We start from the raw sequence: 72,089 nt of genomic DNA on the forward strand, positions 1-72,089 counted from the left end.
AGCCAGAGGCGGAGCCCACCGGGGTTACAGTACAGTACCTGGAAGCAGCTTGTATCACCACTTCCAGGTCAAAGGTTACATTAGGTGAATACAATGGTTACAGTGTCATGCATTATGGTGAATATGTTCACCACATTCACCCCCTGTTAAAAAATCAAGTCCAGCGGGGTGACGTGGGGTCATTACATATTCAGTCTCTCTGGAGGCCGGATCGTTCTCTTCGACCTCCTCAGCTCTGGTGGTGCGGCGGGCACGGTTGTTGCAGGTGGTGACTCCAGGGGCGTTGTGTCTGGAGCTGGAGCCTCAGTCCGGCGAGTTGGAGACGGTTGGGGTGTGGGGGTAAGCAGGGGGTTGGTGGGTGTCGGCAGTGTCGGCGCGGGACAGTACAAGAGACCCAGGTTTGCTCGGGGGTGGGGGCGGGTAGTGGGGGGGGCGCGTTGGCAGGGGAACCAGCTGGTGCCAGGTCTTGTAGGGAGACCATATCTTGCCATCCGTCCTGGTGCGCGATGTAGGCGTACTGGGGCTTGGCGTGGAGCAGCTGGACCTTCTCGATCGGGGTCGGTCTTATGGCTCCTCGTGTGCCTCCGGAGAAGGACTGGCCCGGAGTTGTCAGCCAAGGTTTGGATTGGATTGGTTTGGATTTGTTTATTGTCACGTGCACTGAGGTACAGTGAAAAGTATTTTTCTGCGAACAGCTCAACAGATCATTAAATACACGGGAAGAAAAGGGAAGAAAAGAAAATACGTAATAGGGCAACACAAGGGATACAATGTAACTACATAAGCACCGGCATCGGATGAAGCTTACAGGGTGTAGTATTAATGAGGTCAGTGCATAAGAGGGTAATTTAGGAGTCTGGTGACAGTGGGGAAGAAGCTGTTCGTGCGTGTTCTCAGACTTCTGTATCTCCTGCCCGATGGAAGAAGTTGGAAGAGTGAGTAAGCCGGGTGGGAGGGATCTTTGATTCTGCTGCCCGCTTCCCCCAGGCAGCGGGAGATGTAGATGGAGTCAATGGATGGGAGGCAGGTTTGTTTGATGGACTGGGCAGTGTTCACGACTCTCTGAAGTTTCTTGCGGTCCTGGGCCGAGCAGTTGCCATACCAGGCTGCGATGCAGCCTGATAGGATGTTTTCTATGGTGCATCTGTAAAAGTTGGTAAGGGTTAATGTGGACAGGCCGAATTTCCATAGTTTCCTGAGGAAGTATAGGTGCTGTTGTGCTTTCTTGGTGGTAGCGTCGACGTGGGTGGACCAGGACAGATTTTTGGAGATGTGCACCCCTAGGAATTTGAAACTGCGAACCATCTCCACCTCGGCCCCGTTAATGCTGACAAGGGTGTGTACAGTACTTTGCTTCCTGAAGTCAATGACCAGCTCTTTAGTTTTGCTGGCATTGAGGGAGAGATTGTTGTCGCTACACCACTCCACTAGGTTCTCTATCTCCCTCCTGTATTCGGACTCATCGTTATTCGAGATCCGGCCCACTATGGTCGTATTGTCAGCAAACTTGTAGATGGAGTTGGAACCAAGTTTTGCCACGCAGTCGTGTGTGTACAGGGAGTAGAGTAGGGGGCTAAGTACGCAGCCTTGTGGGGCGCCGGTGTTGAGGACTATTGTGGAGGAGGTGTTGTTGTTCATTCTTACTGATTGTGGTCTGTTGGTCAGAAAATCGAGGATCCAGTTGCAGAGCGGGGAGCCAAGTCCTAGGTTTTAGAGCTTTGATATGAGCTTGGCTGGGATTATGGTGTTGAAGGTGGAGCTGTCGTCAATAAATAGGAGTCTAATGTAGGAGTCCTTGTTTTCGAGATGCTCTAGGGATGAGTGTCGGGCCAGGGGAAAGGTGTCTGATGTGGACCGGTTGCAGCGGTATGCGAATTGCAGTGGATCAAGGCATTCTGGGAGTATGGAGGTGATGCGCTTCATGATCAACCTCTCGAAGCACTTCATTACGACTGAAGTCAGGGACACTGGACGGTAGTCACTGAGGCACGTTGCCTGGTTCTTCTTTGGTACCGGTATGATGGTGGTCTTCTTGAAGCAGGTGGGGACCTCGGAGTGGAGTAGCGACAGATAAAAGATGTCCGCGAATACCTCTGCCAGCTGGTCCGCGCAGGCTCTGAGTGCACGACCAAGGATCCCGTCCCGGCCCGTTGCCTTCCGAGGGTTCAATTTCAGGAAGGCCAATCTGACTTTGGAAGCTGTGATGGTGGGTATGGGTGAATTATGGGCTGCTAGGGCACTCGACAGTGAATTGTTGGTTACCTTCTCGAACCGAGCATAGAATGCATTGAGTTCATCGGGGAGGGGTGTGCTGCTGCCAGAGATACTGTTCGGCTTCGCTTTGTAGTCCTTTATGTTGTTTAGTCCTTGCCACAAGGTGGAAGCGAAACCCCGGAGATGGACTTCCTGGGGAAGATAAACAAACGATCGTGAGGGGTCTCGTTCGTGGCTGTGCAGAGGAGTGATCTGAAGGATTGGAGGGCGTAGGGGAGGACCTCCTGCCAGCGGGGGATTGGGAGACTTCTAGACCTGAAGGTCAGAAGGATGGCCTTCCATACCGTCGCGTTCTTCCTCTCCACCTGCCCGTTTCCCTGCGGGTTATAGCTCATAGTCCTGCTCGAGGCGATGCCTTTGCTGAGCAGGTACTGCCGTAGCTCATCGCTCATGAACGATGTACCCCGGTCGCTGTGGATGTAGGCAGGGAAACCGAACAGTGTGAAGATGCTGTGCAGTGACCGAGGTCATGTCGAGGCAGGGGACAGCAAAGGGGAAGCGGGAGTACTCGTCGATGACGGTGAGAAAATATATATTACGGTTGGTGGAGGGGAGGGGCCCTTTGAAATCGATACTTAGGCATTCAAAGGGCAGGGAGGCCTTTACCAGGCGGGCCTTGTCTGGCCGGTAGAAGTGCGGTTTGCACCCCGTGCAGACTTGGCAGTCCCTGGTCATTGCCTTGACCTCCTCGGTGGAGAAGGGCAGATTGCGGGCCTTAATGAAGTGGGTAAGCCTGGTGACCCCCGGGTGACAGAGGTCATTGTGGATAGTCCGAAGTCGGTCATCTTGCGCGCTGGCGCATGTGCCACGTGACAGGGCATCTGGGGGCTCGTGGAGCTTCCCAGGACGATATTTGATATCGTAATTGTAGGTGGAGAGTTCGATCCTCCACCTCAGGATTTTGTCATTTTTTATTTTGCCCCTCTGTGCGTTGTCGAACATGAAGGTGACCGACCGCTGGCCGGTGACGAGGGTGAACCTCCTACCGGCTAGGTAGTATCTCCAGTGCCCACTATGGCTTGTGCTTCCTTCTTGACCGATGAGTGTTGGATTTCGGAAGTATGGAGGGTCCTAGAGAAGAATGCTACTGGCCTGCCCGCCTGGTTGAGGGTGGTGGCCATGGCGACGTCTGATGCATCGCTCTCTACCTGGAAGGGGACGGACTCGTCCACCGGGTGCATTGCGACCTTGGTGATGTCGGCCTTGATGCAGCTGAAGGCCGAGCAGGCCTCAGCCGTCAGGGGAAAACTGGTGGTTTGAATAAGTGGGCGGGCTTTGTCTGTGCAGTGTTATTGAAAATATGGAAAGATGTGTCATTTGAAACATGGAAGTCTGGCAATATCTGGTCTGAGAGAAACATGAGAGAATACAGGGAAAGATCCCACAAAAGGTTAACAGCAGCTGCCAGGAGAGGATTGTAAAATGCAGATATCCTTGGTCAAGCAGGCTTAGCAAACAAGACAAGCAGGATTTTTGTTTGAAGCCAAAAACAATGGCTCACACCTTCATTGAAAGTAACTATTTTAGTAAGGAGCTGGAAAAAAGGATGAGGTTCAGTTGAATTCTAGGTGTGAAATTTTGCTAATACCAGGTAAATTAAAGAAAACTGGAGACTATCAGTCTGCGAGAAACATAATTCAAAGTCAAAATCAAAGTCAAAATTATGAGCCGAAGGCACAATTGGAAAATAAAACTATAGAAATGACAGGAATTAAAGGTAACATTTATTGAAGTCAAAGCATTTTGAACATCACAAAGGAAACAATGTAATGATCTATGAGCTGAGGTTATGTCAAAATGAATACTTAGTTGGATTAGAATGTTTAGATCAAAGATACTTTTTACAATCAAAGTGAAAAATGTTACTTTACAATAACGTCATAAAAACTAGATAACTGTTAGAAAAATATCTAAAAATAAATAAACCCAGAGACCAGGGCAGGAAGTCAGAGTCTGATTACAGTCAGCTCGGTCATGGGAAAGGTAAGCAATAGCAGCCGAGCTAAAACAGCTAATACATCTAAAGAAGACTAAAATTTAAAGAGGAGGCAGAGTCAGCTCAGAGTCAGCTCAGAGTCAGCTCAGAGACAGCCAGCAGAACCAGCTCTCACAGCTCGGTACATGGGGAAGATAGGACACAGCAACCGAGCTCATCAGCGAATACACCTAAAGAAGACCAGATTTTAAAGAAGATTGATTGTCAAGTTGGGCCTGAAGGTCCCTTCAACCAACCAGAAGGATCCAGAAGCAAGATCTTTTTCCTTTCTGTAAAGAAAGTAATTGCAGCTTTTAAAAGAAAAAATATTACAATAAAATAACTTAATTTAACCTGAAATAGTGGTTATTCCAAAGTCTACTTTACTTACTTAGCAATGCGGGACCCAGGATCGATGCTACTAAGTGGTATGTAGATGAAATCTGCGGTGAAGGTATGGGTTATACCGGGGGATAACTTGAAAACATAGTTTGACCTGAATAGCACCCACTGAAGCCTGTATCGGAGTCAGGGAGTGAGAATCCCTGTTCACCATTTAGAATGTCGGCCCTTTTGGTATAGCGGGACTTCTAAGAATAGCGGTGAGTTTTCAAAAACAGTAGTTGGGGACCAACTGGGCGTAGTAGGAGAACAGCTCCAGGCATCGTTTAAGGGTCTTGAGGCTGTGGGGAGGAGGGAGTTCTGTGAGGGGGCGTATACGGTCAGGGTCGGGCCCTAGGACTCCGTTCTACCCGACGTAGCCGAAGATGGCTAGTCGGGTAGTACGGAAGACACATTTTTCTTTGTTGTATGTAAGATTGAGGGATTGGGCGGAGTTTCTGAAGGTTGACGTCATGGTCCTGCTGATCATGGCCGCAGATGGTCACGTTGTCCAGGTATGGGTATGTTGCCCGCAAACCATACTGGTCCACCATTCGGTCCATCGATCTCTGAAAGACCAAAACCCCATTCGTGATGCCGAAGGGAACTCTGAGGAAGTGGAAGAGTCAGCCGGCTGCTTCAAAGGCAGTGTAGTGGCGCTCTTCCGGGCGGATTGGGAGCTGGTGGTAGGCCGGCTTCAGATCGACCGTGGAGAACATACGGTACTGCGCGATCTGGTTGACCATCTCCGCTATGCGGGGGAGGGTGTACGCATCCAGTTGCGTGAACCGGTTAATTGTCTGGCTGTTGCCCACAACCATCCGGTTCTTTTCCTCGGTCCGGACGACCACCACTTGTGCTCTCCAGGGGCTGTTACTGGCCTCTATGATCCCCTCACTCAACAGTCGCTGGACCTCTGACTTGATAAATACCATGTCTAGCGAGCTGTACTGCCTGCTCCTGGTGGCAATGGGCTTACAGTCCGGAGTGAGGTTCGCAAAGAGTGAAGGGGGACCTTGAGGGCCGCAAGGCTGCATACTGTGACGGGGGGGGCAAGGGTCCGCTGAACTGTAGGGTCAGGCTTCGGTGATTACACTGAAAATCCAATCCGAGCAGTAGGGGGGTGCAGACGTGGGGGGGGGGGGGACGTAGAGCTTAAAGCGGGTATACTCCACGCCCTGCATCGCGTGATTGGCGATACAGTACCCCTGGATCCGGACCGAATGAGACCTGGAGGCAAGGGAGATTGTTTGTGAGGCGGATAGGTGTGGAGGGAGCAGTGCCTTACCGTGTCGGGGTGGACAAAGCTGTCCGTGCTCCCGGAGTCGAAGAGTCAGAGGGTCTCGTGCCCGTTGACCCGGACGACCATCGTTCTTTAGCGGTTTCGGCTGCGACTGGTCGAGGGTCACCGCGCCCAGCTGCGGGTAGCCTGCGTGGTCGGTGGAGTCACAAGATGGCAGTCCCCATCGGTCGCACGTGTCGGTCGATGCCGGGGCCGGCGGCCAAAATGGCGGCCTCCATGAGTCGCACGTGTCGGTCGGTGTTGGGGTCGGTGGCCAAAATGGCGGCCCCACGATTCGCACAATGCCGATGACGCATCTGGAGGGGGCGTTCTGGGCAGGCACGCAACCACATTGCGGGGTCTGTAGGGCTGCGAGTCCATAGGCCGGGCCTGGTGCGTTTTTGATTTCTGGGCCTTCGGTCGGCCCAGACAGACTCTCGTGTAGTGCTCCTTTTTCCCACAGCCGCTGCACGTCGCTGAGCGGGCTGGGTAACGCTGCCGGCGGTGTTGGCCCTGGCCACAGAAGTAGCATTGCGGTTCTCCGGGCTGGGCTGGCAGACGCGTGGCGCAGGCCTGCAACGTAGGCAGGTCTGAGGGGGGCCGCGATGATAGTGTCCACGAGGGGTTCGTCGGGCCCGCGGTGAACGTGCTAAGGTTCTGGTAGGCCACCTCTAACGAGGTAGTTAGCTTTACCGTGTCCTGCAGGTCAGAGGTCCTGTTTTCCAGCAGACGCTGTCTGATATAGTTCGAGCGGACCCTGGCCACGTAGGTGTCCCGGATCTGTGAGTTCATATGCTCCTCCGCCATCACATCTCGATAGCTGCAGTTCCTCGCGAGTAGAGTCAGGGTTTCCAGATACTCGTCCAGCGATTCTCCGGTGCGTTGATGGCGAGTCGTGAGGAGGTGTCTAGCGAACACCTCGTTTACGGGCTTCACAAAGTGCGCCTTGAGGGTTGCGACTGCCTCCTCGTACGTGGCTGCTTTCTCAATCAGTACCAAGATTCGATGGCTCATCTGAGCGTCGAGGGTTCGCAGTTTGAGGGTCTCTGAGGGAGCCGTTGTGGAGGAGACGATGTAGGCCTCGAAGCATTGAAGCCAATGTTCAAATATTTCCTTGGCTCCGGACACGCGGGCGTCGAGTTCGAGCCTGTCTGGCTTTAGAGCGGCTTCCATGGTGCTGTCAACGACCAATAAATTGATATACTTTCAATTCACCAAGAGGCCGAGAGAGTGAGTGAGCATAAGGCTTTATTAGTCGTGAACTTGCCTAGCCAGAGTCGGTTGTGCAGATGAGTGCCACCCGCAGGTGACCAGGTTATATATGGCCCGGGTGAGGGCGGAGCCAGAGGCGGAGCCCACCGGGGTTACAGTACAGTACCTGGAAGCAGCTCGTATCACCACTTCCAGGTCAAAGCTTACATTAGATGGATACAATGGGTACAGTGTCATGCATTATGGTGAATACATTCACCACATGTACGAAACAGGACGTCCAACTTGTGAACAAGCAACAATAAAATACATACAATCCCTACAGTGCGCAAGGAGACCATTCGGCCCATCGAGTCAGCACCAACCCTCTGAAAGTGCGCCTTACCTAGGCCCACTCCCCTGCCCTATCACCTTAACTCCACCTAACCTGCACGTCTTTGGACACTGAGGGCAATTTAGCATGGCCAATCCACCTAACCTGCACATCTTTGGACTGTGGGAGGAAACCGGAGCACCGGAGACCTACGCAGACACGGGGAGAACATATAAAATCCACACAGTCACCCAAGGCCAGAATTGAACCCGGATCCCTGGCACTGTGAGGCAGCGGTGCTAACCACTGTGCCACTGTGCTGCAATAACAAACCAAAATGTTTTCCAGATATAAGTTGAGAGATAAATGTTGTCCAGGTCACTGGAGATAATACCCCCACTCTCCTTCAAAACAGTATCATGCAATATTTTACATTCATCTGAGAGGGTGGACTGGGCCTTAATTTAACACCTCATGTGACAGCCAGCATCTCTATACTGCACTGCGCGTAAGCCTGAATTCCCGTGCTCACTGCAAACAACAACACCAACGGCAATGCCAAAAATGCCAACAACACCAAAGCCAACAACACCGATGGCAACACCAAGAACGCCAACACCGTCCACTACACTGCCAACAGTGCCAATATCACTGAGTCAAAACATTTTCCATCAACTCTTCTTTAATCCTTAATCACTTTAATTCTATGCCCTCCCTCGTCACTGACCTCTCTGCTAAAGCTAACAGGCTTGTCCCATCCACTCTAACCAGGCCCCTCACAATTTTGTACATCTCAATTAAATCTCCCTTCAGCCTCCTGTGTTCCAAAGGAGGACAAGCCTAGCGTCCAATCTCGCCTCACTGCTGCAATTTTCTAGTCCCGGCAACATCCTCGCAAATCTCCTGGGCGGGAATCCCCAACTGCACCCGCAGGTACTGGATGCTCGCCGACACCCCTCATGCAGTCACAGAATCGCAGGAAAATACGGGGCAGAAAAGGCCCTTCGGCCCATCGAGTCTGCACCGCTGCATGAAAGGCACCTGATCCGCAAATCCTAATCCCATTTGCCAGCACTTGGCCCACAGCCTCGAATGCTCAGACTCGGGCTCTGCGGCTACATCTCCACTAAGGACGGGACTGTCCGTTCCAGAAGCCCGAATCCCGTCTGGACGGCGGTTAGTCCCTGGGGTCGCCCCCCCCCCCCCCCCCCCCCCCCCCCCCCCCGCCCCCGCCTGTCCACCTTCTTGGGTGTTCCTACCTCTAGTTTCTGTGCCGGAGCAGCAGTGTGGTGAGCACCAGAGGATGTCCCAGGAGCCTCTTCACCAACCGAGGTGAGTGTCTCTGGGATGGTGGAGGGTGTTGGAGACAGCTGTGTGTGGTAAATACCACTGGTAACATTGTATGTATTGCGGTACTGCCCCTGTATTACAGGTACAACAGTAAATCCCTGCCTGCTGGCTCCTCCCAGCAGGCGGAGTATAAAAGTGTCTGCTCTCCTGCGCTGCTCCCATTCTGGTTCCAGCTGCAGGAGGCACAACATCTTGTGCAATAAAGCCTCGATTGTTTCACCATTCTCGTCTCGTGCTCTGGACTTGAGCTCCGGGGTGCCTTGGGCCTACTTGTCGAGGGCTGCCGTCCATGCTGCTATCCTCATCACTGCTCGGCACATGGGGGCGGGCTCCGCCTGTGGCTCTGGCTGGGGGGAGGGGAGACCTGAATGGCCCGCCGCATCACCAGGAGGTCCTGCAAGACACAAGACAAGGCGCATGATTAGACTGCAGGCTGGGGAGGAGTGGAGTGATGGGGTAGAGGGTGGTGTGGGGGTGAGGGGGGGGGGGGTGAAGGTGAGGGTGGTGTAGGGTGATGGTGGGGTGAGGGTGGGGTGTGGGTAAGGGAGTTGTGGGGGTGAGGGGGTGAGCGGGGTGAGGGTGAGGGTGATGTATGGTGATGGTGGGGCGAGGGTGGTGGGATGAGGGTGGTGTGGGGGTGAGGGTGAGGGTGGTTTGGGGGTGAGCGTGGCGGCGAGAGGGGTATGTGGATAAGGGTGGGGGTGAGGGTGGGGTAAGGGTGGTGTGGGGGTGAGGGTGGGGTGAGGGTGGTGTGAGGGTGGGCGCGATGGTGAGGGTGAGGGTGGGGTGAGGGTGGTGTGGGGGTGAGGGTGAGGGTGGAGTGAGGGTGGGGGTGAGGGTGGTGCGGGGGTGTGGGTGAGGGTGGGGTGATGGTGGGGGTGAGGGTGGTGCGGGGGTGAGGGTGGTGTGAGGGTGGGGTGAGGGTGGGGTTGAGGGTGCGGTGAGGGTGGGATGAGGGTGGGGTGAGGGTGGGGGTGAGGGAGGTGAGAGGGTGAGGGTGAGTGTGGGGTGAGGGTGGGGTGGGGGTGGGGTGAGGGTGGGGTGAGGGTGGGGGTGAGGGTGGTGAGAGGGTGAGGGTGAGTGTGGGGTGAGGGTGGGGTGGGGGTGGGGTGAGGGTGGGGTGAGGGTGGGGGTGAGGGTGGTGAGAGGGTGAAGGTGAGGGTGGGGTGAGGGTGGGGGTGGGGTGAGGGTGGGGGTGAGGGTGGTGAGAGGGTGGTGTGAGGGTGAGGGTGGGGTGAGGGTGGTGAGAGGGTGGTGTGAGGGTGAGGGGGGGTGAAGGTGGTGAGAGGGTGGTGTGAGGGTTAGGGTGGGGTGAGGGTGGTGGGAGGGTGAGGGTGGGTTGAGGGTGAGGGTGAGGGTGGGGTGAAGGTGGGGTAAGGGTGGTGTGAGTGTGGTGTGAGGGTGGGGTGAGGGTGGGGTGAGGGTGGTGAGAGGGTGGTGTGAGGGGGAGGGTGGGGTGAGGGTGGTGGGAGGGTGAGGGTGAGGGTGGGTTGAGGGTGAGGGTGAGGGTGGGATGAGGGTGAGGGTGGGGTGAAGGTGGGGTAAGGGTGGTGTGAGTGTGGTGTGAGGGTGGGGTGAGGGTGGGGTGAGGGTGGTGAGAGGGTGGTGTGAGGGGGAGGGTGGGGTGAGGGTGGTGGGAGGGTGAGGGTGAGGGTGGTGTGAGGGTGGGGTGAGGGTGGTGTGAGGGTGGGGTGAGGGTGGTGAGAAGGTGGGGTGAGGGTGGTGAGAGGGTGGGGTGAGGGTGGGGGTGAGGGTGGGGGTGGTGTGAGGGTGATGAGAGGGTGGTGTGAGGGTGGGTTGAGGGTGGGGGTGAGCCTGGGGGTGAGGGTGATGTGGGGGTGAGCGTGGGAGTGAGGGTGAGGTTGGTGTGGGGTGAGGGTTGGGATGAGCCTGTGGGTGAGGGTGGTGTGGGGGTGGGCGTGGGAGTGAGTGTGAGGGTGGTGTGGGGTGAGGGTGGGGGTGAGCCTGGGGGTGAGGGTTGTGTGGGGGTGAGCATGGGACTGAGGGTGAGGGTGGTGTGGGGTGAGGGTGGTGTGTGGGTGAGCCTGGGGGTGAGGGTGGTGTGGGGGTGAGCCTGGGGGTGCGGGTGGTGTGTTGGTGAGGGTGGTGTGTGGGTGAGCCTGGGGGTGAGGGTGGTGTGGGGGTGGTGTTGAGGGTGAGGGTGGTGTGGGGTTACGGTGGTGTGCGGGTGAGCGTGGGAGTGAGGGTGGGGGTGGTGTTGAGGGTGAGGGTGGTGTGTGGGTGAGCCTGGGGGTGAGGGTGGTGTGGGGTGAGGGTGGTGTGCGGGTGAGGGTGGTGTGGGGTGAGGGTGGTGTGCGGGTGAGCCTGGGGGTGAGGGTGGCGTGGGGGTGAGCGTGGGAGTGAGGGTGAGGGTAGTGTGGGGTGAGCTTGGTGTGCGGGTGAGCTTGGGGGTGAGGGTGGTGTGGGGTGAGGGTGGTGTGCGGGTGAGGGTAGTGTGTGGGTGAGCCTGGGGGTGAGGGTGGTGTGGGGGTGGTGTTGGGGGGTTGTTGAGACACGTGTGATGGGGGACCGCAAACCTGTCAGGGTTTCACATCCTTGCCTGATCTTCACCTCTAGCAACCTCCCTTTCCTCTGGTCCGCTGACCATGTCCAGTGCCCTCTGCTCAGCTATGGTGAGGGCCCGCAGGTCCGGTGTTCCCCTTCCAGTTGTCTCCCGCTCCCGGCGGTTATGGGTGGCCTTCTCCTGGGGGTGCGGGGGGTAGGGGGTGGGGGTGGGGGTGACAGAAAACGACAGTGTTAGGCTGTCCGACGCATGCAGCCCAGGAGGTGGGTAGCTGGTGGCCTCAGTGGCCAGGGCACCCGGCCACTGCAGCCGGTATGGGTCCCAGCATGTGGTGCAGGGTGGGGGTTCGGACATACTCTGGGTGGGGGAGGGGGGAGTTGGGTAACGGGTGTGTGGGACGGGATTCGTGCCAGGGTCAGAATGCTGCCTACTCACCCTGCCTGCCCTGAGGATGTTGTGCAGTTTTCTCCTGCACTGTTGGCCGGTCTGGAAGGTTTTGCTGATGGTGATCACCGCCTCTGCCACCTGTGCCCAGGCATGGCGAACAGCAGTGGCTGGCAGCCTCTATCCCAGGCTGGAGTACAGGGTGGCCGCCTCTGCTCCACCGTGTCTGGGAGGGTCTCCAGCCCGCCATCAGTCTCCAGCCCGCCACTCTCCTCGCTACCGTCTTGTGGGCTGGGATGACGTGTGTGGGGAGTGTAATGTGTATAGGCGGCTGCACCTTGTCGGCCTTTTGAGTGTCAATCGCAAATCTGACGAGTCACGCACTGTTTCTCATCGGAATAGATTATATTCCACGCAGTACCGGTGTTAGCCCCTTGATAGTCTCTGAATCGGTCCAGTGCGGCGCCAGTTCTGCTGTCGTGGAAGTCAACACGTGCCGGCATCAACACTTAGTCTCAGGAACGGACAATCCAGCTGCCTGTGTGTCTCTCGAATGCAATCATTCCGTAACGAGATGACCAGAACAGTCACAGGGCAGCACGGTAGCATTGTGGATAGCACAATTGCTTCACAGCTCCAGGGTCCCAGGTTCGATTCCGGCTTGGGTCACCGTCTGTGCGGAGTCTGCACATCCTCCCCGTGTCTGCGTGGGTTTCCTCCGGGTGCTCCAGTTTCCTCCCACAGTCCAAAGATGTGCAGGTTAGGTGGATTGGCCATGCTAAATTGCCCTTAGTGTCCAAAATTGCCCTTACTGTTCGGTGGGGTTACTGGGTTATGGGGATAGGGTGGAGGTGTTGACCTTGGGTAGGGTGCTCTTTCCAAGAGCCGGTGCAGACTCGATGGGCCGAATGGCCTCCTTCTACACTGTAAATTCTATGAAATTCTATGAAATTAAGCTGACTTTTCTGTATTTCCAGCATTGCTTCCCTGTTCTTGCATTCGATATCCTGGCTTAAAAAGGAAAGGATTCTACATGCCTTCAAAGCCACCTTATCAACCTGTCCTTCATGGGATTTTGGGCATTCACTTGCTCCCTGTACACCCCTCAGTATCCTCCCGGGAAAGAATGAAAAGAAAATCCTAGATATTTGAAGGAAATTTTCTCTCTGCTTTGCTGATTCTGCAGACTTGACCAAGGGCTCGGTCTGTGTTTTGCAGGTTAAGAGCAGGTCATAACATCGCACCATCTATTTTTGTGTTTGATTCCCTCAAAGGAGCACCTGGACACTCCTGCCACATTAATCAGGTTGCAGCTCAGGTTGGCAGAAGGTAAGGCATTCATGCACAGTTTATATAGGTGGCCCAGTTTATCAAAGTAGATACTGATCAAAGACATGAATGAACAGGTTGTCAATTTCCAAGGGTCCTCGGCACAAGTGACTGTATATGCACAGACTTTTAATCCTCATCTGTTCACGGACAAACGGATTTTCCAATGTCTGATTGTTCAAAGGATGTGGCAGAGACATCGCTGTCAATACAGATTGGAGACCAAGGGCGCGATTCAATGGAAATATTTCTCAGGGTCATTTTGGGGTGCGTTTGGTGGGGTGTTCATCGACGGACGCATTGGTGAGCCCGTACAGTTGGAGGACCATCATCAGGGTCAGCAATGCCGCCGGTGAGGCAGTCACAGCGGCTGTCAGTGCGGACAACATGACCAGGAGGACTGCAGTCTAATGTCACAAAAAGACAAGCGGCCTCACCAAGCTGCAAGAGGAAGTTACCACCTCTCTCCTGGCATCAGACCCACCTGCCAGCCTTCAAATTCCCAAACCCTCCCCCTCCCCCCAAATCACTGGTTGACACCTCATGCCCTCACCACATCCGATCTTCATGCTTGTTCCTCGGAACCCCCTGGCACCCACCAGCGCAACTCCTTCATGTCCAAGACATACCTGGCACAAAGGAAGATGGTTGTGGTGGTTGGAGGTCAACTTCAACTCCAGGCCATCACTGCTGGAGTTTCTCAGGATAGTGTCCCAGGTCCAACCATATTCAGCTGCTTCATCAATGACCTCCCAGCCATCATAATTCATCCTAGGCCCCCTGCACATGCGGTGTTGCCTCCAGCCTATGTTAACGTTGCGGCCTTCTCCGGCGTCTGGCCACCTGGGCTTCCCCCAGCATCGTGAGGCAGCCACTGCAGGACTGACCATGCAACCATTTTGGCATCTGTAAGGAATTGGAGAAGGAGAGCGATGGACAATTGGTTAGGGTTTCCATTTCAGGACCCTCAAATCTCACAAGGATCCCCCCCTCCACTCCCCCAATCAGTTCCATGACTGTCTCACCTTCTCTCAGAGTGCCATCCAGCGAGCCAGTTGTGTTGGCAAATGTTACTCTACACACTCATCCCTGGCCACATCAGGAACCCCTAGACCCCAGACCTCAGATCTCTACCGGGAACGTTAGGAAGACCATGCTTAGGTGCCCTCCACTAATCCTTACCCTTTGGTCACAAGAAACTCCAGAGTGCTAAATCGCTGCTCTTTAATGTTTGATTGTTGGCAACTGCCTCTGGTACTGATGCTCCTAGAGTTCAGGCACACTATTTAGGCTTCAAATTTTCCTTGGGATGCTATGCACTAATCATCCTCTAAGACATGGCATGTATACCCTGGAGGAGGCACTTGAGAGTTGAGGAGTGTGATATGCTCCCACAATCAACAAGGCTAATTCATCGTTTGCAACAGTCTTCAGCTGTGAAGCTCGAGGCTGCTCACAGTCAAAGGGAGTTAAATTGACTTTCAGCATTAAAACCATCGCAACGCTCTGTCCTGGAAGAGTTTGGTGGGACAGACAGGCAGCAGCTGTGGCTGCCCCTGTTATGGTTCGCCACAATATTGACAGGTGGCTTGAAGGCCTCGCAGATGCAAAGCCCCTCACCCCTGGCTCAGGGCTGACCCCCCAACCTGGAATGCATCAGCCCTCCGACCAAGCCCAATCCCACTGAGGGGTGCACCCCCCTCCACCCCCCCCCCCCACCTCCACCCACCCCCACCCCAATCATTGGGGCAGCAGCTCCGATGCCCTTGAGCTGCATGCCAGAAAGAGGAAATAGCTACTCACCTCCTCACTGCCCCTCAGCAGCCATTGCAGAGCTTCACAGTTTTGAAAAGGAGTACTAAACAATGTCCACGTACCTTCCCACTGGGACGTGGGGTGATTCCAAGGAGTCCGCTGTATTCAACTTTAATCTCCTGAATGAGATTCAAATGAATGCAAGCGAGGGTTAAAGTTATGATCGCCATTTTGGGACGAGATCCGGAGCCGGCATCAGGAGCGGACTGGGCCAATTGTAAACACCCGATGCAAATCTCGATTTTGGCCTTTCCCATTATTTACCAGGCAGACTGAGATCCGCGCCGGACACAATGTGGTGGTTACATTTTCTGGAGACAGAAAACAGGGGCGGGATTTTTCGGAAGCCGGCGGGGCAGGCATTCCCGGCGCGAAGGAGTGGCGTGAACCACTCCGGCGTCGGGCTGTCACGAAGGTGCGGAATCCTCCGCACTTTCAGGGGTGAGGCCGGCGCCGGAGTGGTTTGCGCCGCGCTGGCCGGCGCAGAAGGGGCTTGGCGCCATGCCAACCGGCGCCGAAGGGCCTCCGCTGGCCGGCGCGAGTTGGCGCATGTGCGGGTGTGCCAGCGTGTGCTGCCGTCATCCCAGCGCATGCACAGGGGGGGGTTCATCTCCTCACCGGCCATCGCGGACCGTTACACCGGCCCGCACGGAGGAATAGAGTGGCCCCACGGCACAGGCCCGCCCGCAGATCTGTGGGCTCTGATCGCGAGCCAGGCCACCATGGGGGCACCTACCGGGGCCAGATCTCCCCGCGCCCCCCGAGGACCCCGGTGGCCGCCCGCGGAGCCAGGTCCTGCCGGCAAATACCTGTCGTAACATATGCCGGCAGGACCCACCGAAAACGGACGGCCCCTCGGCCCATCGTGAGCCAGAGAATCGCCGGCGGGGGGGCAGCTGCCAGAGGCCGCTGACCAGCGCGCCGAGGTTCCCGCCCCCGCCAAATCCCCGGCGCCGGAGAATTCGGTAGCCGGCGGCGGCTGGATTCACGCCGCCTCCCGGCAATTGTCCGACCCGGCCGGGGGTCGGAGAATCCCGCCCCAGGATTGTAAAAACTGTTGGAAAAGGAGGTCCATCTGAAATAAATATCGAGGAAACACAGAAAGAGGGAAATGAAAGAAAGCAGTGAGTGCTCAATGAGAGGTGTAAAACAAACACAGCTCGTAGAAAGGGAAGAAATATCAAAATATAAAGAAGATAATTAGGGAGAAACAAGTGTTGACATGACAAAGGAACTGGACTCAGATTGTGTGACGTATGTGTGAATATTGTTGCTGTCCCCAGTCCTAGTAGTGGGCAAGGTAGACTTTTAACTAATCCCATGGCAATTTTTAACTGGAACATGTTGCTGGTCCGTCGGATGAGGCGCATAGCTTGAGGGGCACCACTCCACGCAAGACTGACCAGGAGTCTCTTTCGCTCTTACCGCCAGTCATTGGCGTGTTGGGAGGATTTTGCAGGTTGATAATCAACTTGTTTGCCCGCGTTATGGATGCAGCTTCCTTGACCATCAAGTCCTGGGTGGGAATATGTTACAACACATTGAAAATAACATTGGAACTTTAGAAGCACCAATAAGTCTGGAGACATGACAGCGATGATGGGCAGAAGTGAGGGCACAAAATATGGCGAACCATTCCAAACGCCATTGACTTCGGCAGGAACGGAAGATCCCACCTGTGGGAGTGGCTGTAAAATTCCGCCCCATGTTTCAGCATCACTTGGAAATATCAATTTTTGGACGAAACATTTTCAGGGAAGGTACAAACGGAGACAAAAGATGGTGGTTGCCAGTCTCATATAAAGATTCTATCACTGCGTCCGAGGGATGTTCTGGTGGATCGCATTAAGATCAAACCCATGTGGATACAGTTAGCAAACCTATGGGTGGCACGGTGGCACAGTGGTTAGCACTGCTGCCTCACAGCACCAGGGACACGGGTTCGATTCCGGCCTTGTGTGACTGTCTGTGCAGAGTTTGCACGTCCTCCCCGTGTCTGCGTGGGTTTCCCTCCGTGTGTTCCAGTTTCCACCCACAGTACAAAGGTGTGCGGGTTAGGTGGATTGGCCATGTTGACTTGCCTCAGGGTTACGGGGGTAGGGCGGGCGAGTGTACCTGAGTAGGGTGGTCTTTCAGAGGGTTGGTGTAGAATCGATGGGCCGAATGGCCTCCTTTTACACTGTCGGGAGTCTATGAAAACAGTTATAGGGAGAGGTTACAATTCTTCGACAGCACTGGCTGCAAAGTTGAGATGGAAATCTGTGGTTGGTCCAGAGAGATATTTAAGAGGTCCACGTGCAATAACAAATGTGCCAAGGCAGACTTGTGTCAGTTGTGACTCATTTGACAGCACGTCTACCTCTGGGATAGAAGGGTTGTGGGTACAAATCCCCCACAAGTGTCCTGTGGATACAATCGCTGCTGACATTCCCAATGCTATGTTGGAGGAATGCTGCACTGTTGGAGGTGTCGTTCTTTTGGGTGAGGCACTGTGCTGAGACCCTGGCCAGATTTTTATGCCTCTGTTTGCATCAGAATGGGAGAGAAGGGCTTTAAAAATGGCATTTCTGGCAATTTCTGCCAGCACAGAATAAGGATGCAGGTAGCGAGCCCTCACACAGCACTCCCAAACATGCAGGCTCCATTGCGGGGATAGGCATTTCAGAACTTTCACTATATTGACGGATACTTGTCCGCTTTTGCAGGAGACATGATCAGGAACAGGGTCAGGAACCAAAAGAAATCAGGCATTCAACATTCCCTTTGGAAAAACATTTTATCTTCTCAGAAAACTATTAATTATAGACAGCAAATGTCCCATTGAAGACATTTCTTGGGCAGCACGGTAGCACAAGTGGATAGCACTGTGGCTTCACAGTGCCAGGGTCCCAGGTTCGATTCCCCGCTGGGTCACTGTCTGTGCGGAGTCTGCACGTTCTCCCCGTGTCTGCGTGGGTTTCCTCCGGGTGTTCCGGTTTCCTCCCACAAAGTCCAAAGACATGCAGGTTAGGTGGATTGGCCATGATAAATTGCCCTTAGTGACCAAAAAAGGGTAGGAGAGGTTATTGGGTTATGGGGATAGGGTGAAAGTGAGGGCTTAAGTGGGTCGGTGGATGCTCGATGGGCCGAATGGCCTCCTTCTGCACTGTATGTTCTATGTTCTATGAAGAAACCATTACTCCACTTCACATCTCTTAATCCTGTCCAAATAGACATACAGGCATTGAAAAACAACCTTTGATTTGATTTGATTTATTGTCACGTGTACCGAGGTACAGCGAAATGTATTCTTCCGCGTAGAGTCCAGACAGATCCTCCCATACATGAAAAAGCATAGAACATATGGTAGATGCACAATGTAAATACATAGACACAGACAACGGATGAAGCATACAGAGTGTAGTACCACTCAGTGGAGAAGATGCTTGGAGAGATCAGTTCAGTCCATCAGATGGCCATTCAGGAGTTTGATAATAGTGGGGAAGAAGCTGTTTATGAACCTGTTAGTGCGTGTTGTCGGATTTTGTATCTCCTGCCCGATGGAAGAGAGAATAGCCTGGGTGGGAGGGGTCTTTTATTATGCTGCCCGCTTTCCCGAGGCAGCATGAGATGTAGATGGAGTCAGTGGATGGGAGGCAGGTTTGTGTGATGGACTGGGCAGTGTTCACGACTCTCTGAAGTTTCTTGCGGTCCTGGGCCGAGCAGTTGCCATACCAGGCTGTGATGCAGCCTGATAGGATGCTTTTTATGGTGCACCTGTAAAAATTGGTAAGAATCAATGTGGACATGCCGAATTCCCTTAGTTTCCTGAGGAAGTATTGGCGCTGTTGTGTTTTCTTGGTGGTAGCATCGACAGATTTTTGGTGATGTGCACACCTAGGAATTTGAAGCTGTCAACCATCTCCACCTCGGCACCATTGATGCTGAAAGGCATGTGTACGATACTTCGCTTCCTGAAGTCTCCAGCTCCTTAGTTTTGTCATTGAGGGCGAGATTGTTGTCATTACACCACCTTAAAGAGATCAAGTTATTACTGGTTAACAAAGCTGTCAACAAACAAAACTAGCCGTTCCCATTGCAGGTGTTTGAATAAAATCCTGTTGGGCTGCGTCCATGAATTGTTCATAATGTGGCCATTTGCAAAAATGGATGTCTGCTCATTTGTTGCGCCTACTTCTGTTGATACTGTTGCCAGATGTCTTCCTCTTCTTAGGCCTTCCTCTGGGATTGAGGATGACTTTTTGCCACACTGATTTTATGGCTTTTGCATGACCTGCGGTCTCTGACACACACAAAGAGCAAAGAATATTACAGCACACGATCAGGCCCTTCAGCCCACCAAGCCTGTGCCCATCCAGATTCCTTATTTAGACCTACCACTTATTGCCCGAACGATCAGTCTCCCTCCATTCCCCACCCCATCATGTACCTATTAAGATACATCGTAAACATTGCGATCGTGCCGGTCTCTACCACCTCCACAGGCAATGCATTCGAGGCAGCCACCACCCTCTGTGCGAGAAAAGTCCTCCGCACACATATGGGGCATATCGTATTTGGAGAGTCAGGCAGATGAGTTGTTTGGAGGTTTGTGCACCCCTTTCAGCACCATTGACTTTACCTTTGCATCTTGGAAATGAAGTCCCTCGATGTGTTTGGTGTCTTCCCAAATGAATCTTCTCCACTTTGGTTGATCGCAGGGCAGGAATTCCCATGAGTCAGTGAGGATGTTTGACCTCTCCAAGGATGGTTTGAGGACATCCTCAAAATGTTCCCTTGTCCTCCTGCCAGGACTGAGTTCCGGGTAGAGCAGTTGCAAGAAGAGTCTCATGTCAGGCATACAAAGGACATGTCCCGCCCAGCGGAGCCACTTTTGACTGATTATTGCCACGGTGCTGGACATGTTGACTTGTGAGAGGCCATTGCTGTTGAAGTATCTTTCCTGTCACTGGATTTGGAGAATATTGTGAAGATACCGCTGGTGGTACTTCTCCAGTGCTTTGAGTTACCTGTCCTAGGTTGTCCAAGTCCTCAGAGCATATAGGACCACGGGGATCATTGCTGCCCTATCAGCCAGAATCTTAGTCTCAGGTTTGTGATCCTAATCCTCCAATACTCTTTTCACCAACTGTTTGAAGACTGAGCTGGAGTATTGGTGGTGTTGATTAGTTTTGTCACCAATGTGCCTCTGATGAGAGGAGGCTCCTAAGAGATGGAAAATGGTCCCCGTTTTCCAGAATCTTACCATTGGTCTGAATTAATGGTCGAGGGTGTTGTGCTGTGGGACCTGACTGGGAGATTACCGTTACTTTCCAGCCTATCGGTAGAGAGTATTGAGATCACAAAGGGTTTCAATAGAGAAGATTATTCCACATGTTGGGGAGAGACCAAAACTAAGAGTTATAAATATCCCACAGTCACAAATAAATCTGAAACCGAATTCAGAATAAATTGGTTTACCCAGAGAGTGGTGAGAATATGAAACTCACCACAGGGGATATAACATGTTATGGGCCAGGGGTTAGAAACACCAAAGTATATCATGGAGTTCACCTGACCTACAACTGTTTATTGATTTTGGTTACAATGAGCACGAGGGCCTACCTTTCAGGTGGTATTCAACAGAGGCCTTCAGCACTTTTAATCAAAAACAAGCTTTATTCTACGAATTGAGTTAACATTTTTATAAACACACATAGTAAGCATTTGTATCAACTACAAACATAAATACCCCACACAGCTGCAGTAATCTATATATAATCTTCAATATATTTCCTCCTTTAACTGTTCCAATTTAATAACAAGATCCCATGAACCAAAAAGACCCTTTTCAAAGGTGTGGCCCAGAACATGGCACTCTTAATGTCTTTAAGACCAGCATATGGATACTCTTGTGTCCTTTCCAAAACAGCAGGTTTGAATTCCTTCCACAAAGCAATTATCTCTTTTAAATTATCAAGTAATCTGGAAACAGCTTTTAAAATGCAGATAGAGAGACAAGACAAGATTTCTCTGTCTGAGTCCGGTAGCCAAAAGTGAAAACGAAAGCAAAAAACTCCGAGCCACCAAAACAAACCCAAAACAACCCAAAAGTAAAACTCAGAGCCACAGCCCAGCTCCGCCCACACAATGACATCAGTGAAGCCATGTGATAAGACAAAAACATCTCTTAAAGGGACACTCCCGTGACAAAGAGTTGAGGCAAATAGCATAGTTACTTGTAAGGGGAAGCTGGATAAGTTATTGAAGGAGAAAGGAACAGTATAATTAATAATAATCTTTATTATTGTCACAAGTAGGCTTACATTAACATTGCAATGAAGTTACTATAAAAAGCCCCTAGTCGGCACACTCCGGCGCCTGCTCGGGTACGCAGAGGGAGAATTCGGAATGTCCAATTCACCTTCCAAGCACATCTTTCAGGACTTGTGGGAGGAAACCGGAGCACCCGGAGGAAACCCACGCAGACACGGGGAGAATATGCAGACTCTGCACAGACAGTGACCCAAGCTGGGAATCGAACCCTGGGACCCTGGTGTTATGAAGGAACAGTGCTACCCACTGTGCTACCGTGCCTTCCTGACAGGGTGGACTGAAGTAAGGTAGGAGGAGGTTCATGTTGAGCATAAATGTTGGACTGAATGACCCACTTCTGTGCTGCACATTCTCGGTCATTCAATGTCACTTATTCTGAGCTTGTACCCATGAAAACAGAATAGTTTTTTTGTCACTGGGGCCTAGATAGGAGAGAGCAGTGTGAAATCTGAAGTAAAGGTTGCATTGCAGCACAGGTAATGCTCCAAATGAAAGGGTTTCCAATTCCACTGGAAATCATGAATTGAATCAGTTCATGAATCTCGGCCATAAACCTGAGTAAAATAAAGCCATGCGGAAAGGTGACATTAAAACGCAAGAATTTACAGTACTTTTATTTCTTGTGCGTTTCAAATGAATGGCTGTTTGCCAGTCTGAATAAAAGTTAAATAGGAAGAGGAAAAATGGAGCAGGGCTGAGAGAAGGTAGTTCTGAAAGGAGAAGGTGTTTAAATTAAGGGGGTGGGATTTTCCGTCGGTTGTCGGCGCAATCGCAAAAAGCGATTGGGCGGAGTGTAGCTTCTGACGCCAAGATCGAGGTGGGAGCCAATTTGATGCCAAATCACGATTCTCCGTCACCTGGTATTCTCCAGGCCCTCCGCGATTCTCCGCCTCCGATGGGCCGAGTTCCCGAAGGCGAGGCTCACTTGTACATTTAAAACTCGTGAAACCGACGTCGAAACTGACGAGGGAGAGAGGCGCGACTGTGGATTGTCGGGCTGGACACTGGCCAGGCTGTCTGCCGTGGGGGTGCTGCGAGGGCCTGGGGGGTGACAGGGGAACAGGACAAGTGTCCGGGGTGACCCCCCCCCAATGGGACTGAGGCGATGTACAGGGCTCGGACCGCCATTACTACGGCCTGCAAGGCAGCCATGTTATTGCACACCCCACTGACCACCCACCTTGACTCCTGGTTCTGCAGAGTGACAATCTCCGTAAGGGCCCCACACCCAACCCTCCGCCATAAACCCTCCCACCCAGCCGCCACCCAGGGCAACGTCCACTGTAGCCCCTATGGGGGCGCCAGGCGGGGGCCGTGGAGGGTACCGCTGGCAAGGGCAGTATCATCAAATAGTTCTGCGGGCATCAGGGCAGGTGCCAGGGCTATGATGGGAGGCATCAACGGGGCCAGGGGTGCAGAAATGGGGAGGGGGACTGTGGTGAACCACTGTAATAGGAGATGTAAGGTAGGACCTGCACTACAGGTTCGCCGGTAGCTCCTGCCGGCTGGCTCCGCCCATGGAGAACTGTATAAATATGCATGACCTCCAGTGTCCTGCCATTTCACCAGCTGCAGCAGGAGGCCACGCATCTGACTGTAATAAAGCCACAGTTGTACCCAACTTTAGTCTTTGTGCAATTGATCGTGCATCAGGGACAGAAGGGGGTGGAGCCCACAGTGCTAACCGGGGCCACCAGGTACCCAGTTGGACCTGGTTGGGCACAGGGAATGCACCATGCTAATATGTCTGCCTTTCACCCCCTGCTGACAATGGATATTGGAATTCAACCAGCAATAGTGGCCTTCCTCCTTGTCGCCACAGTCCTTGGAGATGCACTGCGGCTGTGCGAGCTCGAGTTGCTCGGGGAGGAGGGGGAAGCTGCAGCAGCGGAGTGGGCAACAGAGGGACAGGTGACAGCCACCCAGGGTGGAGGGCTGGCCACCCAATAGGCCGAGGAGGGGGAGGTGCCAAGGAGGCGCCGCATGAGGCCTCTGGTGTGCACTGCCTGTCATTCGAGGACCTATCGGACCGGACACGCCGTCAAAGCACCGGGAGAGTGGGGGGGGGGGGGGGGGTTACGGGGGAAGTTACCTGCTCCTGGTAGTGGTCAAGGGGATGGTCGTCCTCAACCTCTACACCAAGGGACCGAAGCCACCAGGATGCCCGGACAGCGGAGTTTGCTGCCATGCAGGCATGCGATGACCCAGGGGGTGATTGGGATGCATATCCCCCTCGGAGCACCTGCAGATGACATGCTACTCCACATAAACCCAAAAGGTTCCACTTGATGAACGTGCCGCTGGTGTGTGACCATCAGAAGCGTATGATACATGTCTGTGCCTGATATCCAGGCAGCTTGCAAGATGCCTTCATCCTGGTATACTCGACGATTCCTGAGATGTTCGAGATGCCCCCTCTCCCTGGCACTGGGGGGTTGGTTCCTGGACGACAGGAGTTACCCATTAAGCTCGTGACTGATGACATCTATCCGGAGGCCACAGACTGACGGGGAGACACCTACAACAACATCAATACAGCAACCAGGGCCGCTCCGGAGGGGCCCTCCAGTATGATGCTCAGAGGAGCGGCCCACATCGTGGCGGCCTGCTGCATCCTCCACAACATCACACAGGCGATGTACTAGAGGAGGAGGAGGAACGCCAGGCTTCGTCCAATGAGGTGAGTGCGGGGGAGAGGGAAAATGGGCAGACATGGAGCCCAGGCAGGCATGGGAGACCGCACAATGTGTGCACCAGGTACTCGATGCTCGCTGATATGCCCTCATGTAGTCCCTGGCTCTGCAGATGCACCTCCCCGATCGATGGGACTGCCCGTTCCAGAAGCCCGAAACCCGTCTGGACGGCAGCTAGTCCCTGGTTCGGCCTGCTCGCTGACCGTCCACCTCCTCGGGTGTTCCTACCTCCACCTGCTGTGCCACATCAGCTGTGTGGTGCTCACCAGATAGTGTCCCAGGAGCCTCTACACGAAAGTGCCCAAATGAGATGAGATGTCTCTGGGGATGGGGGAAGGTGTGGGAGACAGCTGTGATGGGAAGTTAGTGTCATTCTCAGACTTGAGCTTCGGGTTTTCCTGCGTCTCGAGTGGAGGGCTGGCCTCCCAGCTGCTCTCAGCGTCCATGCTTAGCTCACGGGGGGGGGGGGGGGGCTCTGGCTGTGGCACTGGCTGGGGGCGGGGAACACCAGATGGGCCCGCCCCACCTCCAGCAGGTCCTGCAAGACATAAGACAAGATGCATGATTATGCCGGGGGAGAGTGAGGGTGAGGGTGAAGGTTGCGGGGGTGAGGGTGGGAGTGGTGGGTTATGGGCTGCTGTCCCCTGGGGGTTGGGGGGCAAACAGTAAACGACAGTGTTAGACAGTCTGACGCCTGCAGCCCAGGGGCTGGGTAGCTGGGTGGCCTCAGTAGCCAGGGCACCCAGCCATGGCGACCGCTATGGGTGCCGGCATGTGGTGCAGGGTGGGGGTTCGGCCGCCATCCGGGTTGTGGGGTGGATACGGTTACGGGAATGTGGGAGGAGGGTTGGTGCCAGGGGCACGGTGCTGCCTACTCACCCTGGCTGCCCTGAGGAGGTTGTGCAGTTTGTTACGGTCCGGACAGTGTTGCCCACAGCGCTGCTCGTCTCTCCCACCTGGCACAGCGAATGGCGGCAGCTGACAGCCTCCTTCCCAGCCGGGGTACAGGGTCACCTGCCTCTCCTCCAGCGCATCCAAGAGGGTCTCCAACTCGGCATCCGTGAAGCGTGGGGCCGCGCGTCTTGCTGCCATCTTGTTGTCTGTGATGGTGCGTGTGGGGAGTGAAGTGTGTAGATGTGGCTGAGTGTCAATCACAAAACCGGCGAATCGGAATCCAGCACCGTTTCCCACAGGAATCGATTGTATTCCATGTTGGGCCAGTACTCGCCCCTCAACAGTAGCGGAATCGGTCCAGTTGCAGCGCCGGTTTTGCTGTCGTGGAACTCCCACAAATTCTGCGCCAGCGTCAACACTTAGGGCTGTATTCTCCACTGGTGGGATTCTCCCTTGCAGCACACCCACGCCCGGAGAGTTCCTGACGGCCTGGGACTGCCCTCACTGGGAAACCCCATTGGCCGGTTGGCGGGATGGAGAATCCCGCCAGGGTCTTTGACAATGGAACTTTTGCTTGAATAAATAATTGCTCACAACAGGTGGCTGGGAAGAACCTTTCCTATTGAGCTTGCATCAGGTTAAACTTTATCTTAGGGCCTGCTTACGATTATAAACTGTCCTTTATTAAGGCATTCCGAATTGGCAAAATATATTCTTTCTTTGCATTAAATTAATCTCCATAATTGTTGCAGGATTAAAAATTGTCAGTGATTCAGAAATGCTGAAGAAACTGATAGGTTAACAGTTAAAATTAGCTTTATTTGTGTCACCGTTCCAGATTTCCATTGGCCACTGTGTGTGAAGATGTGATTCCTGACCATCACCACTCAAGGCCCCGACTCGAATACTAAGGTGTTCTGGATTTTGTTCTGGATTGTTGAATCCGCGGCAAGCAGAACGCATAGACGACGAATAGAAACGAACAAACATTCTCCGATCCCCCGCCGACGCCGGTTGCCGTATTGTCTGGCACCGGTTTTCAGGCGGGGGCAGGGATCACACCACGCTGGTCGGGGGCCGTTGGCAGCGGCCCCCCCCCTGCAATTCTCCGTGCCCCGATGGGCCGAGCGGCCGTCAGTTTCTGGCCAGTCTCGCTGGCGTGAAATGGACATGGTCCCACATGGTGGGACCTGGCTGCTAGGTCAGCTGGTGTGGTCCTCGGTAGGGGGGGACATCCGGCCCCGGCGGGAACCCCCACGGTGGCCTAGCCCGCAATCGGGATCCACCGATCTGCGGGCAGGCCTGTGCCGTGGGGGCACTCCTTCCTTCCGCGCCGGCCTCTGTTGGGCTCCGCCATGGCCGGCGCGGAGAAGACACCCCCCCTGCACATGCGCCAGAATACGCCGGCCGGTCTGCGCATGCGCGGAACCACGTTGGCGATTCTGTGCATGCGCTAAATCGCGCAGGACCTCCAGCGCCGGATGGTGCGGCACCAACCCCTCAGGCGCCAGCCTAGCCCCCGGATGTGCGGAGGATTCCGCAACTTCCGGCTGGTCCGACGCCAGAGTGGTTCGCGCCATTTTTCTACGCCGGTGTCGGGCCATCGGAGAATCCCGCCCAAGGTTTATTGCGATACAAATACAAAACTCCTCCACTCCCCGAAGGGCCTCCACCCAGGCCGGCTTTTATACAAACCGGGGCTCTCCTTATTAAGAGGAAGCCCCACCCCCTTAAAGGGGATGTTCATATTCCTGGGAGTAGGCCATTCGGCCACTCAAATCTGCTCCCCAACTCGAAAAGATCGTGTCTGATCTGATTGTGGCCTCAACCACTTACCTGTCTACCAACACACCACGCTCTGCCACCACCCCCTATCCCCACCCAATCTCCGCTCCTAACCGCTGACTCCATTGTTGATCAAAGATCTAACCAATTCAGCCCAAAATACATTCAATGACCCAACCTCCGTTTCTATCTGGGGAAGAGTATTCCATAAACTAATGGTCTTCTGAGAGAAGAAATATCTTCTCATCACCATGAGAGACCCCCTTCCCCCACTATGTTTAAACTGTGTCCCCCAGTTCCAGACACCACCACAAGGGGAGACATTCTTTCAGCATCCACCACGTCAAGTCCCCCGTATTTCAATAAGCTCACCTCTCACTCTTCCAAACTCCAATGGGCCCAGGCCCAACCAGGTCAACTTCCCTCCTATGATAACCCCTTCATCCCAAAAAGAAGTCGAATAAACATTCTCCAAACTGCTTCAAATGTAGTTTCATCCTTTCTTAAGTAAGGAGACCAAAACTGTACCCAGTGCTTCAGATGCAGTTTCACAAAAGCCCGATACAACACTTGCCCGCGTTTATATTCGATTCCCTTTGCAATCAACACCAATGTTCCATTTGTCTCCCTAATTGCTTGCTGTATCCCGCATACCAACTTGTTGTGATTGATGGACCAGTACACCGAGATCCCTCAGTACTTTAGAGTTCTGCAGTTTCTCTCCATTTCAGTAATATACTGCTTTATTATTCTTCCTGGCAGAGTGGACAAATTCAGATTTCCTTACATCATCCTTCATCTCCCAAAATGTTTCCAACTCACTAAGCCTATCTAAATCCCTGCGTAGATTTGTGTCCTCCTCGTAACTTACGTTCCTACCTATCTTTGCGTGATCAGTAAGCTTGGCAACCATACATCCAGTCCCTTCATCCAAGTCCTTGATATAGATTTCAACCCAGCATCTGTCCCTGTGACACGCCAGTAGTTACTGCTTGCCAGCCCTAAAGTTACCCACTCATGCCCTCTCTCTGCTTCCCGTTAGCTAACCAATTCTCTGTCCAAGCTAAAACGTTCCCAAACACCATGAGCTTTTATTTTGAGCAAAACCTTTGATGTGGCACTTTGTTGATCTTTTCTTAGAGGGTGGGGGTGGGGTGGGGTGGAATCCAAGTACACCACATCTACAGGTTCATTGCTCATTAGTTCCTCAAATAACGAATCAAATAGTCAAACGAGATTTCCCTTTCACAAAACCACATTGACTCTGCTCATTATGTTATGGTTGTCTAAATGTCCTGCCCTTAATTCTTTAATAATGGATTTGACTATTTTCCCTCTGATGGAAGTTAGGCTAACTGACCGATCGATTCCTGTTTTTTGTCCACCTCTTGAAAACTGATGCTACACGTGTGACTTTCCAATCTGCTGGGACTTTTTGCAAAGCCATAACTAATGCGGCCACTGTCTCTGCAAGTGGAACGTGATGCACGGAAGTTGTAGATTAAGTGCCCATGCAACACACGCACCATATTGGCTTATTTCTAAACTGAAATGCAAGCGTTGCAAAGGAAGATGAAAAGTCATTAAGATAATGTTTGGGATGATCCGTTACAGAGAAGATTTGTGGAAAGAGGAAAATCATTAGGAATCACAGAGATTATAATTATGAGAGCTCTTGCTTGCCCCTCTAATGTCTCATTATACATCAATTGCTTTTGATTAATTGTTAAGGCGGATCCACCTCAACACATCTGGTTCCGCTAGCTTCTGTGCTAGCGATAGTGATAGAAACCACAAATCAGTGCATTATTGGATGTTTACGGAGACATGTGGTGTTATGTTTATTTGTTGCCGCAAGGACAAAAGGCATGGACGTTCCCACACTCTGGATTCTTGTGAAACATGATGAGAGGTTTAGTCAGGGTGCTGCTCATACAATCAAGATGATGATCCGCCCCAAGTCGGCGCAAACATTCTGCTGACGTCTCCACACATCACATGATGCAGAACCTGCAAGAATGTATTCCCAGATATATAACACCCTGATGCACTATCAATTACGACGAGACGAGAGTAGAATGTAATCGAGGCTTTATTACACAGAGATGTGTGGCCTCCTACAGCAGCTGCCAAAATGGCAGCTGTTCGGACAGCACACACATTTATACTCCACCTCCTGGGCAGAGCCAGCAGGCAGGGATCTACCCCCGTACCTGTAGTACAGGGGCCTTGCCGTAATACCCATATATACAACAGTTGTGACTACCACATTCACCCCCTGTTAAAAATGAGTCCAGCGGGGGGGGGGGGGGGGGGGGGGGGGGGGGGGTGGAAATCTATATACATACAGATTGGTTTTAAAATTACAGAGAAGGTTACAAATTTAGACGATCGGGCGCCTTGATCTGTCGTTGAAAGCGCCGCAGTGCTGGTGGCAACTCAGGCGTCGGCTTGGTCTTCGGTGACTCCGTGTCGAAAGTCTCTTCATCCCCGGGTGGGAGCAAGGGGAGGACGGATTGTCCTGGAGCAGGGGCGGCGGTGGGATGTGCCAGGGGAGGGGAGGATGGCGCCAGGGCAGTGGGGGGTGAGGGGTGTGGGGACCCAGCTGGTGCCAGGTCCCTGAGGGAGCTGTCTTGGCGGCCGTCGGGGTATGCTATGTAGGCGTACTGCGGGTTCACATGGAGTAGCTGTATTCTCTCAACCAACGGGTCTGCCTTGTGGAGCCGCACGTGCTTGCGGAGGAGAACGGGTCCTGGAGCTGCCAGCCACGTTGGGAGCGAAACCCCAGAGGTGGACTTCCTGGAGAAGGCAAAGAGACGTTCATGGGGGTTTTCGTTGGTCGCGGTGCACAGGAGCGACCGAATGGAGTGAAGTGCGTCGGGGAGGACCTCCTGCCAGCGGGAGGCCGGGAGATTTCTGGACCGTAGGGCCAGCTGGACGGCCTTCCAGACCGTCCCATTCTCCCGCTCCACCTGCCCGTTTCCCATGGGGTTGTAGCTGGTCGTCCTGCTCGAGGCAATGTCCCTGTTGAGCAGCTACTGGCGCAGCTCATCGCTCATAAATGAGGATCACCGGTCGCTGTGGACATAGGCGGGGAAACTGAACAGAGCGAAGATGGTGTTGAGGGCTTTGATGACGGTGGCAGACGTCATATCGGGCATGGGGCGGCGAAGGGGAATTGGGAATACTCGTTGACCACATTAAGAAAGTACGTGTTGCGGTCGGTGGGGGGGGAGGGGCCCTTTGAAGTCCACGCTGAGTCATTCAAAGGGGCAGGAGGCCTTCACCAGGCGCATACTGTAAATTCTATGAAGTGCGGTTTACACTCCGCGCAGACCTGGCAGTCTCTGGTGGTAGCCCTGACTTCCTCGATGGAGTAGGGCCGATTGCGGGACTTAATGAAGTGGTAGAAGCGGGTGACAGAGATCGTCGTGCAGGGTCTGGAGTCGGTCCACATGTGCGCTGGCACATGTACCTCGGGACAGGGCATCAGGGGGCTCGTGGAGCTTACCGGAACGATACAAAATCTCATAATTGTAGGTGGAGAGCTCGATCCTCCACCTCAAGATTTTATCATTTTTGATCTTACCCCGCTGTGTGTTGTTTCACATGAAGGCAACCGACCATTGGTCAGTGAGGAGAGTGAATCTCCTGCTGGCCAGGTAATGCCTCCAATGTCACACAGTTCAACGATTGCTTGGGCCTCCTTTTCGATGGAGGAGTGCCGAATTTCAGAGGAATGGAGGGTGCGGGAAAAGAATGCCACGGGCCTTCCTGCCTGGTTGAGGGTGGCAGCCAGAGCGACATCTGATGCATCGCCTTCGACTTGGAAGGGGAGCGTCTCGTCGACCGCGTGCATCGCGGCCTTGGCGATGTCGGCCTTGATACAGTTGAAGGCCTGGTGAGCCTCGGCCGTCAGTAGGAAAGCGGTGGATTGAATGAGTGGGCGGACCTTGTCCGCATAGTTTGGGACCAACTGGGCGTAATACAAAAAGAATCCCGGGCATCGTTTGAGGGCCTTGGGGCAGAGGGGGAGTGGGAGTTCCATGAGGGGGCACATGCAATCGGGGTTGGGCCCTAGAACTCCGTTCTGAACCACATAGCCGAGGATGGCTAATCGGTTCGTGCTGAACACACACTTCTCCTTGTTGTAAGTTAGGTTGAGGAGTGTGGCAGTGTGGAGAAATTTGGAAAGGTTAGCGTCATGGTCCTGCTGGTCATGGCCGCAGATGGCGACGTTGTCCAAGTACGGGAAAGTGGCCCGCAGCCCGTACCGGTCAATCATTCGGTCCATCTCCTGTTGGAAGACCGAGACCCCGTTGGTGCTGCCGAAGGGAACCCTAAGGAAATGATAAACGAGGCCGTCCGCTTCAAACGCAGTGTATGGGCGGTCCGCCTTGCGGATGGGGAGCTGGTGGTAGGCAGATTTCAGGTCCACTGTCGAGAAGACCCGGTACTGTGCAATCTGATTGACCATATCAGATATGAGTGGGAGGGGGTACGCGTTGAGCTGTGTGTACTGATTGATGGTCTGACTGTCGTCAACGACCATCCTGTGTTTCTCCCCAGTTTTCACCTCTACCACTTGGGCTCTCCAGGGGCTGTTGCTGGCCTCGATGATGCCTTCCCACAGCAGCCGCTGGACCTCAGACCTGATGAAGGTCCTGTCATGGGTGCTGTACCGTCTGCTCCTGGTGGTGACGGGTTTGCAATCCGGGTTGAGGTTTGCAAACAGGGAAGGTGGGTTGACCTTAAGGGTCGTGAGGCCGCAAACAGTAAGGGGTGGTAGGGGCCCGCCAAATTTTAGGGTCAGGCTCTGGAGGTTGCACTGGAAGTCCAGGCCGAGTAGCAAGGCAGCGCAGAGGTTGGGGAGGACGTAGAGCCGGAAGCCGCTGAACTCTACGTCCTGGACGGTGAGGATGGCGATGCAGTACCCCTGGATCGCCACGGAGTAGGATCCGGAGGCCAGGGAGATTCTTTGGTTAGCGGGATGTACCGTGAGGGAGCAGCGCCTTACCGTATCGGGGTGAATGAAGCTCTCAGTGCTCCCGGAGTCCAGATGGAAGGATATCTCGTGCCCGTTGACCTTCACCTTTGTCGAAGCGGTTGCGATGTTGTGCGGTCCAGACTGGTCGATCGTGACCGAGGTGAGACGCGGCTGGTCGTCGGCAGTTGCAGGCGATGAGGTGCCCGATGGGCAGGGGTCCTGAGGCGAGTAAGATGGCGGCGCTCTCGGGCCGCACGTGTCCTGGGGCAGGCAAGATGGCGGTGCCCATTGGTTCTGAGGCAAGCAAGATAGCGGCACCCACGGACCGCACGTGTTGTGAGTGGAGCAAGATGGCGGCGCCCACGGGCCGCACGTGGTCTGAGGAGAGGAAGATGGCGGTGCTCACTGGCCGCACGTGGGGGGTGCCGTGACAATAACGGTGATTGAGCGGGCCTGGCTCACTGCAGCGAAATGTCCCTTCTTGCCACAGGCCTTGCAGAGCGCTTCGCGCCGGGCAGCGCTGCCAGGGGTGTTTTGACTGTCCACAGAGGTAACACTTGGGTCCCCCGGGGTTGGTTAGCTGCCACGCGGTGCAGGCGTGGGGTTGGCTGAGGGCGGTCGCGGATGGGGTCCACGATGGGGTGGCCGCTGGCGGGGTCCACAATGCACAGGGGGTGGGTGGGCCGTGCAGTCGGGGGCATAAGCCTGTACGTTGCGTGAGGCGACCGTGAGCGAGAACGCAAGTTTCTAGGTCGCCGCAAGGTCAAGTGTGGCCCCTTCTAAGAGGCACTGGCGGATGTAGGCCGACCCTATGCCCGTAACAAACGCGTCTCTCATTAGCTGGTTCGAATGTTCAGTGGCCGAAATGGCCTGGGAGTCACGGTCTCTCACCAGGGTGAGCAGGGCACGCCAGAAATCTTCCAAAGACTCACCGGGACGTTGGTGCCGCGTGGACAGGAGGTGCCTGGCGTAGATCTTGTTGGTCTGCTGAGCGTAATTCTCCTTCAGTCGCGCCATAGCCTCTGCGTAGGTAGGCGCGTCCTGGACGAGGGGAAAAATGTTGGAGCTCAGCCACGTGTACAGAACCTGGAGCTTCTGTGCTTCTGAGATTGGGTCTGGAGCAGACCCGATGTATGCTTCAAGGCAAGCTAGCCAATGTTGGAAGTCCTTTTTGGCGTTATCTGCTTGAGGATGCAGCTGCAGGCGATCCGGCTTGATGCGGAGATCCATCTCTGAAAAATCTCTGTGTAATAAATTGATGCACTGTCAATTACGATGAGACGAGAGTAGAGAGTAATCGAGGCTTTATTACTCAGAGATGTGTGGCCTCCTACAGCAGCTGCCGAAATAGCTGCTGTTCGGAGATCACACACATTTATACTCCGCCTCCTGGGTGGAGCCAGCAGGCAGGGATCTACCCCGTACCTGTAGTACAGGGGCTTTACCGTAATACCCATATATACAACAGTGGTGACTACCACACACCCCTCCCCCTTGACTTCATTGGCGTCACAACAACAAGTAACATTTATACAACAGCAGATAAGAAGGAAAGCAAATGGAATGTTGGCATTTACAGCAAAAGGAATTGAGTGTAAAGCTAAGGAAGTGTTGTTGCAACTACACAAGGCCTTGGTTAGACCGCACCTGGAGTGTTGTGCACAGTTTTGGTCCCCTTATTTGAGGAAAGATGTAGTGGCATTGAGGGCAGTTCAGAGGAGCTTCAGTGGATTGATTCCAGTGATGAGGGGCGGGATTCTCTCACCCCGGGGCCGGGTCGGAAAATCGCCGAGCCGGGCGTAATTCACGCGACGATGCCCCGACGACAGTCACCCGATTCTCCGGTGACCTGGGAATCGTCTCCATTGGCCCTGGTGCGGTCGGCGCAGGCCGTTCTACACGGCTACCCCCCCCGGCGATTCTCCGCACTGGATGGGCCGAGATGCCGCCAAGAAAGCCGAGACCCGCCACCGCCATTCACATGCGGTCTTACCCGGCGGGACCACGGCGTCCATCCTGCGGAGGGGGCGGCCTGGTGTGGGGGGGGAGGGGGTGACCGACCCCGGGGGGGGGGGGCTCCACCGTGGCCTGGCCTGCGATTGGGGCCTACCGATCGGCGGGCCGGCCTCTCCTGGTGGGTGCCTCTTTTACTCCGCGCCAGCCCCTGTAGCCTTACGCCATGTTGCGTCGGGGCCGGTGCGGAGAAGCAAACCAGTGCACATGCGCAAGTTCGCGCCGGTCACAGCGCGCATGCGCTGGCCCGAGGCGCCCATTTCACGCCGGTCTCGGCAGCTGGTGCTGCGTTCGTCGCTCCAGTGCCCTGCTGACCCCCTGTAGTGCTCAGGATCGCTGCTCCTGGGGGCCTGCTGACGACGTCGTAAGACGCGTTTTACAACGGTGTTTATGACGGCATCAACACTTAGCCTCAGGTTCAAAGAGGGGGTTTGTCATATGAGGAGAGATTGAACACTTTATGCCTATACACCCTGGAGTTTAGAAGAATGAGGGGAGATCTAATTGAGGTATACAAGATGCTAAAAGGTGTGGATTCTTCGCCGTGGGTCCAAAGGAAAAAAATGTCATCGATGTATCTGGTGTATAACGTCGGTTGAAGGTCCTGTGCAGTGAGTAGGTCTTGTTCAAACTTGTGCATGAAGATGTTGGCGTATTGGGGTGCGAATTTGAACACCCAAGAGCACTACAGACAGTTACCCGCAGATCCGACCAAGGAACACATACGCCAACTTAACAGACTGATCAAGACCTTGGATCCAGAACTTCAGAGCACCCTACGTGCTCTCATCCCATGCACTCCCCGCATTAGAGATCTCTACTGCCTACTGAAAATACACAAGGCCAACACACCAGGCCGTCCTATCGTTTCAGGCAATGGGACCCTGTGTGAGAACCTCTCTGGCTACATCGAGGGCATCTTGAAACCCATCGTACAAGGTACGCCCAGCTTCTGTCGCGACACGACGGACTTCCTACAGAAACTCAGCACCCATGGACCATAGAATTTTTTTTAATTTTTTTTTTAGAATTTACAGTGCAGAAGGAGGCCATTCGGCCCATCGAGTCTGCACCGGCTCTTGGAAAGAGCACCCTACCCAAGGTCAACACCGCCACCCTATCCCCATAACCCAGCAACCCCACCCAACACTAAGGGCAATTTTGGACACTAAGGGCAATTTATCATGGCCAATCCACCTAACCTGCACATCTTTGGACTGTGGGAGGAAACCGGAGCACCCGGAGGAAACCCACGCACACACGGGGAGGATGTGCAGACTCCGCACAGACAGTGACCCAAGCTGGAATCGAACCTGGGACCCTGGAGCTGTGAAGCAATTGTGCTATCCACAAGGCTACCGTGCTGCCCCAGTTGAACTCGGAACATTCCTCGTCACAATGGACGTCTCGGCACTCTATACCAGCATCCCCCATGACGACGGCATTGCTGCAACAGCCTCAGTACTCAACACCGACAACTGCCAATCTCCAGACGCAATTCTGCAACTCATCCGCTTCATTCTGGATCACAACGTCTTCACCTTCGACAACAAGTTCTTCATCCAGACACATGGAACAGCCATGGGGACCAAATTCGCACCCCAATACGCCAACATCTTCATGCACAAGTTTGAACAAGACCTACTCACTGCACAGGACCTTCAACCAACGTTATACACCAGATACATCGATTACATTTTTTTCCTTTGGACCCACGGTGAAGAATCACTGAAACGACTACACGATGACGTCAATAAGTTCCATCCAACCATCAGACTCACCATGGACTACTCTCCAAAATCAGTTGCATTCTTGGACACACTCGTCTCCATCAAGGACGGTCACCTCAGCATTTCGCTTTACCGCAAACCCACGGATAACCTCACGATGCTCCACTTCTCCAGCTTCCACCCTAAACACATTAAAGAAGCCATCCCCTATGGACAAGCTCTCCATATACACAGGGTCTGCTCAGGCGAGGAGGAGCGTAACAGATATCTACAGACGTTGAAAGATGCCCTCGTACGAACGGGATATGGCGCTCGACTCATCGATCGACAGTTCCAACGCGCCACAGCAAAAAACCGCACCGACCTCCTCAGAAGACAAACATGGGACACAACCGACAGAATACCCTTCGTCGTCCAGTACTTTCCCGGAGCGGAGAAACTACAACATCTTCTTCACAGCCTTCAACACCTCATCGATGAAGATGAACATCTTGCCAAGGTCATCCCCACACCCCCACTACTTGCCTTCAAACAACCGCGCAACCTCAAACAAACCATTGTTTGCAGCAAACTACCCAGCCTTCAGAACAGTGACCACGACACCACACAACCCTGCCATGGCAATCTCTGCAAGACATGCCAGATCATCGACATGGATACCACCATTACATGTGAGAACACCACCCACCAGGTATGCGCTACATACTCGTGCGACTCGGCCAACGTTGTCTACCTCATACGCTGCAGGAAAGGATGTCCCGAAGCGTGGTACATTGGCGAGACCATGCAGACGCTGCAACAACGAATGAATGGACATCGTGCGACAATCACCAGGCAGGAATGTTCCCTTCCAGTCGGGGAACACTTCAGCAGTCAAGGGCATTCAGTCTCTGATCTCCGGGTAAGCGTTCTCCAAGGCGGCCTTCAGGACGCGCGACAACGCAGAATCGCCGAGCAGAAGCTTATAGCCAAGTTCCGCACACATGAGTGCGGCCTCAACCGGGACCTGGGATTCATGTCGCATTACATTCATCCACCACCATCTGGCCTGGGCCTGCAAAATCCTACCAACTGTCCTGGCTTGACACAATTCACACCTCTTTAACCTGGGGTTACTCCATCTCTGGATCTGTAAAGACTTAATCACCTGCTAATGCTCGCATTCCAAGCATTGTCTGGCATCTTTGAATCTGTCTATATATATGTTTCTGGAACATACCTCTTCATTCACCTGAGGAAGGAGCAGCGCTCCGAAAGCTAGTGACATCGAAACAAACCTGTTGGACTTTAACCTGGTGTTGTAAAACTTCTTACTGTATCATTGTAGGTAGCAGATGAGGAACATATCAGCCATGACAAAATGGCAAAGAAGACTCGATGGGCCGAATGGCCCAATTCTGCTCCTATATCCTATGAACTTATTATGAACTTATGAACAGATCCCCTGATATGTTCTTTCTATACATATATACAAGTCAATAAGACATCTATGTAGTGGACGTCTATTCCTTTTTGGCGCCTTGAACACGGCTGCTCCCGACCTCAGAAGTGTCCTCATTCCTTTCTGTATGTGGTACTTCTGGAGTAGTTATTTCAGCATCTATCAATATAGGCATTGAAAAGTCCTCAGGAACATAATCTGAACTTGTCACTGTCTCTGGTCTCTGTTCTCAAGTATAACTCTCCAGATCTTCTAAAGATGGAACCTCTTGACAAGTTTCTGCAAACTTACTTCATGCAGCAAGTAACTAATCAGCATGACATCACTAAACTCTTCCATCGTCCGTCTGTACGGTGTATGATATTGGACCTGTCTTCGCTAGGATCAAAGCCGGTACCCATTTCTCATTGGTGGTGTAACTCCTTGCTAACACTCTCTCTCCCTGGTTAAATATTCCTAGCAATTTGTGCTTGTTGTTGCCATTTGATAATCTCTGATTGTGTCAGGTGGAGTTAATAAATCATAGATTGTAGTTTTCTCTTGAACAACAGCATTGCCTGTGAACTTTGTGTGGTAGCATATACAGTATTGCAGTAAGTTATTCGGGGCAGGATTGACTGGCCTCAGCCCGCCTGACTTGGTGCTGCGACGAGGTGGCTGAATCTCATGAGAGGCCTCGCGAGTAATTGATCGATTGTTTCCCAGTTAAGCCTAATCTGAGCCAACCATGCTCTACCAAATATAACTTGAAAGTTTCCATGGACAACATGATTAGGCAACTTTGCTGTCTCTCATGGTCAGCACAGTGGGTTAGCATTGCTGCCTCACAGCGTCGAGGTCCCAGGTTCGATCCCGGCTCTGGGTCACTGTCCGTGTGGAGTTTGCACATTCTCCCCGTGTTTGCATGGGTTTCGCCCCCACAACCCAAAGATGTGCAGGGTAGGTGAATTGTTCACGCTAAATTGCCCCTTAATTGGAAAAAATCAATTGGGTACTCTAAATTTTTTTTTAAAAAATGTTTTAAAAACTTTGTTGTCTGTCCATTTGCTTCTACTGTCACCATAATACATCCTTTTAATTGTACAACCTCTTCAGTGTACTTCCTCAGGACCACATTTGATGGTTGTAATGTCAATTTCCAATGATTTGTCCTGCCTAAATCCTCATCACCAGTTTTCTCTCCTGTTGTATTTCTTTGTTGCTGCAAGGAGAAAAGGTATGGAGGTGCCCACACTCTAGATTCTTGTAAAACATGATGAGAGGTTTATTAAGGATGTTGCCTATACAATCAAGATGGTGACTGTCGTGTTGGGTGCTCTGCTACACAGACGAACCAACACGGTTGCGAATGGCACAACTCAGTTTTATTACTAACAATATTTACAATGGTAATTTGTGGACCTATCCCTAACACTGTCTTGGAGTGGCACTCAGCACATGGTGGATGTCTGAGTGGCTTGCTGTGAGCTCTGTGTCCTGAGCTGTCTCCTGCTGGAATGAGCGGGAAGTGTCGTGTTCCCCGTTTTATAGTGTGTATGCTCTTGCCTGTGATTGGCTGTGGTGTTGTGTGTGTATTGATGGGTCCGTTGATCTGTCCATCAGTATGTATGTATGTTTGCACCATGATGTTTACCCGAATATCATGACATCCCCCCTTTTTTTAACAAGAACATGTGCCTATGTGATTATAAATAGAGATGTGTACTGAGTGCAGCTCAATGTGTGTGTGTGCAATATCTACAGCATGTACATGAGGCTGAACTATATACATGGGGCGATGTCAGGTGCAACATAGCAACGAGGTTGTACCATAAACAAAACAAGTGGAAATGTTAAACGTCAAAACGAACTCCTGTGACGACAAGGAAAAGAGAAACATATTAACACAGTGGTATGATACATCAGTGAGTTAAATGTTCAAACAGGCTCATAAGTCCAGCCTAGTAGGTGGGCCACGAATTCGGGTTGACCGCCTCAAGGGTGGGTCAGGATTCACCGGCTGAGGAATGGGCCTGGCCACGAACGACGACGGAATGGGCATGGTGGCAGGAAGCTCCACAAAGTCGACATCAGGAACAACAGGAGGGCGTGGCACCGGTGTAAGTTCCCGTAGCGAGCATGGAAGCAGGCGAAGAGCCCGGCGATTGCACCTGCGAATGGAGCCATCAGGCATGCGAACCAGGAATGAGCGGGGAGCCACGTGTCGGAGAACTTCGGCAGGTGCTGACCAGCCACCTTCTGGTAGGTGGATGCGGACGTCGTCCCCAGGTGCCAGGGCGGGAAGATCAGTTGCCCGTGTGTCATGTGCCACCTTCTGGCGAACGCACTGCTGCCGCATCCTGTGCAGTACCGGAGCATGGTTGGTTGTGGGGACCAGAATGGACGGCACAGTGGTCCTGAGGGTGCGACCCATCAACAGCTGGGCTGGTGAGAGGCCAGTGGCTAGTGGGGCCGAGCGATAGGCTATCAGGGCTAAGCAGAAATCTGATCCGGCAGCAGCAGCCTTGCAGAGGAGCCGCTTGATGATGTGAATGCCCTTCTCCGCCTTTCCATTGGACTGGGGATGCAGAGGGCTGGACGTCACGTGTGTGAAACCATACGAAGCAGCAAAGGAAGACCATTCCTGGCTGGCAAAACAGGGCCCATTATCCGACATGACAGTAATCGGAATGCCGTGGCGACGAAGGTTTCTTTGCAGGCCCTTATGACAGCGGACGATGTCAAATCGTGCAGGCGTATGACCATGGATAGTTTGAAAAGTAATCTATGACGATTACATTGTCCCTGCCGAGCACGTGAAAAAGGTCCACACCCACCTTCGCCCAGGGGGACGTCACCAGCTCATGGGGCTGAAGCGTCTCAGGAGGTTGCGCCGGCTGAAACCTTTGGCAGGTGGGGCAGTTGAGCACCATATTGGCAATGTCATCACTGATGCCCGGCCAGTATACCGCCTCTCGGGCCCTCCGTCTGCACTTCTCGACCCCCAGATGGCCTCCGTGTAGTTGGTCGAGGACCAGCTTGTGCATGCTGTGTGGAATCACAATCCGGTCCAGCTTTTGGAGGACACCATCAATGACGGCCAAGTCGTCCCGGACATTGTAGAACTGCGGGCACTGTCCTTTGAGTCACCCTCTCGTCATGTGGTGCATCACATGTTGTAGAAGGGGGTCAGCCGCAGTCTCCCGGCGAATATGGGCCAGACTGGAGTCATCGGCTGGCAGATTTGCCGATGTGAAGGCCACCTGCGCTTCGACCTGACAGACGAACCCCTCCGAGTCGGGCGGTGTGTTCACTGCTCTTGATAGGGCATCCGCAATGATAAGGTCCTTTCCCGGGGTGTAGACCAGTTGGAAGTCATACCTCCTGAGTTTGACTAGGATGCGCTGGAGGCAAGGAGTCATCTCGTTCAGGTCCTTATGTACGATGCTGACCAGGGGGCGATGGTCAGTCTCAACGGTAAACTGGGGGAGACCATACACGTAGTCATGGAACTTGTCTATTCCTGTTAGCAAACCCAGGCACTCCTTTTCGATCTGCGCGTAGCGCTGTTCTGTGGGGGTCATGGCCCACGAGGCATAGGCGACCGGGGCCCATGACGCAGTGTCATCCTGCTGTAGGAGTACCGCCCCAATGCCGGACTGGCTGGCATCAGTCAAAATTTTAGTGTCACGAGATGTGTCGAAAAACGCCAATACCGGGGCTGTGGTGAGCTTAATTTTGAGCTCCTCCCATTCCTTATGGTGTGCGGGCAGCCACTGGAACTCCGTGGACTTCTTGACGAGGTGGCGAAGAGCCGTCGTGTGGGAGGCAAGGTTGGGAATGAACTTCCCCAGGAAGTTGACCATGCCTAGGAAGCGTAGCACTGCTTTCTTGTCTGCCGGCTGCGGCATGGCTGCAATGGCGCTCACCTTATCTGCATCCGGGCGGACCCCTGACCGGGATATGTCGTCCCCCAGAAACTTCAGCTCGGTTTGGCCGAACGAACACTTGGCTCGGTCGAGGCGAAGGCCGTTTTCCCGTATCCGCGCAAAGACGCACTGAAGACGATTGATGTGCTCCTGTGGTGTGGTGGACCAGATGATGACATCGTCAACGTAGACGCGCACCCCTTCGATGCCCTCCATCATCTGTTCCATGATCCTGTGAAAGACCTCGGATGCCGAGATGATGCCAAACGGCATTCTGTTATAGCAGAACCTGCCGAAAGGGGTGTTGAAGGTGCACAGCTTCCTGCTGGACTGGTCCAGTTGGATCTGCCAAAAACCCTTCGAGGCATCCAGCTTTGTAAAGATATTAGCCCTGGCCATTTCGCTCGTGATCTCTTCCCGTTTGGGTATGGGGTAGTGTTCCCTCATTATGTTGTTGTTCAGGTCTTTCGGGTCAATGCAGATCCGGAGTTCGCCAGAGGGCTTCTTAACACACACCATGGAGCTGACCCATGGCGTGGGCTCCGTGACCCGGAATAGCACCCCTTGGTCCTGGAGATCTTGCAGCTGCTGCTTGAGTCAGTCTTTGAGTGGCGCTGGGACCCTGCGAGGTGCATGAATGACCGGGGTGGCGTCCGGTTTCAGTCGTATTCTGTAGGTAGAGGGCAGTGTGCCCATGCCCTCGAATGCCTCCTGGTTGTGGGCGAGGAGCGATTGAAGCTGTGCCCTGAATTCTGCATCCGGGAAGTCTGGTGTGCCTTCTGGAGACAGAGCGTGGACCCGCTGCACGAGGTGGAGAACCTTGCATGCCTGTGCGCCTAGCCGGGAGTCCTTTGATGATCCGACTATCTCGAAGGACAGTGTGGCCGTGTATGTATTGTGTGTCACCTGGAGCTGGCAGAATCCCATGGCTGGGATATTGTTTCCGTTGTAGTCGACCATCTTGCAACGGGATGGCCGAATTGGTGGTCTGACCTTCAAGGCGTCGAAGGCTGACCATGCTATTAGGTTGGCGGAGGCACCAGTGTCTAAACGGAATGTGATTGGTGATCGGTTGACCGTTAGGGTGGCACACCATTCATCACCCGGATTGACGCTGTTCACTGGCATCGGCTGGTGGGTCCTGCCTGGAGACATCCGGTTCCCATCAATGACCGCAACATGGAAGGCGTCCCAGTCGTCTGTGTCACTGGTTTGGATATCGCCTGGGCACGACTCGTAGTACGGAGGCTGAATGGTCCCCACGACCCTGTGAGGTTGTCGGAATTGGGGAGCATTGGCAGGTTGACCTGCTCGACAGTAGGCAGCGTAGTGGCCCATCTTGCCACAGCAGAGGCATTGTCGGTTTTTTGCCGGACATTGCCGCTTTAAATGTGCGGCTCCGCAGTTGCTGCACGCCGTGACGTCATGGCGTTCATTGCGCCACCGCGCATGCGCAGTTCGGTCTTGCGTCGAGCGCGCCTGCGCATCACGTCCCTCTGCGTTGACGTCTTTTTTGGTGCGCACAAACGCGGGAGGCCGCGGAAAGTGTGCGAAATGGCCGCCCTCGTCCGGGCTGCGGGCCGGGCGGAACTCGATCGCCTTGACCCGTTTGGCCTTGTAGGACGCCTGCCTTGCCGATTCGGGCACGTAGGACCCCTGCCGTGCCTATTCGGGCGCGTAGGACCGCTGCCGCGCCGATTCGGGCGCGTAGGACCCCTGCCACGCCGATTCGGCCGCTTGAAATTGGGAGTAGCGGCTAGTCGCGTTTTCATGAAGGACACAGGCTTCGATTGCGGAGGCGAGGGTGAAGCCTTTAATTTTGAGGAGCTGCTGGCGTAGGGCGCCCGAGGTGACCCCAAAAGCAATCTGGTCTGAATCATTGAATAGAAGGTGGTGTCGTAACCGCAGGACTGCGCGAGGATACGGAGGTGTGTAAGGAAAGATTGAAAGGGCTCATCCTTACCCTCCAGGCACTGCTGGAAGAGATACCTCTCGAAACTCTCGTTTACCTCGACGTTGAAGTGTTGCTCAAGTTTGAGAAGGACCATCTTGTACTTGGTCTTGTCCTCACCTTCTGCGAACTTCAGGGAGTTGTAGACATGGATGGCGTGTTGCCCTGCCGTGGAGAGGAGGAGTGCGATTTATCTGGTGTCCGAAGCGCTCTCCCTTTCGGTGACTTCCAGGAAGAACTGGAAGTGCTGTTTGAACAGCTTCCAATTGACGCCAAGGTTTCCAGCGATTTGTAACGGCTGCGGCGTGCTGACGGTGTCCATGGTGCAGGATGGTGGATTCCTGAGGATTCGTAGGTAGGTCTCACAGTTACCGGGTTCCATTCCTGGTACTATGTCGTGTTGGGTGCTCTGCTACACAGACGAACCAACATGGTTGCGGATGGTACAACTCAGTTTTATTACTAACAATATTTACAATGGTAAACTGGTTACTGTGGTTCGTTCATTACCCTTGAATTTGTGGACCTATCCCTAACACTATCTTGGAGTGGCACTCAGCACATGGTGGATGTCTGAGTGGCTTGCTGTGAGCTCTGTGCCCTGAGTTGTCTCCTGCTGGAATGAGCGGGAAGTGTCGTGTTCCCCGTTTTATTGTGTGTATGCTCTTGCCTGTGATTGGCTGTGGTGTTGTGTGTGTATTGATTGGTCTGTTGATCTGTCCATCAGTATGTATGTAAGTTTGCACCATGATGTTTACCTGAATATCATGACAGTGAGCAGCTCAAAGTTCACGCAAATACTCTACTGACATCACTGCACATCACGTGATTCAGAACCAGCAGGTGTATATTCCCAGATACATAACATGCAGTCATTATATGTCCCAGGAAATGCTTCTCTGAAATCCTTTGCACATTCAAAATGCCAGCCCTGAGGGATCAGCAAAAAAGTTGCTTCTGCGTTTCAATTCGATTTTCTTTGACAAAGATTGCAAGGCTTGTGTTCAGATGGGACACCAGCTTTAATCTGATAATCACATTAAATATTCAACAGCTGATATATATTGCCCAAATCAATGTGGATCTCTTGAGAAAAGGTACAATGAGATATTTTGTGAATCCATTGCTTTCGCTACGATCAAATAAAATTGCAAAGGGAAAGGTGCAAGGAACCAGGACATTCTGTGAGTCACTGAAAATACCGTAGAGCGCAATATAATTCAACGTTGCCCGTTAGACAACCGCACTTTTTCGGTCCCAAAAATCATGTACAGGTAAATCATATAATCAACGAGAACAAGAAATGCCTGTGAATAAATAACAGGCGGATTACAGTCATACCAGGGAGGGCTAACACCCATAGTTCAACATTTGGATGCGTGCCTCAACAGACCATTCAAAGTTCATGTTTGCGTTGGATGGAATAGGTGGAAGATTGACATAAAAAATGAAATGAAAATCGCTTATTGTCACAAGTAGGCGTCAAATGAAAGTTACTGTGAAAAGCCCCTAGTCGCCACATTCCGCCGCCTGTTCAGGGAGGCTGGTACGGGAATTGAACCATGCTGCTGGCCTGCCTTGGTCTGCTTCATAAGCCCGCGATTTAGCCCTGTGCTAAACCAGCCCTGAAGGATCAGCAAAAAAGTTGCTTCTGCGGTTTAATTCGACAGAGGGGAAAAGACGTATAGGCCGAAAACAGGAACCATCAAACAAGGCCATAGCCAGAATCGATATTGGCTGTCTCCCAGACCACTCAAGTCAGCACAGAAACTCAGTATTGTCAAACCGGAACTTTATGATCACCCAATTACAATACTTATCATGTTAACACAAAAGGACAAAAAGACCATGCAATGAATCCGTAACTAACTTCGAGACAGCAGCGATCAACTTTGCAATAAGGAGGCAGCACGGTGGCGCAGTGGGTTAGCCCTGCCGCCTCATGGCGCCGAGGTCCCAGGTTCGATCCCGGCTCTGGTTCACTGTCCGTGTGGAGTTTGCACATTCTACCCATGATTGCGTGGGTTTCGCCCCCACAACCCATAGATGTGCAGGGTAGATGAATTGGCCACGTTAAATTGCCCCTTAATTGGAAAAAATGAATTGGGTATTCTAAATTTATATGAAAAGACTGCAATAAGAAGAATATTAAATCAAGAGGCAATAAGACTCCATAATTGGAAAATAGCTGGTCAAACATGAGGGTTTCAGAGGAGAATAGATCTTCATTAAATCACACTGGTTAAACAGCAGTTTATTTTTATTAATGAATTGAAATCTGGATGAGACAATAGAATTCAGGCCATGCATGTGTGTGTATCATGCCTCAGCACAGGAAGAACCTGAATAAAAGAAGGGACTTTGGAAAACATTGCTTGCGACAACCTGGGAACCACCGGGAGCAACCATCACAGAAACCTTCACATTTTCGATAAGTATAGCTCTTGGGGCTAAACTAATCAAGGGATATGAGGGGAAAGGCGGGATCATGGGATTGAACTGGATGATCAGCCATGATCATAATGAATGGTGGAACAGGTTCAAAGGGCTGAATGGCCTCCTCCTACTTCTATTTTCTATGTATGGTTCTAAAGAAGAGCGCTGAGCTCGGAGCTCAGGGAAGAAGATATCCATCCACACTCAGTTATTGTAGTCTGGCCATACTCTTTCACTAGTGCGGATAATACCTAAAGCTCAGCAGTGAGTCTGACTCTGCACTATAGTCTCAGAAATCTTGATTAAGCCAGCTCTTCTGAATAAAGTAGAGTTGTACAAAATTCAGGTGTCTTTATTGTGTCTGAGCCGATTCAGCAAGGTCTTGGTCAGCACCACCCACCTCCCGGCCTAGTTTGGCCAAGGGCTCTCCTGTCGCCCAAGAAGCTGCCCAGCTGGAAATGTTGCATGAGTCTCCAGAACAAGCGGCGATTTGCAATGCTGGTTTTACATCAGGTTGCCAAGTTCCAAATGTGACTCTTGCTGCAAATAATGTTGTTGCAAAATAAATACTGGAAGTGTTGTGTTCCTGTGCTGAGGCATGATACACACACATGCATGGCCTGAGTTCTATTGTCTCGTCCAGATTTCAATTCATTAATAAAAATAAACAGGATGCTGCTGTTGAACCAATGTGATTTAATCACGATCCATTGTCCTCTAAACCCTCATGTCTGACCAGCTATATTGTTTTTGTTCTTTCAGGATGGTGAAGGTTGTCGTGTTAACAAAGAACAGCAAGCAGTGTTTAACAAACACTGTTAATTTATTACACTACACTGAATTAGGTTTGAACATATTACTAAGGAATTAATTAAGTAACAATTACACTGCACATCGATAATAGTAAATATGCTGTCAGTGAAGCTATCTCACACCTACTCTGTCTCGACTTCTCTTGCTTTCTCTTGCTCTCTCCTGCTCTCTCCCAGAAGTCAAAGAGGCATGTGGGGCATTTGGCGCAGGGGGCGGAGAATCAAATTTGACGACGAAATCCGGCCTGGCGCCGGTCCAGCAATTCTCTGGGCCCCGAATATCCGCGCGCTCACGAATTACTCCGCCCTGCTGGGGGGCCATTGCCAGTGGCCCGCCCAGTGACCCTCTGCCCCCGTCCGGCCAAGTTCACGACGGCGTGGAACTAACATGGTATGGCCAGTCGGGATGCTCGCGTGGCGGCTGCGGACTCAGACTGCGCTGGTGAGGGGGTGGAGGATCGGGCACCGGGGGGTCGGCCTTAAGGGCGGCCGGTGGAGAGATCAGGCCAGATGGATCCTCGCGTGCATGGCCAATCGGGGGGGCCTACATCTTCCAGATGCCTCCGTGGTCCCAGTCCGCTGGAGGCCACTCCCGTGCACATGCATGGACTTGGAACCGGAAGTGCGGGGGCCCCTATTCGCAGCCAAAGTATGTGGAACACTCCGGGTTCCTGCTCAACCCCTGAAGATAAATGAATCAGCTTGTATTTTTTTCAGGAAACTCGGGAGTGCAACGCCTGCGTTTTTACACAGGCGAAGGGACATAGGCCCATTTTGGGAGAATCCAGCCCGTGATATTTATATGGCTGCTCTATGGCACCATCTAGTGACTAGCATCGCAACATTACATTAACCCTTTGTGCACTCTACAATATCCACATATGACATAGAACATAGAAAAATACAGCACAGAACAGGCCCTCCGGCCCACGATGTTGTGCCGAACCTTTGTCCTAGATTAATCATAGATTATCATTGAATTTACAGTGCAGAAGGAGGCCATTCGGCCCATTGAGTCTGCACCGGCTCTTGGAAAGACCCTATCCAAAGTCAACACCTCCACCCAACACTAAGGGCAATTTTTGACACTAAGGGCAATTTATCATGGCCAATCCACCTAACCTGCACATCTTTGGACTGTGGGAGGATATTGTGACAGGAAGAAAATGTAAAATCGTATTTCAAAGATGGCAAAGGGAAGGAAAAGTCTTGAAATTGGGTAACACCAAATGATGATCCCAGAGTTGAGGGTATTAGATTATGACGAGAGGTTGAGTAGACTGGGACTGTACTCATTGGAGTTTAGAAGGATGTGGGGGGATCTTATTGAGACATATAAAATTATGAAGGGAATAGATAGGATAGATGCGGGCAGGTTGTTTCCACAGGTCGGGGAAAGCAGAACTAGGGGGCATAGCCTCAAAATAAGGGGAAGTAGATTTAGGACGGAGTGTAGGAGGAACTTCTTCACCCAAAGGGTTGTGAATCTCTGGAATTCCTTGCCCAGTGTAGCAGTTGAGGCTCCTTCTTTAAACGTTTTTAAGAAAAAGATAGATGCCTTTCTAAAGAATAAAGGGATTCGGGGATATGGTGTACGGGCCGGAGAGTGGAGCTGAGTCCACAAAGATCAGCCATGATCTCATTAAATGGCGGAGCAGGCTCGAGGGGCCAGATGGCCTACTCCTGTTCCTAGTTCTTATGTTCTTATGACTGATCGGTTCAATAAGGAATGGGTTGTCTATTTCATATTGGGTGTGGGCAACATACCATATTGCTAAGGATAAGATACCTACAACAGACATTCGCCCTGATTACTGTATAGATCAAGAGCCTAATGTCTGTGTCTTCATGAACAGCGCATGAGTTCTTGAGACGTGACTATTGACTTCAGCAATCTAAATTTGGGCTACCTGTCTGAGACAGATTTTGCCTCCGATACCAATTCTTGCCTCGAAGGGAATCAATATTTAAGTAAATCACCAAAACTCCCTTTGCCCCCATTTATGTCGGGGGCAGAGGGTTAAAATCAGGCTGAGAAGTTCTCTTTTCGAAGCAGAAGACAGAGAACGAACATTCCCTGTATCAGCCAACAGTACATAAGTTAATTTACTTTGCTCAGCCTGCTGTGACATTGAGGCATGAGGTTTTTGTACGAGTGCCATATCTGTTATGTAAAATCAGTTATTAATTACTGCAAATGTGATTTCATGTGCAAAGTGGGCAGTTATTTATTTGGCAAATCCTATTTATTTTTTGTGCATTGTGTCAGCAACTGTTAGCATCTACAAATCCGACAACATCAATTATGTCAAGCAAATGTTTATTAAAAATGTGCTTTATTAGCCAGGGTGTGATGAACGGTTACTGCCTTATCATCATGTAAGGTGATGTCCCCTTTAAGACCAGGCTTGGAACCCTGGGGACTCCGCCTCTGGCTCCGCCCACCGGGGAGCCATACATAAAGGCCTGCCTCATGGTCTGTATAGCAGTCAGCTCTCGTCCAAATCTGTAGCATAGTTATTAGCCTAATAAAGCCTTCTTTACAGTTTAATCTCTAAGCATCATTATTGAGGGTACCTCAATTTATTAGGCTAAACTAGATTCAGGATGGACGCAGGCCTAAAACCAGAGAAGCTCAATCTGGAAGCACGAACGCCGGAGGCAAAGGAAATTTTTAAATACTGGCTGCGGTGCTTCGAGGCCTACCTGGACTCCGCAGAGACTCCCATCCTGGGGCCACGCAAGCTGCGTCTACTCCACGCCCGGGTGAGTCACAGAATCTCCGCCACGCTCGAAAAGGCGATGAGTTATGAGGAAGCGATTGAGTTGCTCCGCAAGCGGTTTGTCAAACCCGTCAATGAGGTGCACGCCCGGCATCTGCTCTCTACCTGCCGGCAGCGCTCGGGGGAATCGCTCGACGAGTTTGTTGAGAAACTCACCGCGCTGGCCAGGGACTGTGACCATCAGGATGTGACAGGGGAAGTCCATATGAACCTGCACATCAGAGATTCTTTCGTGTCCGGCATCCGCTCGACCTACATCCGGCAGCGACTGCTCGAAAATGGGGCAAAAGACCTCCAGGAGACGCTAACGCTTGCCTCCTCGCTGGAGGTGGCCCGACACAACTTGGGTACGTACCCCGCGGACTCTGCCAGCCCCCCCCCCGGACTTCCTCAACTCGCTCATATTACAGGCCTGCGCCACGCGGCGACCCGCTCACCATGGGGGCATACCTTGCTACTTCTGCGGGCAGGGCCAGCACCCACGCCCACGCTGCCCAGCCCGCTCCGCGATCTGCAGCGACTGCGGGAAGAAAGGGCACTTTGCGAGGGTCTGCCTGGCCAGACCCAGTGGCCAGAAAAACAAAGAACAGCCGGCCCGAAAATCGGGCTCCCAGGCCCGCAGGCCTCGCAATGCTGCTGCGCACCGACCCGACACGTCCTCTTCTGACGCGTCATCAGCCTCGTGCGAATCATGGGAGCGGCCATCTTCTCGACCCGACACGTGCGACCAACGGCAGCGGCCATTTTACGACTCCGACTACCCGCGACTGGGTGCGATCACCCTCGATCAAACTCGGCCAAAACACCTGCAGGACTCCATGGTGCAGGTCCAGGTCAACGGGCACGACACTGCATGCCTCTTCGACTCCGGGAGCACGGAGAGCTTTATCCACCCTGAAACGGTAAGGCGCTGCTCCCTACGCACCCATCCCACATCCCAAACCATAGCCCTCGCATCTGGGTCCCACTCGGTACAAATCACGGGGTACTGTATTGCGGATCTCTCGATCCAGGGTGCCAAATACACCCGTTTCAAATTTTATATCCTCCCTCACCTCTGTGCCGCCCTGCTGCTCGGACTGGATTTCCAGTGCAGCCACCGAAGCCTGACACTGAAGTTCGGCGGACCCTTGCCCCCCCTTACGGTGTGCTGCCTTGTGACACTGAACGTCGCACCCCCCTCGCTATTCGCTAACCTCACTCCTGACTGTAAGCCCGTCGCCACCAGGAGCCGGCGCTACAGTGCCCAAGATATGGCTTTTATCAAGTCAGAGGTCCAGCGTTTACTGGGAGAGGGGGTCATCGAGGCTAGCAACAGCCCTTGGAGAGCGCACGTGGTGGTAGTCCGGTCCGGGGAGAAGAAACGGATGGTCGTGGATTATAGCCAGACCATAAACCGACTCACGCAGCTTGATGCGTACCCCCTTCCTCGCATCGCGGAAATGGTAAATCAGATCGCCCAATACCGAGTCTTTTCCATGGTCGACCTCAAATCTGCCTACCACCAGCTCCCCATCCGACCAAAAGACCGTCCCTATACTGCCTTCGAAGCAGCCTGCCGGCTCTTCCACTTCCTCAGGGTCCCCTTTGGTGTCACAAATGGGGTCTCCGTCTTTCAAAGGGCGATGGACCAAATGGTGGACCAGTACGGTTTGCGGGCTACATACCCGTACTTGGACAATGTCACCATCTGCGGCCATGATCAGCAGGACCATGACGCTAACCTCAAAAAGTTCCTCCAGACCGCCCGAGCCCTTAACCTGACCTATAACGAGGGCAAATGCGTTTTCCACACCACCCGGCTGGCCATCCTCGGCTATGTCGTGGAAGACGGGGTCCTAGGTCCCGACCCCGACCGCATGCGCCCCCTTAAGGAACCCCCTCTCCCCCGCAGCCTCAAGGCCCTCAAACGGTGCTTGGGGCTTTTCTCCTATTACGCCCAGTGGGTCCCCAAGTATGTGGACAAAGCCCGCCCACTCCTAAAGACCACCACTTTTCCCCTCTCGGCTGAGGCCCAATTGGCCTTCAACCGCATCAAGGCCGACATCATCAAGGCCGCCATGCACGCGGTGGACGAAACCATCCCTTTCCAGGTAGAGAGCGATGCATCAGACATCGCCCTGGCTTCTACCCTCAATCAAGGAGGCAGACCAGTAGCGTTCTTCTCCCGAACCCTCACCGCCTCCGAGATTCGACACTCTGCAGTCGAAAAGGAGGCACAAGCCATTGTGGAGGCTGTGTGGCGCTGGAGACACTACCTCGCCGGTAGGAGGTTTACCCTCGTCACCGACCAACGGTCGGTCGCCTATATGTTCGATAACACGCAACGGGGCAAAATAAAGAACGATAAAATTTTGAGGTGGAGGATCGAACTCTCCACCTACTCATACGATATCAAGTATCGTCCAGGGGAGCCCCCAGATGCCCTGTCCCGCGGCACATGCGCCAACGCGCAGGAGGACCGCCTGCAAGCCATCCACAATGACCTCTGCCACCCGGGGGTTACCCGGCTCGTCCATTTCATCAAGTCCCGCAACCTACCTTACTCAACCAAGGAGGTCAAGGCCATGGTCAGGGCCTGCCAGGTCTGTGCGGAGTGCAAACCGCACTTCTATCGGCCAGACGAGGTTCGGCTCGTGAAGGCCTCGGGCCCCTTTGAGCGACTGAGCGTGGACTTCAAGGGGCCCCTCCCGTCCACCAACCGTTATGCCTATTTCCTCACCGTGATCGATGAGTTCTCCCGTTTCCCATTCGCCATTCCCTGCACCGACATGACCTCAGCCACGGTGATTAAGGCACTGCACAGCATCTTCACCCTGTTCGGTTTCCCTGCTTATATCCACAGCGACCGGGGTACATCGTTCATGAGCGATGAACTGCGTCAGTATCTGCTCAGCAAAGGCATCGCCTCGAGCAGAACAACCAGCTATAACCCACGGGGAAACGGGCAGGTGGAGAGGGAGAACGCAACCGTGTGGAAGGCTGTCCTTCTGGCCCTGCGGTCGAGAAATCTCCCAACCACCCGCTGGCAGGAGGTCCTACCCGATGCCCTACACTCCATTAGGTCACTCCTCTGCATGGCCACAAATGAGACCCCTCATGAGCGATTGTTTCGCTTCCCCAGGAAGTCTACCTCCGGGGTCTCGCTTCCACCTTGGCTGACAGCTCCGGGACCTGTTTTTCTCCGGAGGCACGCGAGGAGCCATAAAACGGACGCCCTAGTTGAAAAGGTCCGACTGCTCCACGCCAACCCCAGTTACGCCTACATGGAGTACTCCGACGGCAGGCAAGATACGGTTTCCCTCCGGGATCTGGCGCCCGCTGGATCCTCCACCACAGACCCCCCTTCCCGCGCCGCTCCCCTGCAGGACCCGTCGCCCCCTACAACACACCCCCTTCCGGCCCTACCACCCGTTGGTGAGCTCCTACCTTGCGCCCCCCCTTTACACACCCCGCCGGCGCCGGCTCCGCTACCCCCGGCCCTGCCTGGTTCCTCTGCCCCGACCCGGACCGAAGCTCCGACCGCTGTGCTCCCGGATGTGCCCTCAACCGGGACGTCCGTGCCCGCCGCACCACCGCCCGAACTGAGGAGATCGAGGAGGACGATCCGGCCGCCGAGACGGATGGACCTATGATGGCACTTCACCCCCGCCGGACTCCTTTTTAAACAGGGGGTGAATGTGATGAGCGGTTACTGCCTTATCATCATGTAAGGTGATGTCCCCTTTAAGACCAGGCTTGGAACCCTGGGGACTCCGCCTCTGGCTCCGCCCACCTGGGAGCCATACATAAAGGCCTGCCTCATGGTCTGTATAGCAGTCAGCTCTCGTCCAAATCTGTAGCATAGTTATTAGCCTAATAAAGCCTTCTTTACAGTTTAATCTCTAAGCATCATTATTGAGGGTACCTCACAGGGCGATAGCACAACAAAGCAAGACATCATCAGGGATCTTTTGCATAAATAACTCTGATCCCAGCCATGTTGTGATGAGTGGACATTAGTTGGAAGGAAATGGAGATCCTACAGAGGCCAAAAGGGCTCAAGAGAAATTAATTGATCAGAACAATGTGTATTTAGGTAGCACCTTTCTCATAGTAAAAGTTTCCAAGGCGATTCATAGAAATCATAAAAATTTACAGCTCAGAAGGGAATCATTCAGATCATCATCTCGGTGTCAGTTCAAAAGAGATTGGTCCAACCTAATCTAGTTTTTGACACACACCCAAGTGGGTTATGACGCCTCAAGTGCATATCTGAACACTCTATATATGCAATGAGGGGTTCTGTCTCTCCCATCCTTACAGACAATGAGTTCCAGATCCCAGCTTTCTCCTGCTCAGCTTACCTCCAATCCTTCCACCAATTCCATTAACTGACTTGGAAATATATCACCGTTCCTGCACTGTCGCTCGGCCAAAATCCAGGAACTCCGTCCCTAACAGCATAGTGGGTGTAGCTACACTACATGGATTGCAGCGGTTCAAGAAGGCAGCTCACCACCACCTTCTCAAGGGCAATTGGGGACACCCACATCTGAAAAGAACAATTAAATCATGCTCCTGGTTATAGGCTTCTCTGCTAAGGGAATAGGCCCTTCCCAGTCACTCGGTCTAAGCCCTTCATAATCTTAGACACCACAATTAAATCTACCCTCAGCCTTCTCTGTTCCAAAAAACCCCAGCCCATTGCATCTTTCTTCATCGCTAAAATTCACAATTTCTGACATAAATCTCCTCTGCCTCCTCTGTTGTACAATCACATTCTGCTTATAATGTGATGACCAGAACTGTATGCAGTACTTTCTGTGACAGAGCTAGTATTTTATATGGTTCCAGTACAATCTCCCTGTTCCATCTAATGTTTCCACACCTTATCTGCCTGTCCTGTCACCATTCGGGTTCTGTGCTCATACATCCCAAAGGATGTTTGACTGCAGCTGTAAAGGGCCTTGATGGATCACACCTGGAGTATTGTGTCCAGTTTTGGTTTCATTACCCAAGAAAGGATAGACATGCAATAGAGGGAATACACCCAAGGTTCACCAGACATAGCAGGATTGCAGTGTGAGGAGAGATTGGGTCGACTAGGCCTGTATTATAAAGAACAAAGAACAAATAAAAGTGCAGCACAGGAACAGGCCCTTCGGCCCTCCAAGCCTGTGCCGACCCTGCTGCCCGTCTAAACTAAAATCTTCTACACTTCCTGGGTCCGTATCCCTCTATTCCCATCCTATTCATGTATTTGTCAAGATGCCCCTTAAATGTCACTATCGTCCCTGCTTCCACCACCTCCTCCAGCAGCGAGTTTCAGGCACCCACCACCCTCTATGTAAATAACTTGCCGCATACATCTTCTCTGAACCTTGTCCCTTGCACCTTAAACCTATGCCCCCTAGTAATTGACCCCTCTACCCTGGGAAAAAGCCTCTGACTGTCCACTCTGTCTATGCCCCTCATAATTTTGTAGACCTCTATCAGGTCGCCCCTCAACCTCCATCGTTCCAGTGAGAACAAGCCGAGTTTATTCAACCGCTCCTCATAGTTAATGCCCTCCATACCAGGCAACACCTGGTAAATCTCTTCTGCACCCTCTCTAAAGCCTCCATATCCTTGGTAATGTGGCAACCAGAATTTAACACGATTCTCCAAGTGTGGCCTAACTAAGGTTCTATACAGCTGCGACATGGGGCAGCACGGTAGCATTGTGGATAGCACAATTGCTTCACAGCTCCAGGGTCCCAGGTTCGATTCTGGCTTCGGTCACTGTCTGTGTGGAGTCTGCACATCCTCCCCCGTGTCTGCGTGGGTTTTCTCCGGGTGCTCCGGTTTCCTCCCACAATCCAAAGATGTGCAGGTTAGGTGGATTGGCCATGATAAATTGCCCTTAGTGTCCAAAATTGCCCTTAGTGTTGGGTGCGGTTACTGGGCTATAGGGATATGGTGGAGGTGTGGACCTTGGGTAGGGTGCTCTTTCCAAGAGTCGGTGCAGACTCGATGGGCCAAATGACCTCCTTCTGCACTCTAAATTCTATGATAATTTCTATGACTTGCCAATTCCTATACTCAATGCTCCGGCCAATGAAGGCAAGCATGCCGTATGCCTTCTTGACTACCTTCTCCACCTGTATTGCCCCTTTCAGTGACCAATTTGCATTACCTCACATTTGTCCGGATTAAACTCCATCTACCAAACGATCTAAATCCTGCTGTATCCTCTGACAGTCCTCATCGCTATCCGCAACCTTTCTGTCGGCTGCAAACTTACTAATCAGACCAGTTACATTTTCCTCCAAATCATTTATATATTATGAACAGCAATGGTCCCAGCACTGATCCCTGCGGAACACCACTAGTCACAGCCCTCCAATCAGAAAAGCACCCTTCCATTGCTACTCTCTGCCTTCCATGACCTAGCCAGTTCTGTATCCATCTTGCTAGCTCACCCCTGATCCTGTGTGACTTCACCTTTTGTACCAGTCTGCCATGATGGACCTTGTCAAAGGCCTTACTGAAGCCCATATGGACAACATCCACTGCCCTACCTGCATCAATCATTTTTGTGACCTCTTCGAAAAACTATCAAGTTAGTGAGACACGTCCTCCCCTTCACAAAACCATGCTGCCTCTCGCTAATACGTCCATTTGCTTCCAAATGGGAGTAGATCCTGTCTCGAAGAATTCTCTCCAGTAATTTCCCTACCACTGACGTAAGGCTCACCGGCCTGTAGTCCCCTGGATTATCCTTGCTACCCTTCTTAAACAAAAGAACAACATTAGCTATTCTCCAGTCCTCCGGGACATCCCCTGAAGACAGTGAGGATCCTAAGATTTCTGTCAAGGCCTCAGCAATTTCCTCTCCAGCCTCCTCAGTATTCTGGGGTAGATCCCATCAGGCCCTGGGGTCCTATCTGCCTTAATATTTTTCAAGACACCCAACACCTCGTCCTTTTGGATCTCAATGTGACCCAGACTATTTACACACCCTTCTCCAGACTCAACATCCAACAATTCCTTCTCTTTGGTGAATACTGATGCAAAGTATTAATTTAGTACCTCGCCCGATTCCTCTGGCTCCACACATAGATTCCCTAGCCCGTCTTTCAGTGGGCCAATCCTTTCCCTGGCTACCCTCTTGCTTTTTATGTATGTGTAAAAAGCCTTGGGATTTTCCTTATACCTATTTGCCAATTACCTTTCGTGACGCCTGAATAATAATAATAATAATAATAATAATAATCACTTATTGTCACATGCAGGCTTCAATGAAGTTACTGTGAAAAGCTCTAGTTGCCACATTCCGGGCCTGTTCGGGGAGGCCGGTACGGGAATTGAACCCGCGCTGCTGCCTTGTTCTGCATTACAAGCCAGCTGTTTAGCCCACTGTGCTAAACTAGCCCCTTTTAGCCCTCCCGGCTCCTTGCTTAAGTTTCTTCCTACTTTCCTTATATTCCACACAGGCTTCGTCTGTTCCCAGCTTTCTAGCCCTGACAAATTCCTCCTTTTTTCTTTTTGACGAGGCCTACAATATCTCTCGTTATCCAAGGTTCCCGAAATTTGCCGTATTTATCCTTCTTCCTGAATTTCTTTCAACTGACATTTGAAAGCCTCCCACATGTCAGATGTTGATTTACCCTCAAACATCCTCCCCCAATCTCGGTTCTTCAGTTCCCGTCTAATATTGTTATAATTAGCCTTCCCCCAATTTAGCACATTCACCCTAGGACCACTCTTATCCTTATCCACCAGCACGTTAAAACTTACTGAATTGTGGTCACTGTTCCCGAAATGCTCCCCTACTGAAACGTCTACCACCTGGCTGTGCTCATTCCCCAATACCAGGTCCAGTACAGCCCCTTCCCTAGTTGGACTATCTACGTATTGTTTTAAGAAGCCCTCCTGGATGCTCCTTACAAACTCTGCCCCAACCAAGCCCCTAGCACTAAGTGAGTCCAAGTCAATATTCGGGAATTTGAAGTCTGTATTCACTGAAATTTAGAAGAATGAGAGGGGACCTCATTGAAACAAAAGTTCTGACAGGCTGGACAGATTGGATGCAGGGATGTTGCTTCCCTTGGCAGGGTCCAGCACAAAGGAATCACACTCCCAGGATACAGGTTAGTTCATATAGCACTGAGATGAGAAGAAACTTCTTCAGTCCGAGTGGGGGGTAAACCTATGGAATTCTATCCTGCAGAAGGCTGTGGAGCCCAAGTCACTGAATATATTTACGAAGGAATTTGATAGACTAAAGGCATCAAGGGGTATGGGGAGGGTGCTCAAGTATGACGTTGAGATGGAGAATCAGCCATGGTCATTGATGCACGATCAATGACCACTAAAGCGAGGTTGTAGTCCAACTGAAGGCTTTAATAAGCTAGATGTTTCCCCCAGCAGCTCAGGTACAGAATGAAGGCTGCTGGGGCGGCACGGGCTCTTATACCCTGCCAGCAGGGTGGAGCTACCATACAGCTTGACCAATAGGAGGCATACAATATCTACCAATGGTGTTCCAGCATTACCAGGTACCGTAATACCTCTACACAGACTACCACATTCACCCCCTGTTAAAAAAGAGTCTGGCGGGGGTAGTGGCCTGATACTACCACCATGGCAATGTGGCAGAATTAGTTATGGAGGTACCGTAATACCTCCGTACAGCGTTTTGTAACTATTTAGAATTCTATTAACTATTTCCAATTTATGATTTAAATTTACAATTTAAGATGAAGCAATCAGTCGATCGTGGACCCTGGTTGTCCTCTGTGATCTCCGGAGCTTCGGTGGTGACTCCGGTGGAGTCTCAGGCGTCTGTGACCGGGAGAGTGGCCTCGGTCTCTGTGGCAGCTTCGATACCCCACGACGGCGCTGGTGGGGAAAACGGTTGACCTGGGAAGGGAGCGCTTGCGGGGTGCGTTGGTGGGTGGGGGGGCCTAAACGGGGCCGGCGGAAGGACTGATCCTCCTGTAAGGTGCCCTGGTGGGGCGGAGGGTGGGACTAGTGGCTGGGGTGTGAATGCGGCTCCGGCGGGCGTCAGGTCTCGTAGGGAGACCGTATCTTGTCGGCCGTCGGGGTATGCCACGTAGGCGTACTGGGGGTTAGCGTGGAGAAGATGGACCCTCTCGACCAACGGGTCCGACTTGTGCGCCCGCATGTGTTTTCGGAGCAGGATGGGTCCGGGAGCTGCCAGCCAGGTCGGGAGCGAGGTCCCAGAGGAGGACTTCCTAGGGAAGACAAGGAGACGTTCGTGAGGTGTCTGGTTGGTTGTGGTACAAAGCAGTGACCGGATGGGGTGGAGGGCATCCGGGAGGACTTCCTGCCAGCGGGAGACTGAGAGATTCCTGGACTGTAGGGCCAGTAGGACCGTCTTCCAGACCGTTCCGGTCTCCCTCTCTACCTGTCCGTTCCCCCGGGGGTTGTAATTGGTCGTCCTGCTCAAGGCGATGCCCTTGCTGCGCAGGAATTGACGCAGTTCGTCGCTCATAAAGGAGGACCCCCTATCACTGTGTATGTACGCGGGGAAATCGAACAGTGTAAAGATACCCTGGAGGGCCTTGATGACGGTGGTTGCGGTCATGTCAGGGCAGGGGATGGCGAATGGGAACCGGGAGTACTCGTCAATCACGTTCAGGAAGTACGTGTTGCGGTCGGTGGAGGGGAGGGGGCCTTTGAAGTCCGTGCTGAGGCGTTCAAAGGGACGGGAAGCCTTTATCAGGTGCGCTTTATCTGGTCTGTAGAAGTGCGGCTTGCACTCTGCGCAGATTTGGCAGTCCCTGGTGGCAGTCCTGACCTCCTCGATGGAGTAGGGCAGGTTGCGGGTCTTGATAAAGTGGAAAATGCGAGTGACCCCCGGGTGGCAGAGGTCCTCGTGGAGGGCTCGGAGGCGGTCCACTTGTGTGGTGGCACATGTGCCGTGGGACAGGGCATCAGGAGGCTCGTTTAGCTTCCCGGCCGATACAAGATCTCGTAGTTGTAGGTGGAGAATTCGATCCTCCACCGCAAGATCTTATCGTTTTTTATCTTGCCCCGCTGTGCATTATCGAACATGAAAGCAACCGACCATTGGCCAGTGAGGAGAGTGAATCTCCTGCCGGCCAGGTAATGCCTCCAATGTCGCACAGCTTCTACTATGGCCTGGGCCTCCTTTTCCACTGAGGAGTGGTGGATTTTGGAGGCATGGAGGGTACGTGAGAAAGCCACGGGCCTGCCCACTTGGTTGAGGGTGGCCGCCAGAGTTACGTCAGAGGCGTCGCTCTTGACCTGGAAGGGGAGGGCTTGTCGATGGCGTGCATCATGGCCTTTGCAATGTCCGTTTTGATGCGGCCTGGCGGGCCTCTATCGACAGGGGAAAAGCTGTGGATTGGATCAGGGGATGGGCCTTGTCCGCATAGCTGGGGACCCATTGGGCATAGTAACTGAAAAACCCTAGGCAGCGCTTCAGGGCCTTGGAGCAGTGAGGGAGGGGCAACTCCATAAGGGGGCACATACGCTCAGGGTCGGGGCCTATAACTCCATTTCGCACTACGTAGCCGAGGATGGCCAGGCGGTCGGTGCTAAACACGCATTTATCCTTGTTGTATGTAAGGTTAAGGATCTTTGCGGTCTGGAGGAGTTTTCGGAGGTTGGTGTCGTGGTCCTGCTGGTCGTGGCCACAGATGGTGACATTATCGAGATACGGGAATGTTGCCCGTAAACCGTACCGGTCAGCCATTCGGTCCATCACATGCTGAAAGACCGAGACCCCATTGGTGACACCAAAGGGAACCCTTAAGTGATAGAGCCGCCCATCTGCCTCGAAAGCAGTGTATTTCCGGTCACTAGTGCGGGTGGGGAGCTGGTGGGAGGCGAACTTAAGATCCACCGTGGAGAAGACCTTGTAATGCGCGATCCTATTTACCAGGTCTGGTATGCGGGGGAGAGGGTACGTATCCAGCTGCGTAAACCTGTTGATGGTCTGACTGTAGTCGATGACCATCCTATGCTTCTCCCCGGTCTTTACCACCACTACTTGAGCTCTCCAGGGACTGTTGCTAGCCTCAATGACTCCTTCCCTCAGTAGCCTTTGGACCTCTGACCGAATAAAGATCCGATCCAGGGCACTGTACCGTCTGCTCCTGGTGGCGACAGGTTTGCAATCCGGGGTGTGGTTCGCAAACAGGGAAGGCGGGTCGACCTTAAGGGTTGCGAGGCCGCAGACAGTGATGGGGTGTATATGGCCGCCAAATTTGAAAGTTAGACTTTGGAGATTCCACTGGAAGTCTAAACCTAGGAGTGTGGCCGCGCAGAGGTGGGGAAGGACGTAGAGCCGGTAACTTTTAAACTCCCTTCCCTGGACTGTGAGGTTTGCGACACAAAACCCCTTTATCTCTACTGAGTGGGAGCCGGAGGTCAGGGAGATTTTTTGATTAACGGGGTGGACGGTGAGAGAACAGCGCCTTACCGTGTCGGGGTGTATGAAGCTCTTTGTGCTCCCAGAGTCGATTAAGCAGGACATCTCGTGCCCGTTGATAAATACAGTCATTGTAGCTGTCGAGAGTGTTCGAGGCCGGGACTGATCCAGAGTCACCGAGGCTAATCTCAGCAGTTGAGTGTTCTCTTGTGGTGGCGGTCCACAATCGCCGCCAGATACCGCGGCAACCGCACGGACCTGGCATACCACCACAAAATGGCCCTTGCAGGCGGATGCGCGGGCCGGGCAGCGCTGGCGGGGGTGCTTGGCCTGCCCGCAAAAGTAGCAGTGGGGCCCCCCGGGATTGCCAGGCCACCTTGCAGCACAAGCTTGAGGAGGGATGGGGGATGTCTCGGGGTCGGCTACGGAGGGGTTCTAATGCTGCCCAGGGGCTGCCGCGCGGTCGGGAACGTAAGCGCAGACGTTTCTGGAGGCCACATCCAGGGAGCCTGCAAGAGCCCGTGCCTCGTTGAGGCCGAGGGTGTCTTTTTCCAGCAATCGCTGGCGGATTTGGGAGGACAGCATACCTGCCACGAAAGCATCCCGGACCAAGAGTTCTGTGTGTTCACTTGCCGAAACTTGCGGGCAGCTGCAGTTTCTTCCCAACACCAGGAGTGCACGGTAGAATTCTTCCAGCGATTCCCCAGGGATTTGTCACCTCGTTGCTAGCAGATGTCGGGCGTAGACCTGGTTTACCGGGCGAATATAATGTCCTTTTAGCAGCTCTATTGATGCATCGAAGTCTTCCGCTTCCTCGATGAGGGTGTAAATCTCCAGGCTCACCCTCGAGTGCAGGACTTGCATTTTTTGTTCTCCCGTGGGTGTGTTTTCGGCCGTCCCGAGATATCCTTTAAAACACGCCAGCCAGTGCTTGAAGATTGCTGCTGAGTTCGCCGCGTGGGGGCTGAGTTGCAGACACTCCGGCTTGATTCGGAGCTCCATCCTTTTAAATCTAGCTTATTAAATTGATGCACGATCAATGACCACTAAAGCGAGGTTGTAGTCCAACTGAAGGCTTTAATAAGCTAGATGTTTCCCCCAGCAGCTCAGGTACAGAATGAGGGCTGCTGGGGCGGCACGGGCTCTTATACCACCTAGCAGGGCGGAGTTACCAGACAGCTTTACCAATAGGAGGCATACAATATCTACCAATGGTGTTCCAGCATTACCAGGCACCGTAATACCTCTACACAGACTACCACAATCATATTGAATGGCGGAGCAAGGTTGAAGGGCCGAATGGCCTTACCCCTGCTGCTTTTTTCCATGTTTTTATGGTCCCTCTTTTCCTCGACTCGTCTCAGTATTATTTATTGTGTAATTTCTTATCCTTTTCCTCTTCAAACATATTGGGACACTGTGGGCTAGGTTCTCCGAGACATTGTGCAGAAATCGTGAAACGCGATCGGCCAGAGAATCGGCTCCGATGCCGAAATTGACTTTGACGCCGGTTTCGCGCTGATTTTGGATTCTCCAGACCCCCCCAACCCAATGAAACCGGGCGGCCCGGGGAATCGCATTAAGTGACCCGAGGACCGATTCTCCGGGGCCTCAGCGATTCTGCGGCCCTGATGGGCCGATTTCCTGATGCCATGGTTCTAACCACCGATAAAAAATCATGATACCGACTTCCGGTGACGGCCATGGAGTAGGAGGTCGCGCATTTGGTCTTTCGGACCTTTTCTCCTGGTTTTTCCAGAATTTTATTAGAAAAATGGGTGGAGAGTGAGACAGTGAGGAGAAATCCCCCACCAATATATGGAGCCGTGGACCAGAAGTGGCCGTATAAGAAGAATGCGCTGAGTAACCAAGGCGACTGTAGAACCTGCATCACGGGAAAGCATGGCGGAGGCGCAGGATCCCGGTTTGGTGGCACAGTGGTCAACGGTACAGCTGGAGACTTCATTCAGGAGAGCTTCGCCAAGCAAAAGGAGGAAGGGTTAGACCCGATTAAGGCAATGATCTACCGGGTGGAACAGGGGCTGAAGCCCACGGACTGGCGATTCAGAAGGTGGAGGAGAATGTGGCCGAGCAAGAGGACCATTTAACCACGTTGGAGGCGGAGGTGGGGCTGATGAGGGACCACCGGAAAAGACGAGAGGAGAAGGTGGAGGACCTGGAGAACTGGTCCCGGAGACAGAACCTGAGGATCGCCGGCCTCCCGGAAGACAGTGAGGGATCGGGCGCAAGGACATATGTGGCATACGTATGCTGGAAAGGTTGATGGGAGATGGGGCGTTTACTTGACCCTTAGAAGTGTACAGAGCGCATAGAGCGCTTGCGAGGAAGCTGCGAGTGAATGAGCCGCCGAGGGCGATGGTGGTGCGAATGCACCGGTTCCTGAACAAGGAACAGATTTTGCGATGTACCCTCAATAACGACGCTAGAGAGTAAAACGGTAAAGAAGGCTTTAATAAGCTAAGAACTAGCCTGGTGCCGAGACAGGTGCTTACTGGGTGCCGCCTGCAAGGCGGCCCCTTATATATGACTCCCAGGTGGGCGGAGCCGGAGGCGGAGTCCCCCAGGGTTCCAAGCCCGGTCTTAAAGGGGACATTGCCTTACATGATGGTAAGGGCACAGTAATACAATAGCCGTTCATCATATTCACCCCCTGTTTAAAAATACGAAGTCCGGCGGGGGTGAAGTGGAATCATAAGTCCATTCGTTCCGGCGGCCTGATCGTCCTCATTGACCTCCTCAGTTCGGGCGGTGGTGCAGCGGACACGGACGTCTTAGTTGAGGGTACATCCGGGAGCACGGTGGTCGGAGCCTTGGTCCGGGTCGGGGTAGGGGATCGGGGCGCAGGGGAAATAGCTGGGGCTGGGGCTAGTGGTGCCGGTGCCGGCGGGGGGTGTAGAGGGGGGGCTGCTAGGGAGTGTGGAGTGTGACCGGGGGCGGGGGGGTAGTGGGTGCCGGATCCCGCAGGGAAGCCGTGAGGGACATATGTGGCAAGCAGTCTGGTCTGTAGTGGGGGAACCAGCGGGTGCCAGATCCCGGAGGGAAACCGTATCTTGCCTGCCGTCGGAGTACTCGACGAAGGCATATCGGGGGTTCGCGTGTAGTAATCGGACCCTCTCGACCAGGGGGTCCGTTTTATGGCTCCTCGCGTGCCTCCGGAGAAGAACAGGTCCCAGAGCCATCAGCCAAGGTGGAAGCGAGACCCCGGAGGTGGACTTCTGTTTCTGGATGAATAAAGCTCTCCGTGCTCCCGGAGTCGAAAAGGCATGGAGTGTCGCACCGTTGACCTGAACCTGCATCATAGAGTTCTGCAGGTGTTTTGGCCACGTTTGGTCGAGGGTGATCGCTCCCAATTGCGGGTGGTCTGAGTCCTCAGCCGAGTCGGAGTCGTAAAATGGCCGCCGCCGTCGGTCGCACGTGTCGGGTTGAGAAGATGGCCGCCGCCAAGATGGCCGCCCCCATGATTCACACGAGGCAGATGACACGTCAGAAGGGGGCGTGTCGGGTCGATGCGCAGCCGCGTTGCGAGGCCTGCGGGCCTGTGAGACTGATTTTCGGGCCTGCTGTTCTTTATGTTTCTGGCCCTTGGGCCTGGCAAGGCAGACCCTTGCAAAATGTCCCTTCTTCCCGCAGTCGCTGCAGATGACGGAGCGGGCTGGGCAGCATGGGCGTGGGTGCTGGCCCTGCCCATAGAAGTAGCATGGTGTGCCCCCGGTCTGGGCGGGTCGCCGCGCGGCGCAGGCCCGTAACGTGGCCGAGTCTGGGGAAGTCCGAGGGGGGCTCGCAGGGTCCGCCGGGTACGTACCCAAATTATGTTGGGCCACCTCCAGCGAGGAGGCGAGCGTTAGTGTGAGCTGGAGGTCTTTTGCCCCGTTTTCGCGCAGCCGCTGCCGGATGTAGATCGAGCGGACGCCGGACACGAAAGCTTCGCTGATGTGCAGGTTCATATGGGTTTCCCCCGTCACATCCTGATGGTCACAGTCCCTGGCGAGCGCGGTGAGTTTTTCTACGAATTCGCCCAGCGTTTCCCCTGAGCGCTGCCGGCAGGTAGAGTGCCGGTGCCGGGCATGTACCTCGTTGATGGGTTTGACAAACCGCTTGTGTAGTATTTCGACCGCCTCTTCGAAGGTGACTTTTCGCCGTGGCGGAGATTCTGTGACTCACCCGGGCGTGGAGTAGGCGCAGCTTGCGTGGCCCCAGGATGGGAGTCTCTGAGGAGTCCAGGTAGGCATTGAAGCATCAGAGCCAGTATTGAACAATTTCCTTTGCCTCCGGTGTCCGTGCTTCCTAGTTGAGCTTCTCTGGTTTTAGGCCTGCGTCCATCCTGATGTAGTTTAGCTCATTAAATTGTTGTACCCTCAATAACGACGCTTAGAGTGTAAACGGTAAAGAAGGCTTTAATAAGCTAAGAACTAGCCTGGTGCCGAGACGGGTGCTTATTGGGTGCCGCCTGCAAGGCGGCCCTTATATACGACTCCCAGGTGGGTGGAGCTGGAGGCGGAGTCCCCCAGGTTTCCAAGCCCGGTCTTAAAGGGGACATCACCTTACATGACGATAAGGGTACAGTAATACAGTAACCGTTCATCACACCAAGCAGGTACGGAGCTGCAAGTGGGAGAAATGTGAGTTGCGCATCTAGCAGGGTCTGGGCGCGGAACTGGTCAAAAAACGAGCTGGATTCAATAGGGTAAAATCGTCCCTCTTCAAGAAGGGGGTGAAGTTTGGGATATTATACCCAGCGCATCTTTGGGTCACATATGAGGGCCAGCAACTTTACTTGAATTGCCGGACGAGGCAATGGATTTTGTCAAAGATAAAAGGCTGGCCGGGGTTTGAGGACACTGAACCTTGGGGGAGGGAATTGCCGTATCGATTCTGTAAAAGTTATTTCAGTTTTGAATTTTATATGCGGTGCCCTTTGTAACAAGTTTTTGGGTCGTTGCTTAGAACTGTAAGTTAACTTTGTTTCAGTGGGTGCAGGGTGGAGGGACTTTTTCTACTGTGTGTTTATTGGGGACTGTGATGTTTTGAATATGCATGTTCGAGCAGGGGGGAGGGAGAACAATAAGGGACAGGATATCTGGGGGTTACCAAGCTAGCTGGGGGGGCTAGCTCACGGAAGCGCAATGGGAGGTGAGCGGGTGGTAAGTTTGTTAAGGGGGGGGGTTGGATTGTGGTGCGGCTGATAGGGGGGGGGGGGGAGGGGGGGGCTGCTCTGCTGACAGGGGAGGAACTGTTGCTGGGACACAAATGGGAAGTCAAGGACGGTGGATGCCCGAGGGCGGGTCCACGGAGGCGAGAGACGTGAGCTGGAAGCTGGCCGAAGAAGGGTGATGGCTGACGGGCGTGAAGCCTCCCGACTAGGCTGATCACATGGAACATTCGAGGACTGAATGGGCCGCTTAAGAGGGCTTGCATGTTCGCGCATCTGAGGGGATTGAAGGCGGACGTGGCAATGCTACAGGAGACACACCTGAGGGTAATAGATCAGGCCAGATTGAGGAAGGGATGGGTCAGCCAAGTATTTCTATTCAGGGTTGGATTCTGAGGCTCGGGGGTCACGATCTTGATCAACAAATGGGTGACATTTGAGGCAGGGAGAATAGTGGCGGACGTGGGGGGCAGGTACATCATGGTGAGCGGGAAGCTGGAGGGGATGCTGGTGGTGCTTGTTAATATATACGCACCAAACTGGGATGATGTGGAATTTATGAGGTGGGTGTTAGGGAAGATCCTGGACCTAGAGTCGCATAAGTTGATCATGGGGGTGGAGTCTTTAATACGGTCAACAATCCAACGTTGGACCAGTCAAGGTCAAGGACAGGGAGGGTGCCAGCTGTAGCGAAGGAACTAAAGTGGTTCATGGAGCAGATGGGGGGAGTAGACCCATGGAGATTCGGATGGCCAATAATGAAGGAATTTTCATTTTTCTCCCATGTGCACAAAGCACACTTCCGGACCCATTTCTTTATTCTTAGCAGGGCTTTACTGGCGGGGGTGGTTGATGCCGAGTATCTGGCGATTGCAGTGTTGGACCATGCCCCACATTGGGTGGACTTACGGGTGAGTAAGGAGAGAGGGCAATGGAGGTTGGAGGTGGGACTGTTAGCGGATGAGGGGGCGTGCGGGCAGATGAGGGAGTCCATCCAGAACTATGAAATAAATGACACGGGGGGAAGTGTTGGCAACAACGTTCTAGGGAGCACTGAAGGCAGTGGTTAGGGGGGAGCTAGTCTCGATACGGGCCCATAGGGAGAAGGTGGAGCGAGCAGAGATGGATAGGTTGGTTGGGGAAATGTTCCAGGTGGACAGGAGATAATCGGAGGCCCTGGAGGCGGGGTTACTGAAGGAGCAGCAGAGGCTACATATGGAGTTTGATCTGTTATCTACAGGGAAGGTGGTGGAGCATTTGAGGAAGGCGAAGGGGGTGATATACGAGTATGGAGAGAAGGTCAGCAGGATGCTTGCGCACCAGCTGAGGAAAAGGGAGGTGGCCAGGGAGATAGGAAGAGTGAAGGACAGAGGTGGGAACGTGGTCTTGGGCCCAGCAGGGGTGAACGGGGTGTTGAAGGAGTTTTATAGCAGGCTATATGAGGCCGAACCCCCAGCTGGCGTAGAGGGGATGAGGCAGTTCCTGCGTGAGTTGAAGTTTCCGAAGGTGGAGGAAGGATTGGTGGAGGGGTTGGCAGCCTCGATTGGAATTGAAGAAATAGTAGAGGGGCTAGAGGCCATGCAGTCGGGTAAAGCAACTGGACCGATGGCTAGCCAATGGAATTCTACAAGACGGTCTCGGAGATGCTGGGTCCGCTGCTGGTAGGGCATTTAATGAGGCAAGGGAGCGGGGTGCCCTTCCCCCAACAATGCCGCAGTGTTCGTACTCACTGATCCTGAAGCGGGAGAAGGATCCAGAGTTATGTGGGTCATACAGGCCAATCTCCCTCTTAAGACCATAAGACCATAAGACATAGGAGCGGAAGTAAGGCCATTCGGCCCATCGAGTCCACTCCACCATTCAATCATGGCTGATTTCAACTCCATTTACCCGCTCTCTCTCCATAGCCCTTAATTCCTCGAGAAATCAAGAATTTATCAACTTCTGTCTTAAAGACACTCAACGTCCCGGCCTCCACCGCCCTCTGTGGCAATGAACTCTACAGACCCACCACTCTCTGGTTGAAGAAATTTCTCCTCATCTCTGTTCTAAAGTGACTCCCTTTTATTCTAAGGCTGTGCCCCCGGGTCCTAGTCTCCCCTGTTAATGGAAACAACTTCCCTACATCCACCCTATCTAAGCCATTCATTATCTTGTAAGTTTCTATTAGATCTCCCCTCAACCTCCTAAACTCCAATGAATATAATCCCAGGATCCTCAGACGTTCATCGTATGTTAGGCCGACCATTCCTGGGATCATCCATGTGAATCTCCGCTGGACCCGCTCCAGTGCCAGTATGTCCTTCCTGAGGTGTGGGGCCCAAAATTGCTCACAGTATTCTAAATGGGGCCTAACTAATGCTTTATAAAGCATTGAATGTGGATGCGAAACTGTTGGCTAACATATTGGCCTCAGGGATGGAGGACTGTGTCCCTGAGGTGATAGGGGAAGACCAGACGGGGTTTGTTAAGGGCAGGCAGCTCACGGCCAATGTTAGAAGGCTCTTAAATGTTATCATGATGCCCTCAGAGTGGGGGGTGAGATGAAGGTGGTGGGTGCGATGGATGCGGAAAAGGCCTCTTGGTGAGTGGAATTATTTGTGGGAGGTGTTCTGATGGTCCGGGCTTGGGCAGGGTTTCATTGATTGGGTTTGGTTGTTGTACCAGGCACTGGTGGCGAGTGTACGAACAAATCGTCTGACGTCGGGCTATTTTAAGCTGCACCGACGGACAAAGCAAGGGTGCCCCCTCAATCCGCTGTTGTTTGCTCTGGCCATAGAGCCATTGGCGATGGCGTTAAGAGCATCTAGGGACTGGAAGGAGTTGGCCCGGGGGATGGATGAGGGGGGATGGTGAAACACAGGGTCTCACTTTACACCGACGCCTGCTTCTGTATATTTCGGACCCGTTAGGGGGGATGGCGGTGGTTATGCGGATCTTAGGGGAATTTGGCAGGTTTTCAGGGTATAAATTGAACATGGGGTAAAGCGAGATGTTCACACTGCAGGCGAGGGGGCAGGAGAGGAGACTGGGAGAGCTGCCGCTTAGAATGGTAGGAAGGAGCTGTGGCTATCTGGGAATCCAGGTGGCCCGGGAATGGGAAACATTGCACAAGATAAACTTGGGGGGGCGGGGGGGTCGGTGTGGGAGCGAGTGGAGGTGGCATCATGCAAGGACAGAAGTCTGGGGGCATTGATAATGGCACCTCTGCCGTTCTCACCGGCCCGGTACTCCACAAGCCCGGGCCCTGAGAGTTTGGGGGCAGTGGAGGAAACATTAGAGAGTGGAGGGAGCATCGATCTGGGCCCCGATTTGCAATAACCATCGGTTTGTACCGGGAAGGCTGGATGGGAGGTTTCAGAAATGGCAGAGAGCAGGGACTGAGAGGGTGGGGGATCTATTCATACTTGAGAGCTCCCCTTGTTTGAAGGATTTAGAGGAGAAGTTTGAACTGCCAGCAGGAAATGGATTCAGGTATCTGCAGGTACGGGATTTTTTGCGAAAGCAGGTTTTGACCTTTCTGCTCCTACCGCCATGGGGGATACAGGACAGGGTAGTTTCCAGAACGGGGGTGGGAGAGGGGAAGGTACTGGACATCTACAAAGAGCTGATGGAGTCGAAGAAAACTCAGAGAGAGGAGCTAAAGGACAAGTGGGAAGATGAGCTTGGGGGAGAGATAGAGGCGGGTCTGTGGGTGGATGCTTTGAGCAGAGTTAACACATCCTCATCATGTGCCAGACTTAGCCTGATGCAATTTAAGGTAGTCCACCGGGCACACAAGACGGTGACCCGGATGAGCAAGTTTTTTGGGGGTAGAGGACAGGTGTGCGAGGTGTACGGGGGGGCCAGCAAATCATGTCCATATGTTTTGGGCATGCCCGAAGCTTAGGGGTTTCTGGCAGGGTTTTGCAGGTGTCATGTGCACGGTGCTAAAAACACGGGTGGTGCCAAGTCCAGAGGTGGCGATTTTTTGAGTGTTGGAAGTGATTAGGTGGCATTCTCCGAGCCCCGATGCCGGCACGCGATTCTCCGATGGGAGAGGAGAATTGGCGCCACGGCGCCTGTCGCGGGCCGCTGCCTGCGGCTGGGCCGCCGATTCTCCGGCCTTGATGGGCCGAGCGGCCGAGCAGAAACGGCAGAGTCCCGCCGGCGCCGTCCACACCTGCTCGCAGCCGGTGGGAGCTCTGCGCGCAGGGTCAGGGGGCGGCCTGTGGGGGGGGGGGGAGGCTCCTTCACCGGGGGAGGGGGCCTCCGATGGGGTCTGGCCTGCGATCGGGGCCCACCGATCAGCGGGCCGACCTCTCCAGCTCCGGCCCTATTTTGTTATGCTCCCGGCCCCTGAACCGTCACGTCATGTTGCGTCGGGGCTGGTGTGTTGAGGAAGTCCCCTGCACATGCGTGGGTTGGCATGGCGTCACTGTGCATGCGCGGGTTGGCATGGCATCACTGCATGCGCGGGTTGGCATGGAGCCACTGCGCATGTGCGGGTTGGGGCGGCGCCACTGCGTGTGCATGGGTTGGCATGGCGTCACTGCGCGTGTGCGAGTTGGCATGGCGCCACTGCGCATGCGTGGGTTGACATGGCGTCACTGCGCGTGCGTGGGTTGGCATGGCGTCACTGCGCGTGCGTGGGTTGGCGCGGCATCACTGCGCGTGTGCGAGTTGGCATGGCGTCACTGCGCGTGCGTGGTTTGGCATGGCGTCACTGCACGTGTGCGAGTTGGCATGGCGTCACTGCGCGTGCGTGGGTTGGCATGGCGTCACTGCGCGTGTGCGAGTTGGCATGGCGTCACTGCGCGTGTGCGGGTTGGCATGGCGCCACTGCGCGTGCGTGGGTTGGCATGGCGTCACTGCGCGTGTGCGAGTTGGCATGGCGCCACTGCGCGTGTGCGGGTTGGCATGGCATCACTGCGCGTGTGCGAGTTGTCATGGCGCCACTGCGCATGCGTGGGTTGGCATGGCGTCACTGCGCGTGCGTGGGTTGGCATGGCGTCACTGCGCGTGTGCGGGTTGGCATGGCGTCACTGCGCGTGTGCGGGTTGGCATGGCGTCACTGCGCGTGTGCGAGTTGTCATTGCGCCACTGCGCATGCGTGGGTTGACATGGCGTCACTGCGCGTGTGCGAGTTGGCATGGCGTCACTGCGCGTGCGTGGGTTGGCGTGGCATCACTGCGCGTGTGCGAGTTGGCATGGCGTCACTGCGCGTGCGTGGGCTGGCATGGCGTCACTGCGTGTGTGCGAGTTGGCATGGCGTCACTGCGCGTGTGCGGGTTGGCATGGCGTCACTGCGCGTGCGTGGGTTGGCATGGCGTCACTGCGCGTGTGCGAGTTGTCATGGCGCCACTGCGCATGCGTGGGTTGACATGGCGTCACTGCGCGTGTGCGAGTTGGCATGGCGTCACTGCGCGTGCGTGGGTTGGCGTGGCATCACTGCGCGTGTGCGAGTTGGCATGGCGTCACTGCGCGTGCGTGGGCTGGCATGGCGTCACTGCGTGTGTGCGAGTTGGCATGGCGTCACTGCGCGTGTGCGGGTTGGCATGGCGTCACTGCGCGTGCGTGGGTTGGCATGGCGTCACTGCGCGTGTGCGAGTTGGCATGGCGCCACTGCGCATGCTTGGGTTGACATGGCGTCACTGCGTGTGTGCGGGTTGGCATGGCGCCTCTGCGCATGCTTGGGTTGACATGGCGTCACTGCGCGTGTGCGAGTTGGCATGGCGCCACTGCGCATGCTTGGGTTGACATGTCGTCACTGCGCGTGTGCGGGTTGGCATGGCGTCACTGCGCGTGCGTGGGTTGGCATGGCGTCACTGCACGTGTGCGAGTTGGCATGGCATCACTGCGCGTGCGTGGGCTGGCATGGCGTCACTGCGCGTGCGTGGGTTGGCATGGCGTCACTGCGCGTGTGCGAGTTGGCATGGCGTCACTGCGCGTGTGCGGGTTGGCATGGCGTCACTGCGCGTGCGTGGGTTGGCATGGCATCACTGCGCGTGTGCGAGTTGGCATGGCGCCACTGCGCATGCTTGGGTTGACATGGCGTCACTGCGCGTGTGCGGGTTGGCATAGCGCCTCTGCGCGTGCGTGGGTTGGCATGGCGTCACTGCGCGTGTGCGGGTTGGCATGGCGTCACTGCGCGTGTGCGAGTTGGCATGCATCACTGCGCATGTGCGGGTTGGCATGGCGTCACTGCGCGTGTGCGGGTTGGCAATGCGTCACTGCGCGTGAGCGGGTTGGCATGGCGTCACTGCGCATGTGCGGGTTGGCATGGCGTCACTGCGCGTGTGCGGGTTGGCATTACGTCACTGCGCGTGTGCGGGTTGGCATGGCGTCACTGCGCGTGTGCGGGTTGGCAATGCGTCACTGCGCGTGAGCGGGTTGGCATGGCGTCACTGCGCGTGTGCGAGTTGGCATGACATCACTGCGCGTGTGCGGGTTGGTATGGCGTCACTGCGCGTGAGCGGGTTGGCATGGCGTCACTGCGCGTACGCGGGTTGGCATGGCGCCACTGTGCGTGAGCGGGTTGGCATGGCGTCACTGTGCGTGCGCGGGTTGGCATGGCGTCACTGCGCGTGAGCGGGTTGGCATGGCGCCACTGCGCAAGCACGGGTTGGCATGGCGCCACTGCGCGTGCGCGGGTTGGCATGGCGTCACTGCGCGTGTGCGGGTTGGCATGGCGTCACTGCGCGTGTGCGGGTTGGCATGGCGTCACTGCGCGTGTGCGGGTTGGCATGGCGTCACTGCACGTGTGCGAGTTGGCATGGCGTCACTGCGCGTGCGCGGGTTGGACCGGCGCCCAGTTGGCGCTAGGAAGGGAGGCTGGAGCGCTGTGAACCGCTCCAGGGCCGTGCTGACCCCCGTTGTGAAACGCGACGGTGTTCACGACGACGAGGACACTCTGCCTCCATTTCGGGGAATCCCGCCCAGAGTATATAAGGCAGCATCTCTAGGA

The sequence above is a fragment of the Scyliorhinus torazame genome, chromosome 11 (assembly GCF_047496885.1).
Source record: "Scyliorhinus torazame isolate Kashiwa2021f chromosome 11, sScyTor2.1, whole genome shotgun sequence".
Taxonomy (NCBI): Eukaryota; Metazoa; Chordata; class Chondrichthyes; order Carcharhiniformes; family Scyliorhinidae; genus Scyliorhinus; species Scyliorhinus torazame.